The sequence below is a fragment of the Polypterus senegalus genome, chromosome 11 (genome assembly GCF_016835505.1).
Source record: "Polypterus senegalus isolate Bchr_013 chromosome 11, ASM1683550v1, whole genome shotgun sequence".
Classification (NCBI taxonomy): domain Eukaryota; kingdom Metazoa; phylum Chordata; class Cladistia; order Polypteriformes; family Polypteridae; genus Polypterus; species Polypterus senegalus.
In genome coordinates this window covers 153254687-153326775 of record NC_053164.1, presented here as the reverse complement: position 1 = coordinate 153326775, position 72089 = coordinate 153254687, and the positions used below count along the sequence as shown (strand labels likewise).

The following is a 72089-nucleotide window of genomic DNA, read 5'->3' as shown; positions in this document are numbered from 1 at the left end:
TGGGCTATGTTTCTTTTCAATAGTGCTGTAGTTGGAATATTACAACCAAGCAACAAAGCACACATGCAAACTAAACCTCACTTATTACATTTTCTAACTTTAGTGGAAAAGACATTGGCACAACATTTCTTAACAAAGTGATTTCCTTCTAGGGCTGCCATCGCTTTTTGCTGATCCCAGGTATTTTTGATCCCGTTTTCAACAAATTGATGACTAAACTCTTGAGGAATTTTCATCTTGCAAAGAAATTGCCCACAAGAGATTCAATATGTTCTTCACTGACAAAATCAACACACAGCATTGCTGTCTGCCACCAGATCCATCTTCCTAGCACATTCATTTTGTACTTTCTAAAACATACACAGACGGTGCTGTATAGCAGAGTCTACATAAAACTGTTCCTGCTTATAAATATATTCAGCCTGTACAAATTTATTTATTTTAATACATCCAAGAGTACTCTAACCAACTGCTTCTCTCCACAAATGTAGAATGTTTGAAGTCTCAGATTAAATGAGGAGATTATAATGGTACTAGAGAGTGGCAATGTCTTGCATGCTAATCAGACATCCATGTAAGAATGTCACTGTTTCTTTGAACTACTAAATAAGGATGTGCATGAACAAGCACTGTGAAAATCGAAAGACAATTGTTTTGGTCCTTGGGACCAATTAATAAAAAACAATTAATAAAATTATATTCAAGAAATGACAAAATATTTTCTCCTATCAAAGAAACTTCAAAGACATTACCATTTTTAGCAAATGGATAGCACTGGCAGTATAAGCAGTTCAAGATCTAAGCCATTTTTTAGTGTTATACAGTATTTTTGAAGTCTGCCTATTTATTTAAATTTTACCAATTGTTGCATGTAATTTTTATCAGCAGAACTTATGTTTTTCATACATAACATATAGGACCATATATACATGTATACATTGTCACACGTGCGCATGGGAGGCAGCTAAAGGGCTTGAGTTCCGAGTCACACCGGCAGAGTGCACTGGCTCTTTTTCTCTCTTTCCTGCAGACCATTCACGAGAGATTCCACCTGGACGTCTTGAAGTCACTTCCGGGACTGAGCCTATGGAAGGAGTTCTTGCCGGCTCCAGCCCCTGTGATGTCACGTCCGGGCTCAGACCTATGGCTGAAGACCTTCATGAGCCTGACCCCTTTGATCTCACTTCCTGTCTTCCCCTTTAAAAGCCTCCACCTTTTCCCTGTTCCCTCAGTTCTGTTTTGGACTTGGTTTTGTGCACATCAGTGCTGTATACAATTTTGCGACTTTGCAGCCAGTAAACCAATTACACGGTTGGCTGCTTTAAACCTTTCTATGACTCTGGGTTGAGTTTGTGACAACATGTTTACATTATCGTATACATGTGTACGTTATAGTTTAGCTAATATTGTGGTATAAATTGCCAAAAACTGGTCTAATGCCTTTCAAATGTTCAGTTCTCCATTTGAAAAAAATACAAAACATTGACAGATCCAAATGTTTTGGGAAAATAAAACTGCAAAGAAATGCCTTCATCATGTTTCCAATATGACCAAATTTTTCACTCAAAACTAAATGAATTTTATATAGTTCTTTCTTGCATCAGAGAAAAGCCAAGCAAAATGACACCTTTTATTGGCTAACTAAAACGATTACAATATGCAAGCTTTCAAGGCAACTCAGGCCCCTTCTTCAGGCAAGATGTAATGATGTTTCTTGTATCAGAAAATTATTTACATACCCAACTGTTCAAAACAGTCCCTGTCAAGAATGAAATAAAGTAGCTCATTACACTCCTTGCATTGCCAAGCTGTTTTCTGCCAGAAGTTTACACATTTACTTCCCCCAGAAGTGGCTTTTATACAGGGATCAGTGATAGTTGAAACTAACAAGCACATGAGTGAAGTGTGCCTGAGTGGGAGGAATCTTCAGAAACACATCATTGTCCTCCACAAAATGTTTGTGTTTAATTTGCTCTTTCTCCTTTGCTTTGCGGGTTCATTATGAATAATATAACAATTTGTGTTAACGATGTCAATAAAATGTAAAAATAATATGCAATACTTTATTACAATAAGGTGGTGGTTGGTGTAACACTAAATAAGTTTATCAGAAAGATCAAGCCCTCTCATGTGAAATATTGCACTGTTGTTACTGTGTTTTGGCATGAAATGTTTTTTATAACTCACTGTACATCATTACCTTTCACTCTCCTTTGCACAGTGTTCCTGGATGGCACTACAATATATTATTTATAAAAATACAGACATACATGTGTAAGTAAAGACAAACAAAATATTTCAGATGTTTACTTACCTTAACATATGTAATGCCCCACTGAAACTCACCAATTTATTGTTTGTGACTACCTGTCTTGGACTCTAAAGTAGCTTTTCCCCTGAGCAATGCCTCTCGCTCTCTGGACATTTTTTTATCATTAAAAATATATTTGAGTTTCTGGGTGTTTGAATAACCCACTTATTTGTTTAACACACCAACAAAAATGTTTTTTCAGTAAAGAAGCGCAATTACTCTTTAAGTATTTACTTTGGTAAGTAAGACCATAAATATGAAAGCAATTTCTTTTTATCCTTAATTTTTACAGACTATCTTCATATCATTAGTTAGAAAACTAGTAACTACGTGTCTTATTACTTTCAAACACTTCTTAACAATGACATCTACCAGCTGTCTAAACCGACTATGAATTTAACACCTTAATTTTTTCTCCAGCAATTGGGTGTTATCAGGATTGCAGGGTCACTCTCTTTTCCAGTTCTCCTACTCACAGTACCGGCTCCCAGTCTTAAATCCCCAGTAAGCCATTTCTGCTCTGACCTCCCTGTCTCTCCTTTCAATCATTGTATCAATCCCACCAAAAGCTCCATGTTCTATGGTGTGAGCATTCAGGCAGATGGCGATCCACTGTCCTTCTCTCTCGTTCAGTCCTCCTTTCCTCCAGTACCTATTCAGGTTGATGGCAATCTACTCTCTGTCTCTCAATCATAATTTCATTCTGTGTCTTTTCAACGGCTTCCTTTTGGTAAAGTCCTTATTCGCTCCCAGACTGCTGCATACAATGAAGTGGAAGCGTTTCACTGGGGCGGCTATTGTTACACTTTTCTTCAGCTTCCGTTGATGAATCTTTGTGCATCCCTCCTTCTGCCATTCACATCTCAGCCAGGTCTGTGCTGCCAAGTGTTTTATTTGGGTGATTCTCTGTAACAACAGTTTCCTCATGTTTCGCATCTGATTTCACATTTCCAAACATCATATTGAAATTGGCACTCAAATCACATACACCTCTGAACTGAACAGCAACTTGTCTTTATCTTCTTCATTTTATATTTTTTGCACCTCTTTTACTATATGTGCACTTCCTTCTTCCGCTGTCTTCATTGGCAATGTGCTTCCGACCTTTCTGGTCATAACTTACTTTCTGCTGTTCTGCATAAAACATAGATTCAAACTCTCCATAAAATGTATTCATTCAATGCCAAACTATCTAGTTAGAACAAGCTCTCAGTATCATTAGCACTATCAAAAAAGCATTACTTATTTGGTGGTAAATTCTTTTGGCCGACCTATTTCAATGCCATGCACCTTATTAGTCTCTCCCATGTATATGAATGACAGGTAATTTACTCTGTAGTAATTTATGTCCTTTTCCCAATGAGCTGTTTACTCTTTCGTAATCCAAGCATTTTTCCGGATCTATAAAACACTTACTGTCTAGCCCTCCGGTGGGTCTGCTAATTAATGTGGGTTAAAGCAATCAGATTTCAGTTTTATTTACTCTAACTATATTTTACAGTGCATGAAAAGTACTGGTTTGTGGTTCTAGTGATGGATATCATCAGAAATGAAGAGACAGTACAGAACATGGTACTATGGCATAGTGCAGCAGACATAAGTGAAAAAGCAATGACATGAACAAAATAGCAATGAGAATCAGTACATTTGCCACTCTATCGTGTCAAAATGGACAGTTTTCCAAGCATGGTAAATATAAGCAGCACATTACAAGTCCATTTACCTACTTAACACAATTTGCACATGGTCAGCACATAATAAAATAAAAATAATGCAATCTGAGTGGCTAAAACTCAAGCTAAGGAATACAGTTGTTTTACCTTATTACCATACAAAAATGAATGTGAAAAAATGTGCCAAATTTTAATCTCTTTTTCAGAGGGTTACAGAAATTACCTCAGACGGATAGTAAAAACAATATGCGCAGTCTATTTAGAATTTGAAAGGAACATATTACATGAATAATTTAGACAAAAAACAGAATACTGTTAACAGTAATAGGGGCAAAGCATGAACCAAAAAATAAGTGTACAGCAGACCCTCTTTAGCATTATATTCTTTAGGCCTCTGGCATACTAAAAGGCAGCTGTGGGCTGTTGATGCTGGTATTGCTTGCCGATTCAGCAGATGAAAGCCTCATGATTACACCTGCTGATTCAGATGCACAAGTAATTACCAGATCTTTAAAGCTTCACACCATGCATATTATTATTTCAATTAAAGATGATCCTTAGCCATTAGTACATTTTCCTGTTTTTTGTTCTCTGTATTGTATTGTATTGACCCCCTTTTTCTGATACCCACTGCATGTCCAACTTACCTGGAAAGGGGTTTCTCTTTGAACTGCCTTTCCCAAGGTTTCTTCCACTTTTTTGCCTACAAGGGTTTTTTTGGCATTCTTCCTTGTCTTCTTAGAGAGTCAAGGCTGCGGGGCTGTCAAAAGGTAGGGCCTGATAAAGCCCATTGCGGCACATCTTGTGTGATTTTGGGCTATAGAAAAATAAATTGTATTGTATTGTATTTTACAGTACAAAAATTAGCTAACATGGTGGCACACCAGGAGTATGGATGTGAGCATACAAATGTTTATTACTAGTTGTATGAAGGAATGTCCTTTCGACTTTCTGAACCTACATTTACCATATGTGAAAAACCAAACATTATATGATTTACAGTTCAATATGGCATGAAGACCAAAAACAATAAAGTCAGCAATAATGGTGTGCGATTTGAATTGAAAATCAATACCTGGAGCACGTAAGGGTTAGCATGTGGAGACACATGCAAGTAACATTTAAATAATAATAATAGCCAATATTAAGGATTAATTCTATAAATGACTAGGGGGCTTTTCCCCCTGCTCGCTTCGCTTGACCACCCAACACCCCAAGAACCCAGGCACGCTACGCGCCAGCCACTTCATGTCTCTGCCTCTCGCGTTTTGAAGAGGGGGGCTGAACACATGCTAAGGAGATGCGGTCGCTCCTCCGAAACCCCCTCTTAAACAGTGATACAATGGGAAACAAATATATATATTTTTTTTCCTCCTCTATGCTCAATCAACAGGGTGCTAATGCTGCTTGCAACAGTATTTTCTTATTATTTAACTCAGTTGGAATCACCATTAGTTTTACTGATTCAGTCTGCAATCTAGGTGTTATCTTTGACACTAAGCATGTCATTTAAAGCACACTAATTACAAAACTGTCCGAAAAATGTTGGGAAATGTATTTGTTTTCTAAATATGCAGGATACTGAGAAATCAATTCATGCATTTATTTTTGTATGATTGACTATTATAATGCAGTGTTTCACAGGCTGTTAAAATTGTTCTTTATACAGCTTTCATTTAATTCAAAATGTTGCTGCAAGGATTATTAAAAGAACAAGAAAATACAAACATATAACTTCAGCTCTTAAATCCTTACACTGGATTAAGTTTCAAAATTTTCTTGGCCTTAAATGGCCAATGTCCTGCTTATTTATCTCCTTATATCATTACATACAAACTGCAGCGTACATAAAGATCTCAAGATGCCAGTCTGCTTATGACTCCAAGGATTAATAATATAACAGTGGGAGGTTAAAGGACCCCGAAGCTGTGCAATGAACTTCCTGGTACTATAAGAGGTGCCTCTTCAGTCTCAGTTTAAATCTCCGCCGAAGACTCACTACTTCAGTTTAGCATACTGCATCTCTGTGGTTAGTCATTAGTACAAGTAATATGATATTTATAAACTGTTACTAACGCTCACCTATTGTGTATGTCTTCTTGGTACTCACATGTGCCATTTGGTGGCACTGCTCTACTGCCAAGTTGTTTGCTCGCATATGGAAAAGTCATCTCTGATAAAGGAGCCCTGGAATCACTGGGTAGAAGGGTCCTTGCATCAGATTGGCCATCCAAGCACTGATTCAGCTGTAGAATGGCTAATTGGTGTAAGCTGTTTGTTGGCTAAGGTCTCCAGGACTCTGAACAAATCTGTATGCTCATATGTGATAGTACTGTATTTAGTAAGTGATATAATCTATTTTTGCATTTTGCTTTGTAGTTTGTAGTATTGTATTGTATTTCTGAGGTGGCAATGATAGATTGGCCATCTAGCTCTGTGAAGAGGATTCCTTGTGTTGTGTTATGTGCATTGTATTTACACTATTTTTGACAACCATTGCATGCCAAACATACCTGGAAAGGGGCCTCTCTCTGAATTGCCTTTCCCAAGATATTTTTCATTTTTTTCTCTACAAGTGTCTTTTTTGGGGAGTGGTTTTTTTTGTCTTCTTAGAGAGTCAAGGCTGGGTGCTGTCAAAAAACAAGACCTGTTAAAGCCCATTGCAACACTCCTTGTAATAAGTTAAAATAAGTTGTTGTTGATACCCAAAAAGAAGTTGGAGTGAATGAATGAATGCTGGAATACAAACAAAGAAATAGAATAATACATGTCAGTTTGGTACACTATGCAATTTATGCTAAAACATAACTCCTTGTAAACCATTCAGTACATTGTTACGCAACTTTGACTGCTCTCTATATTTTCAAAAGAAATCCTGCATGTGCTATGACTTGTTTGGTATTAATTAGAGCTGGACCTTGGTGAGGGAATACTAACTGCGGTTCAACTGACCCTTACAGAAAGTTTCATCAAAGACTTTGTAACCTTGCCCAAAAAAAGGGAACACCCTGGATCCAGTACTGGATGGAGCGTCCCTGGGTGAGAGGTGTCAGCTTACTTGTAGCTTCCCCAACTTTACATGTGTACACTGGAGTTTATCCTAGTGGACAACAGGGATGCCAATCTGTAAGTTAGGGAAAAAGCTCTGATCACAGTTTGGGGTTATGTGCTGAGGAATGATTTAGAGTATTCAGCCTTTTTAGAGACCTTGGGGGAGTCCTGGAAGGTGCTCCCTCTGGGGACTTTAACACATATGTGAGTAATGACAGTGAAACCTGGAATGGTGTGTTTGGGATAAACAGCCTACCTGTTATCAACCTGAGAGAGGTTTTATTGTTTAGCTTCAGTCCTAGTCAGTTTGTCCATAATGGACACCATGTTTAAGCATAAGAATGTCATTAGTACACTTGGCTGAACACCCAATACCAGTTACATTTTTTGGTCATGTAATCAGTTATATGATTGAATGTCTTGGATACTTGGGTGATGTGAAAAGCGGAGCTATCAACTGACCACTGCCTGGTTGTGAGTTGGATCAGATGGCAGAGAAAGATGTTGGACAGACCAGGTAGACCCAAAAATACAGTATAACAAGGGTGTGCAGGAACGTTTGGCAGAGGGCCCTGTCTGGGAGATCTTTTCACCTCCAGACAATTTTTTCTTGTATTCCAAGGGAGGAGCGGTACATTGAACTCAAATGGGCAATGTTCCAGACTTCCATTGCTTCAGTAATAATGTTGTTGGTGTCTGTTGTAGATGCAATCCATGTATCAGTCAGTGGACACCAGCAGTAAGGCCTTGTTCACACGGGCGTTAAGTTTTTGGATAAACGAACTTGCTCTGAACGTCCTAGACGTTTATGTTGCATTTTGTGGTGGCGATCGATTGACTTCTACACGGGCGTTCGTTTGTCTCTGTCTAACGCCAGCCTGCAGCCCAAATTGTAGCTTGTGTGTTAACCTGTGGAGGCAGTGTCGGGAACTGGATATGAAAGCCCTTGTCGTTTTATTTGAGGTGCCTCCTTTCAATATGGACCATTTTGCTATGTTAGATATTAATCTTCTTGTTTTAAAAATACTCGTAATACGGCGACGTAGGGAGAGAAAAATTCCCCGCCGCTACTGGGTTCATCCTCTGACTGCACAACGTCGGGTTAAAGGAAGTTTTTTTGTGCTTTAAGAAGAAATGCGAAAATTTCCGCGCAAGTTTTTTAATTACTGTCGGATGTCAGTTTCCACTTTTGATTGTCTGCTGCAGCTGGTGCAATGCCACATTGCACGCCGATCAACCAATATGCGACTTGGTGTTAGCCCCGAAGAGAGACTACTTGTCACTTTGAGGTAAGGAATCAGTAGTCGAGTGTGCGCTTACACCGGTGTTATGCACTGAAATGCCCCCCAATTGGATTGCCCCACCTACATAATCGTTATCAAATATTATATTAGAACATAAATTAATAGGTTCATAGTTTACAAAATACATGAGACAATAAAATAAAATAAGCAATATGAAAATATATATGTTGTATATGAAAACATAAAAATATCCGGTCCTCCGAAGCGTAAAATAAGCGCGCAGAAAACGAACTAGAAGCGGTTTCCTTGTGTTCGTTGGGTTTTGAACGCCAAGAAGAAGCTGCATGCAACGTTTTTTTGATGCGTATAAAGCGCTGCCGGACAAACGCACGTCACCAAAGCCCGTGTGAACACTCTCATTGACTCCTACGTGTAGAAAACACTCGGCGCTTGAACCATGCTCACCGGACGCTACGAACGCAAAAAACGCTTGATTTTAACGCCTGTGTGAACAAGGCCTAAAAGTGGGTGTCAGGCAGTAGAAGGAGGCCTACCAAACACAGAAGGCAGGCAACAGGTACTGATAGACCAAGCTGAGTGCAGCGATGGCAGCTGTGGAAGCAAAAACTCAGGTGTAGGAGTTTGGTGAGGCCATTGAAAATTACCTTTGATTGGCCTCATAGCAGTTCTGACAAACTGTCAAAGTGCTCAAGTGGAAGCAATGTTTCTCCAGTGCAGTTTAGAGCTGGATGAAGTTTATATGTAGTCAGGTGATGAAATGAGCATGACTTCTTAAATCCTACTGAAATGCCCTTCTTTGAGGAAACTGAGTCAGGCGACCCTGAGGAGAAATCCCCATTATTCGAGTAAATGTCATGGAAGTGGTTAAAAAAAAAACAAAAAAAAGCAGTGGCCCTGGAGTTGGATGATATATGATTAAATGCTGTTTGGCTCTCTTGGCTGACATGCCTCTTTAACATTGCATGTACAGTGCCTCTAGACTGGGACACTTGGGTGGGTGGCCCCATCTTTAAGAAAAGGGGCTGGAGATTATGTTCCAACCATAAGGGGAAAACCCTCTTCAACCTCCATTGGAAGGCCTATGCCTGGGTTCTGAAAATGAGGGTCCGGCTATTGGTTAAAGCTCATGTTCATGAGGAACAATTCCATTTTCGTGTTGATTGTGCAGCACTGGAGTGGCTTTTTTTTTTAACCTGACAAGGATTTTGAAGGGTTCTTGAGATAATTCCCAAAAAGTCTATAGGTGTTTTTCCTTTTTACATCGAGTCATGCTGGAACAGGCTTGACTTTGAAGTTGTAAGTAACAGATAAACAAAAGACAGTGAAATTCTTGGCTTAGGTAGCCAACTATCTTTTAAAATTGATAATAGTTCCATTAAAAAGGTTGGACATCCCTAGCCAAATTACAAATTTTGTCAACAGTTGAAGTTAAAATTAATAAATAAAAGGCAGATCAATGACATTTATGAAAATGTTAATGTAAACTTATGATTTAATTTATTAAATAAAACAATATTTAAAAAAAAAGCCGTGCTGGGAAACTAATGCTTTAGAGACAATTTTAAAGTTATATCACATTATTATTTCCTATAGTATTTCTTCCAACATTTAAACAACGTGAGAGTTTTGCTTGTGATAATCCTAGAATTCACAGCTAAAAACTAAACATATAAATTACTGCCTCATGGGGAAACTGATGGCAGGAAAGGCTAAGGAATGGTGCTTGGTTTGTTTCATTTAAAAAAATTGCACAATGGCTCAGAAGATAATATTGTAATTTGCAACATTTGCATGGCCGAATTCAAACACGACAGGAGCAGCACTTTGTTATCCAATCACTTGAAAGCAAAACATGCTGCTGCAAAAACAGATCGTTCGAGTGGTAATGTTCGACGTGCAACAATTCACAAATATGTGTCAAATCAACCCATGTCCGATGTTAAAGCGAATGTGCTAACAAATGCAATAGCAAAATAGACTACTTGTCATGGACCTTAGAGCATTGTTGAGGATGAAGGCTTCCTCAACATAATTAGACTGGCAACTGCCGACGTTGTATATACATTATCATTGCAATGGACAATTGCTTTGTGGATTAAAGATTTACATAAGCATCAAAAAAAATCAATAAAGATGGAGCAACTTAAAATGCAAACTACATAAGACAGTTTGTGGATGTTTAATTCATTTGCACTAGGAGTTACCCTTACATTTGAATGACATTTTGCAAAGGAATGTTGTAGACATTTTTTTTATGTCACATTGCAGTTGGAAATACACGGAAAAAGTATCCACACTAGACATACAACACACACATAATGATGACTGCAAACAGACTCATGCCCTACAAACGCACTGTCAATGATTAAACGACTGTTAAGAAATAAGAAAGCCATGCGCGCGGCCATCACCCACAAAAGAGATCTTTCAGCAATACTAATCGACTGTGAAAAATGGCAAAATTGAGATGCTTGAAAAACTTCTTGAACCTTGCAAGTAAGAATTTCAAATTTTCATAATCTGTCATATTAATGCTATCAGTTTACAAAGAAGTCTAGTGAGAATTATGAGTTTACATTTTAGGAACTTAGATCTGTTTTATAAAATGAATGCCACCAAAGTACTCAGTTGCATAACAACTTATTTTTCCATTTTAATTAGTACAGTACACACTTGCATTCAACAGTTGTAATTTTGTTGTGTTACACAATGACAATAAAGTGCTTGAACTTGAACTTCATTTGTAACTAACTATCTCCCACTGATTTAAAAATATAATCAAGACATTACTAAGGTTGCTGGCCGGTACTGCTGGAGATGACTGCAAAGCCCCATTTTCAGCCTCATTTCCTCTATACTGTCGTCCTATATATGGATGTTGAGCAAATGAAAGGATGCTGCAGGAGTGCTTGATGCCTTCTGTCAAGTACAGCAAAGGAAATGTTATGGTGCGAGGTTGCTTTGATGATGGTAAGATGTGAGACTTACAAAGAGTGCAAGGAATGAACTAGAAAGGTTACCACTCCAATTTAAAATATCATGCAGAGGGAGGTGGTTTGGGAGGGTTTAAGGGAAAGACTGCAAAATACAACTTCCCAGAGAGCAAACATCACACCACCTAAAAGAAAAAAGTCCCTCTTGGGGCCTCATATATAAATGGTGCGTACGCACAAAAATGTTGCATACTCCCATTTCCATTCTCAAATCGCGATGCACAAAACCTAAACTTGGTGTAAACACACATTTTCACACCCAATAAATGGTTGGTGTACGCAAGTTCTCTGCTCAGTGTTGCAAATTGGCAGCACTCAACATCAAAGCAGTGCTTTTGTTTAAGTGTGGTTTCCCTTTATTTTTTTAGATTCACATCCCTGATGGGGCTTTATCAAATACACTGAAATTAACCTCATATTGTTTATTAGTTTAAGGTATCTAATTGTAATTAACCTGTAGCAGTATAATGGTAAACAGAGTGGCCAAACTATTCTAAATACCATAGCTACTTTAGCATTGTTACTCCCAATGCAATACTCAGAATATTTATCCCACTGTATCCGAGTGTGGAATCACAGCTCTACAGCAGCTGATCGGAAAGAGAATTATAGGTATACGGCATGAAGCACACGCTACCTCAGCCATGCGCACTGTCTATTGAACTGCTCCGATGTGACAAATGCTTCAGAGCCTTTACTGTAGGGACATTGTGGTTCAGAAACAGTTTCATCTCAAGAACTATACACACACTCAATCAGTACATCAAGTGCTCCTTGTAGAATTGTTTGTACTTATAAGTACAATTACCTCACTGTAAACTTGCAATAGTTATAATATTGCACAACCAGAGCCACTTTATAAAGTGCATATTTACATATGATGACGATATCACTTTTAAGATGAAATGCAACAAAATATATTTATTACATTATACAGATAAAAAGTTATCATTTAAATAATCTATATTGTTAATAATCAAATACGTGAGGACACAGTGTCACAGCGCTAGCTAGTTCAGGGATTGTTCCTGCCTCACGCTGTATTCTTGCTGGGGCTGGCACAACACTGGAAGGATATAATAATTAAACATGTACTACAAAGATATTTCAATGTTCCTTAAAAGTTTTGAAGAATCAGTGTTCTAAGCTTACAGATGGCTTAACGTCCATTACAGAGCTGATTGTGTGGCAATTGGGCATTTGGAAAAAGAAAAGGAAGGACAGGAACTGGAGGTTAGTATGTTTAAATGGGACAGTACTGCTGCAATAAATTATTTCATTGAAGGTCGAGCACAGCACAGCAAGCATCTTGCGGGAGCCTGGAACAGTCTCTGGCAGGGCGCCAGCTTGTCACTATCACTGTGATGTCCATGTTAAGGCTGCACAGCAGAGCACTGTACCACCACTCCTTTCTCAGCAAAAACTGGTCGTCTTTGTATTCTAGGATCTTTTCTTGACCTTGATGCTTTCCTGTAACTGTCATTTCTAAATGATATTTTTCATCTTTACCTGAAGAAGGGGCCTGAGTTGCCTCGAAAGCTTGCATATTGTAATCTTTTTAGTTAGCCAATAAAAGGTGTCATTTTGCTTGACTTTTCTGTACATTCATAATGGCTAACACGGTACAACAACCTAGTACTAAATGATATTTTAAATTGTGGAAGCTGCTGGTTGGAAGTGCTTTGGTATCTTTTTATGGCCTTCCCTGGCTTTGTAAGCATGTATTAGTTATATTTATAATTCTTCAGTGGTTTACAAAAGCCCATCATTCTTGAGAATTATACAACCAAAACAATGTTTAAAAGTTACAGAATTGACTGGGCTTCAAAATTATCAAATGTAGTACGTCAGACCAGACTAACAACCTAACGAGTTCTGGGACCTTATAATTGAACGGATGCTCAGTTAAATAAATACATTAACATTTTAATTAAAATGCCACTGTTTTAAGTTGGCAAAGTGAATTTACAAATTTTTACTTCATTAAAATATGAAATTTGGCTGGTGTATATAAACATTTGCATGTACCTCTATGCACAAATTGGCACACAACTATCTTAAGTCACTTTAGATTCTCCATAATTTGTCTTAGATGGTCATTTTGTGCCTTCTGGATTGGTATGTCAACAGAAAAAGATTTTACCCCTTTCACAAAAAGTAATAAAATATTGTCTTAAAAGAAAAAAAGAGACCACCTTCCAGTTTAAACAAAAACACATATACCACATGCTTGAGTAAGGAAAAATAAAACATACTGATTAATGACAAGGTGCAGGTTGTACAAAACTGATTAACTAAGACAGAATCATTGTTGTACAGGAGATAAAACTGGGCAAGGAATAATAGAAAAATGTGTGGATGTAGAAGAGTTACCATAACATTAAGATTTACTGGTTAAACTGGCACAAGTGAGCACAGCGACAATACACAAGGTGGTCATCCTGCACCATCAAAGGTCTCTCTGAAGCAAAAACTCCACAGCAGACTTAGTTTTCCAAATATGCTCAACCTCATGTGCTGAAGCACAAATGGATGGGCAAAGCCCTCTGGGGCCAAGGATCTGCACTGGTATCCCGAAGGTTGCTGGTTCAAATCCACTTCACTGCCAAAGAGAGATCCTACTCTGCTGGGCCCTTGAGCAAGGCCCTTCACCTTCAAATGCTCCAGGGGCACTCTGACCGCAAAGGGGTATGTGAAACAAATTCCTAATACAAGAAATTGTATAAGGTAAAATAAAGGGGGGAAGAAAACAAACAAAAAAAAAAAAAAAAAAGAAGCTGAGAACAAGAACTGCAATGGTCAGCCATAGAAGGTGTGGCAAACAAGAAATTCATCAAGCTTATTACCCTAGAAATCATGTCTAAATTATAGAAAAAAACCTAAATTATATGAACTAGCAAAACCCATACACAGGCAGATCTATAGTTTTTATTCTTTATTTCCATTTTGGAGGAATGGCTTTGTTCCAACTGTTCCGTGAAGAACACTTCTTTTAAGACTCTTAAAGACTGGTGCAGAAAAATGGCTGTTTAAAGGCTGGGGAACAATACATGGATACATTTCTGCAAGCAATAATAAAAGCACTGCTGTGGTTCCCTGATAACTGCTTCCCTGCCAAGAACCACAAGCATATTCTTATGCATCATGCAATACCTGGGAGGCATCTGATCTCTCTCAACTTCATTCAACAGCATCTGCAGTTAAGAGAAGCACAGAATACTGCAACAGATGGTGGGTAAAAAATCTACCTGAATATACAATAGAATATCAGAATTTGAGTGACCTGGATATTAATATTTAAAGAATTAATGGATATCCTTGCTTTGACTGCTCATCTCGAACAACCTGCTGGAGCTGCAAATTCTATAAAGAACCAAAATTAAGGAGTCAAAGAGGTCACAAGTTAGTCTAGAACACCTCCATAACATTAACATTTTAGAAAGACGTACCTAAATAGTTATAACCAGTTATTTTCCAAGATAAAATTGGCGGCTTCAAATTATGGAGATTAGCTATTTAATTTTCCTGATAAATAATGTGAGAAACACTGAATCAGAATGTGCAGCTATTGCAGTTGAGAGATGGTGTTTACTGTCTGTTACACTAAAAACAAAGTGTATTTTTGTTCAATCCATACTTTCAGTGGGATGCTCACGCAATTCCTTTCTCCTTATATTGATTTCGAGGTAACATTTACATTTAAGGTAAATGTATCTTAAGCAGCAGAAGTGAGCAGGTATACAAGACAAGACAACTTTCCCGCACCTCCACTATCATTTGATCAATTTGTATTCATGATGGAGTTTGCCATCAGGAGCAGCTGGTAAGTGAAAGAGGGACCACTTCAGCTCATATATTTTTCTCATCCAACATAAATCTGAAACAGTATACCAACTTTTAACAAATTGTGATCTACCCGTCTTAAAACACAGCAACATGCTGTACATTTGCCAATGTTTTTCAGCAGCAGATTTTTAAAAATTTTTTAAAATTTTATAGCTCTGCATTTAATAAAACAAATTGAACTTTGATGACCAATTTCTCTGAACAATAAAATGTGGCAAGTTTCAGGAAAAAAAAAAAAGCCACTAGGAGCCAGGTTGTTTCATGCAGGATGTACAAACATGGAAATCGTAGTAGGTGCTTTTTGCATTACCGGTATATAATTTTGCAACATACAACTGTACATCAATATTAAAACAAAAGTATCCAGGGAAGGTAAGAATTTTCCTTTAATTAGTTCAATTTATAGAAATTCTCCACTAGCATAGCATGATTGACAAAATGCACCATTCTATTAAAAAAAATTACAGAAGACTATAAAACAAAAATTGGTGATTATGTAATTGAGTAGGCATTTGCACTAAAAACTACAGTAAAAAAAAGTGGAAATCAATGGTTTATTCAGTCTATTCACAATATTGAACAGAATTTTGAAGCACCATGAACAAAAATAATTTCCAGACCGCCTCGTCCCTTTTTTCTACCCCTGTAGAATACCTCCATGAATTTTAGTTTTAATTACAATATGCTCAGATACCACCATAAGCATTCCACAAGGCATACATCCCCTTTTTATTGAAACAAACATTGTGAACTTATTCCTATTTTTTTAGTTTGAAAACTAAATGTGAGCACTGAGCAATTACCTTAAGTTAGAAATTAATAACCGGAAAGATTGAACACAGATGAGGGTAGAAAGGAAAGAAGAAGAAAAAAACACACTACATGATGCATTGCTTAACTTTATAAGCTACCCCCCATCCTGTAAGTTACATCTCAATTGAAGAAAAAAAGAAAATGATATTAAGCGTACTAAGGTGATGGAGCTGGCATGACCCCAACCCCCTTACTGATGACCACAAATGTAAAATGACCAAAAGGCAGTGATGAAATAATTCTCCGTTCCCCAATTAATGGAAACATGTGACAATGAACTGTTAAAAGTTTACAGCCTGTTGAAAAGTAAAGACAGCAGCAGGGGATAAAGATCACCAACCACCATTAATGACTGATTGCTTAGACCCAAAATGACCATTTGCCTGGCAGGTTCAAATGGAGTAAAGCTAGTGGGTTCCTATTTCTTCTAGGAAGACCCAAGGTTCAACAGCACTCTTACCGAACTTGTTCTGGCTTTTACGGAAATCAAATTTATGGCAGTGCTGGTTCCTTGTTAATTCTAAATGAATCAGTGGTACTTAATCAGCAAGCCTTTGCCTTTCAGGTCCATACAGATTTTTTCCAAGTGCTTATTATAGTGGTTGAGATGACAAGATTCATATCTTGCTGCTTTACCTACACTATGAGAATTGACCAAAAACACACAAAGCAAAAAGCAAATCTGTATTGCTTGCAAGACAATATTAGCAACAACTAGTGGAACAACAAAAATTAGTTTGGACTTTGTTGGCATTGGTGTTGCATAATGAGTTTTAAACATTGCAAAATTACTTGATTTTTTTTTTTTTTTTAAATAATTTCCTAATTATACACTGTTTAAGTGCATTTTAACCTTATAGATACATTTTTCCTGAAAATAAATGTTTCATTTGTTTAATATGCATTCATTTTAAAGTACATTTTATATTGTATTAGTTGCAATTGTTTTCCCCCATTAAAAAATTCTCAACTTCCTTTTTGGTCCTTGTGTTGTCAAACAATTGAATATAAGGAGACAGCAACAGACAAGCAAGGATAGGCATCAGCTTGAGGCCACAGAAGTAGTATTAATTCGCCAATTCTTTTCTCAAAAGAAAAATACATTCTCATTTTAGGAGGGCTTTTATATCAGCACACTCTGTGACTTCAACTGCCTTCTTGCCATCAGGTCCTTTCTTTTCTTTGTCAGCACCCTGTAATAATACATAAATAAAAAAAAAAATTGTTACATTACTACTGAAACGTCAATGCTCTCTCTTACATTTCTAAAACATACTTTTCCTATTGGGTCCGCACTTACAAATCCAATTCCACAAAAGTTACTCAATGCTGCCACACTGAAAGGAGGCGACTGAATAGGATATAAAAATATAAACGATAGATGCACACCAACCTTTAAGGAAAAAGCAAGCATTAAGTGAAAACTAGCACTTAAGTACACAGATGCGATATCCATCAAGATAATGACCTTTATTTAAATAAGTGCAAATGTTTAGACAAACTATTACACAAAGTGAAATGTTATATACTTGCATTCCCAAAAATACCTTAAATTTGGGATCAACGTTGCCCGAATAACCATGTAGCACTATACACAAAGGTTGACAACTCACTCATTCACAAACTTTGGGGACTACTTAGTGCCACAGACCAACCTAACCTGCACCCAGAAATCCCATGAAGAGATGGAGAATAGACAAACTCCACACAGACAGTGACTGGGAACAAGATCTAAAGCCAGCATATTAGACTCTTGAAGCAATAGTACTAAACACTGAACCATGTTACCCCTAAATGAAATACTAAAAGAGTTTAATACAAAAAATATACACAAACATTTATGAATGTACATACATTCATTCATTTTTGGAGTGGCTGAAAGGGTAGTTTCAGAGATGTGAACAATATTTCTGTCTCACTCACTGTATCTGGGATCTGTTCATTCTCCAGGTTTCTTCACGGGTTTTCTCCCACATTTCAAAAACGACAGAACTTATTTGGCCAATGTAAATGGGACTGTTAAGTCACTCAGGGTTGGGGGAGTCGAAAGAGGAGATAACATATTGATACGCTAGTGCATAAGAATGACTAGAGCATTAAATCTAGCACTTGGTTTAAATTCCAGACTGGTGACAGCTCCTCCAGGTAATCTAATTTTCCTCCTATAGCCTAAAAACCATTTATGTTAGTAAAACTGGCAAATGTAAAATTGGCCTCATATAATTGAGTGGGAACATGCATGAAGTGTGTCTTACAAAGAGTGGGTTCCTGCCTTGTGAATGATTTTATTGCAATATCCTATAGCCCTTATATCCCCATGCCGTTTAAAGCTAATGAGGCAAACGATGAAAGGACAGAAGGGAGGGGGGTGGGGGAAAAAAAAAAAATCCCACAAAAACACACCAACTAAATTATATTTGAAAAAAAGATAACTAAGACAATCATGTTTATATTCTATTTTGTTTTTAAAACACCACTTCTGGAACATGGCAATGTTGTAAGTTTGCCCACAGAGATATGCGTTTTCTGCATATTTTTGTTGCTTGTGAAGCCAGTTATGATAATTATGCAAGACAAACTCCTTTTAACATTATCAGGTATTCAGAATTTTGTGTTTTGCCATTAGTGATATCAGAAATTTATAGAAGTCATGCAGCAATGCATTTCAAAATGATGACATGGACACACAAATGCAGACATGAACTCAGCAGAAACCAACAATGGTAATGATTCACAGAAAGTATAAACAGAGTGCCATTTACAGATTACAAGGTAAATCCAACCCAATTTTATCCTTGTTTTCTCTCTGCAATGAACTTAATGCCTTCAATGCCAACTCTAATGGCCACAACAAAAAGCCTGGCATTCAACTGCTAGCAGTAACACACAATTCCTTCTTTGCTTCTGTAAATGAAGTAAGGAATTTTTAAATGAGTTTGCTTTCATAAAAATCATTAGTAATCAATTAGCTTATTTTTTCAATGACATTTTAAAATATTTTGCTAAAAGAATATGGTCTCAGGCAGCTTCAAAATGGTAATTATTCCTGTGCATATGAACGCAAACGGTCTGAATGACTACAGAGATGTGGCTCTCATTCTTATAGTAATGAAGTGTTTTGAGGAACGGACACTGGGACAAAAACACAAAATATTCCAGATATTCTGCAGCATTGCCAGTTTCCATATGGCCACAACTGACATACAAAGGATGTCATACCTCTTGCATTTAATACTATTGCACAATCAAAGCCGAGCACAAGACTTTGTCATTTAGGACATTTAGCTACTGGATTTTGGACTTGCTAACCAACAGACTTCAGCATTTACAGACTGGCAGCAGGTTATCCTTCACTGTGATCCTCAACACAGGTACTCCACAAGGCAATGTTCCAAGCCAATGTCTATACTCTTTGATCACGCCATCATTACATTTCCTGATGACACCACCATCATAGCTCTGATCAGCAGCAATTACCATAAACCATATCTTTTAAGCAATTAAAATTTTTTACACAATTGGTCAAACACATGTACACACACAGCAAAATGCTCTTTGCAATATTAAGTCTACCAGTTTCTTGTTGCCTTTGTACGCTGGACAAAATTATACAGACAGACAGACAGACACAGGGAAACCCCACAGACATACCTTAGAAACCAGAAGTCTGACGCATTCTAGGTGCCCCTCATAGGTAGCCGAAAGGAGAGGAGTTATACCATATTTGTCAGATGCCTGTAAAGTAACAAGAAAAATCTGAAAACTGTTAAGAGGCAAAATTCCTCAAGATACACAACATGATTCATGTTTTTCCATAAAACTCATCCCATGTAATCTTTACACATTTTAGCTTTCATAAGCAAAGGTGTAGATGTAGAACTCAATACTATACGTGCTGGGGTAAAACACTAACAATTGGACTTAATATTCTTATTATAATAAGCTACACTTTTTGGAGTTTAAATAAGGAGTAATTCATCAAATACAGATTCATTCTAATTGCTGTCTTTTACACACAAGCAGACTTAATACAATAAAACTCTAAAATATTTCAGTAATAAAGCATTGCTGCATATTTGTTGACTGCACATCCATGATGCAAATCTTTTGTTTTACCATATCCCAAAGGTGCTATCATGGATTGAGATCTAGTGACTACAGAAGCCATTTGAGTATGGTGAACACACTGTAATATTCAAGACGATTTCAGCTTTGTGACATGGCACATTATCCTGCTGGGAGTAACCATCAGAAGATGGTTACACTGCAGTCATAAAGAGAAAGACATGGTCAGCAACAATACTCTCATAGGCTGTGGTATCTTAATGCTAAAATGGCAGTAAGGGGCCCAAAGTGTGCCAAGAAAATATCCCCTACACCATTACACTCCAAATCGGAACTGTGGATAGAAGGCATGATGAATCCATGCTTTCATGCGGTTGATGCCAATTTCTGACCCTACCATCATAATGTCTCAACAGAAATAAAACCTCATCAGACCAGGCAATGTTTTTCCAGTCTTCCTATGGTCTAATTTTGGTGAGCCTGTGCAGACTCATTAGCCTGTTGTTAACCGACAGGAGTGGAACCCAGTGTGACCTCCTGCTGCTGTAGCCCATCTACTTCAATGTTCAGCATGTTGTGTGTTCATAGATCTTTTGCATACCTCAGTTTTAACGAGTGGTTATTTGACTTAGTAGTGGTATTCTATCAGCTCAAACCAGTCTGGTAATTCTCCTCTGATCCCAGGCATCAATAAGGCACTTTTGCCTATGGAACTGTCACTCGCTGGATATTTTCCCTTCTTTGGAAACAAACCCTAGAAATGGTTGTGCATGAAAATCCCTGCAGATCAGTTTCTGAAATACTCAGCCCAGCCCATCTGGCATCAACCACCACACCAAGTTCAAAGTCACTTAAATCACCTTTCTTCCCCACTCTGATGCTCGGCTTAAACATGAGCAGATGGTCTTGACAATGCCTACATGCATAAATGCATTGAGTTCCTGATATGCAATTGGCTGATTAGATATTTGCATTAACAAGCTGTTGAACAGGTGTGCCTAATAAAGTGGCAGGTGACTGTATATTCTCAAAAAATAAATTAGTTGAAATTGTCAATTAATACGGTTTAAATATAAACAAACATGCACTTCATTTTAACCCCTTATCAAACGGGGTCATTTTTGCTAAATCGCTTGTAATTCGACCTCTCCAAATTAGAATCATTGCGGTTATTGAACTATCTGGAGTATAAACACATGTTTGGTCTCTTTGTAAAGGTAACATTCTCTAGTTTCACCCTTAGTAGTCAGAATCACTGTAGGTGTGACTGATCAAAAGTTATGCACATTAGAACTCACAAAAAAAACAAATTTTTTTGTTCTCGCCTAAGTTTTTTATGAAAATAAAGGAAAATAAAGCTGCAGTAGGTAGGTGGGGACAGAAACACACTATGTACCAACAGAATAACTTGTTGACTACTCACATTTCAAATTTGAAAAGAATACCTGTAAAAATGACATTTTTACACCAGTTTTTATGTGGGCATGCCCAGGTGCTTTTTAGAGGGACCATTATCCACATTTTGGAACGTATGGAAAAAGTGTAATAACTTTTGAATGCTTCAACCCACATATATCAATGAGGGCTCTACTGAAAGCTTACACCTAAAGGAATCTATATCTACACACAGTGTCACTCTATTAGTTATAAAAATAATAATAAAAAATACACATTTCTATGTAAAAATAGTCAATACAAGTCTTATGGGCCAAAAATATATTTTTATTTTTTTTTTTTTTTTTATAAAATGCACACAAACTATATACATTTCTTTTACAAACTGTTACAACACAGCTCAGCGTTTTCCATGTGCCACTTGATGGCAGCAATCACTAGCAAGCAGAAAGCACAAGGGCGTGGCACATGTCGCTTTCTGCCATTAGAGGTCTCCTGGGCCGATTGATTACTTTCACGCCGCGTACATGCATCTATTTAATCAAGAGTGTATTTACGTTTAAACTTCTACTTTTATTCATATTTAAAATGCGAAAAAACTTGGCGAAATCACAACAAACAACCACGCACCAACTCTACAGACTGGCACAAATGCCACCTTCGCAGCTCCGATCGTTTGTTTACAAGTTAGTATGGCAAGTTACATATCAAAATGCTCGGCTGCTCATTGGCTGTAAGTTTTGAGTGTCAGTCACAGTGTCCAATCAAACTGGTAGATTCTACCAGGGTTTGGAGTTGTGCGTCATCGTTCAGCTGTCTGTGACACTCGTTGGCTATACGAGGTGCCAGTCAACCCCAGACCCGTCGTAATTGGCCAACTTAGGTGTCGATCAGAAGCTAACACTTCCGTGTTACATGCGGTAGCATGGTTATCGCCGACAGAAACAAATTACGTCTGATATGATCAATAGAAATGAAAAAAAATTCCGTAGCTAGTCTCAAGTTATGAAACGTTTTCTGGAGTTTTTGTCCCTTTGAGGATATATCGTGTGTTTTGGACCTAATCGTTTTACTGGATTATATTCGCTGGAGCCTTATGGACAGAATGGGATCAATACTGCTCGGAAATATTGATGTTTGACTTGCAGGGGGTCTTCAAAGGTAGGGAAAGTCAACTCTTAAAAGTATGTACTTCTCTGTAAAAAAAGGCTTTAGTGTCAGTGCTGTGGTTGTGTGTCAAAATGGTTTATATCATCGGTAAGACGAGACTTTGAAGTTTCATTTGATGGGTAGTATGTCGAGATGCATGGCAGATGGGCATGCGCACTTTACTGTAACATTTTTAAAACGCTGTTATGTCAGTTTGACAAAACACTCCTAACAACATGCACAATCACAGTAATTAACTGACTGAACAATGTATGTGTGAAGCAATATGGGGGCTTCAAAACACTTGATTTGGAATAACAAACATTTTTCATGGGCATAAAGTCAAATTTAATTTCAGTCAAAAAAATTAGAATAGCAATAAACTGTAGAAATGAATTAGGAATTAACTCTTTTAGGGCGGATGTCGACAGGAGGGGTTGAGGGAGATAATCAGCTGTTAATGGCGACAAATCTCACTGTCACGTCACAGACATTCCCCTCTGTGCTTGGAGGAATGCTAGACTCGTTGACTCGGCAACTAATCCTAGCGTGTGCATGAGTTGCGAAATGTAAACAATGGCAAGATGGCATCGACATGTGACAAGGGAGCGAAGTGAGTGCAGAAAAGAAAACACTCGGCAGACAAGGTTTTGCGCATTATCACAGAGTCGGACTCTGATTTTTCAGAATCGGATTTTATTGACAGTGATCAGGAGATCGAGTAAGAGAGTGAGAAGCCGGCATCAGCTGATCAAACACCAGCCGATGCCGCGCCAGCGGATCTGCTGCCAGTTGAGCGCTTCGCGCAGCCAATGCATCTACGGCAAGGTTTGTGTGGGATAAATACACAGACATTGATCCGTTGAGAGCCGATTTGGCTGCTGGACTTCACAAGACGGCATGGCTTGCTGTTGGACATGACAGATCGCCAGCTGCTGTATTTCAGGCTGCTCTCCCCTGATGCTGCTTTTCAGCTACCGTCAGACGAGATAAACAGGTAGGCAGAGAAATTTTTTGAATCGCGGGCTGCGTTTGCATCGCATTCTCTTTTTTCCAAAGTGTAAACCCACAACAAAAGACGAGATGAAGTGTGCTGTGGTATTACAAATAGAGATGGGACAGAACTGGGGATGTAACTTCAGGGAGCATTGGTACAAACGTGCTTTGTCCCCTGGTGGCTTTGGACAGGTTATGCAGCATGGCGATAGGTACGTGCTGCTGCAAAGTTTTATTCACTTCTGTAATAAACAGAAGCAAATCCCATGGGGTGAGCCAGACTATAATGCCATGCATGAAGTTCATAAAGTTTCAGAAGATGAAAAGAGGTGACAATACGGTTTTCATGTGGGCAGAAAACTTGATGGCAGTGGAATGGCACAATGGCAAAAGGTGACTTGTCTCTCTACAGCACACACTAACAATATATGTGAGAAAGTGCAGCAACAGACAATTGAAAAGTAGGCACCAAAGCAACACGTATTGTAAGCAGTGCAATGTGGCAATGACTGAAATTGGCTGCTTTGAGCGAGATCAGACTTTGCTGTATAAAATTTATGTGATATGTATGTGAAATCATAGAGTATGCAGGCTCATACAACATGCAAGACAGTAATATTTGTCAAAAGTAAATATTTTTTGTTGATTTGATATGTTAAACAATTGCTTTGTGTTCTTTTTTAATAAATGTTAGTTTTTGGAAAAATATTCAGCCCTAGGAGATAAAAAAAAAAAAAAAAAAATTAGCCCTAAAAGAGTTAATATCCATATACTACACATTCAAACTGCAATACTTAAATTATTGCAGACATTAAGAAAATTAGGTATAAAGGCCAAAGAATTAAGAATGTCAAATGTCTTGTTAGCAATTTGCCATCCAACATATGTATTTAAGTGGACACATTACCTGATTGCCACTTAAAAATAGTAAATTAGATATTAAAAGCAACATCTAAAAATTAACTGGCTTTGGTTCTGTCCACTGACTCTTAATTTAAAAAAAAAAAAAACAACCACACACAGAAAACTGAAACTACTTTTTGTAAACTCTCTTTTGCTTTTCAAAGTGAAAAACCAACTTAAAGTGAACCACTGATACCATTCAAAAGATCATGCATCGTTTATACATCCAGGTTTAGAAACCATGAGTCCATTAAGATATAAAGAGATTCTAATCAAACCAGACTACACATTTTCAATGTGCACACTTTACTCTCACAATAATTTCCGCATCTAGTGGAGAGCAGATGGCTAATGTCATTAAGCAGCTGTAAACTTACATTAATATCTGCACCTAGAGAAAGAAGAAATTCCAGTGTTTCAATATGCCCTCCATCAGCAGCATAATGTAGTGGCTTTCTGCCACCTTCCAAGGTCCGGTTTACATCTTCATCCTGTTAAATAAAATAATAAAATAGGTATTGTTTGGATTAAAGATTGTTTACCACAACTTATGTAACACAAAACAATTAAAGCAGTGCATGTATCACTTACCAAAGATTGCATTCTGAAGATTTTTACTTTTTGTGCTTGATTAGCTAAAAATGGAAGTTGGTAGGCTAATTACTATTTTTATGTCAAAAACATGCAAACCAGATGCATGTTCTAGGTACCACTGTAAGGGTCTGGCAACTACTACGTTTACTACTAAAACAGAGGTGCACGCTGGTAAGAATGATGCATTTTACTTGGAGTAATAAGGAGATGTGAAGCTCAATTTCATAATTTGCCGTCAAACTAATAGTAGCACAACAAGTCAGTAATACAAAAAAGGAAATAACCTTGCATAGGGAGACAATTGACTGAAAGTGGTCACAAGTGCAGGGAGGGTCCATTCCATTAACTTTGTTTACATTGTTGGTTGAAACAAATGCTTATTTTAGCAATGCAAGCATTTTAATGTTAAATGACAAACTGTAGCCGGTTTGCTTGCAGCTGCACAAAAGTACAGATCACAAGAGTGTAAGCTAAAATGAAAATGGGAGTTAATTAAAATAACACAAGTCACAATTTCATTGCATTTTGAAATAAAAACCAAATAACTCAGTAGAATATGTAGCCTTTTATCAAGCTGCTGTTACTATACTTGAGATAGCAATATACCTTTCTCTGCCACCAGATTTCAAATACAGGGATACAGAGGTTTCAGCTTCATGCAGAGTTAAATTCTCATTTTCGTAAAGGTAAATACAACATAAGTTCTTCACAGATCCAGTCAGGACACACAGTCAACAGGTCATTAAGGCATTCGAGCAAGAAATAAAATTTACTTCCTTTGCTGGAGAACTGAAGTTTTTTTAAATTGGATGGTTTAGCACTACAGCAAGTTTGGTTTTATGTCACTATTAACACATGTACAGAGTACAGCAAAGTTCTTACTTGCATGTGTTACTCAAAATGTCTTGTTACTGCTCTACACATTTTACTTTAACCATTTATCCAATTTGAGGTTGAAAATATTCTTGGCACCTAATTCCCTCCCCATCCAACCTATACTCCAAATCACAGTGCTTTATGAAGGAGGGAAAAAAAAAAGTTTCAAATAAGAGCTTCCTTGATATATAGAATAGACAACAATTCAAATCAAGTGAACCATGAAAGCGAACTCTGACAGACCCTGGTTAAACCTTTTTTTCGTCCACCACATTTTCCATGTTCTAATAACACAAACGATCAGATAATCCAGTAAGTGCCCCCTCACTAGCAGCTCCACCTTTGGTAACACAAGTAAGAAGTTAGTCAAGCAGCAAGCAAATAAAGTAGAGAGAAAGGACACAATCGGCTGATTGCAATAAGCAATGTTTAGAATCATTTATAAAACAGTTATAGATGTCCATGAGAACATGCTGCTTTAACTATTTTAAGCAATGATAGCATTACTTTCAGTTGGGCTTATTCTACTTAGTCACGTTAGTAGGTATACTGAACAAACAGTTTTTGCAAAAGAAAATTATGCGAGTTTTTAAAACCAAATGGCTGACTGAGCTCAAACTTTTTTTTTTCTTAGTGGTTACTGGAGCAGCAACATGGCTTTGTGCATTGTTTTAATAACATTTTTTTCTCCAGAGTATGTAGAATACTCCAGAAAAGGAGTTAATATCTGCAAGATAGTCCATCACTTCTTGGCAATCTCTGGGGAGGTAGTACATCACATTTAAAGAACAGTCTTACTCTTTTGTAAATGGGTCATAAAGTTGAAACTGAAGGTTTACCTCTTCCACAGTTAAAATTCCTTTACTTTATTCACCTTTTACACCGTGAAGTTAAATAGCAAAAAAAACGAAGCAATTGAATACAAGTTATTTTTCCAGAATATGCCACCCAAAACACAAGTGAGTGAATGAGCGAGCAAGCAAGCATGTAACCTATAAGAGAAATGTTCACCCCATCCAAAAAAAAAAAGCAGGCTAAATCAGGTTACTTCATTAAGCATGTTGAACCTGCTCACACCGAATAAGGGAATAAGGACAGAGCGTGCAACTACACCTATTGGGGAGGAGAAGGGGGATTGGTTGGGGCTGGGAGGAAAAAAAAAATAATTGCAATGCCTAACAGGAAAATAGATGGTACGGGTCTTAAACTCCACTTCACAATGTTTAACCACCAAATGTTTACATTAGCCTAATATATGGAACAAAATTACGCAGACTTTCTATGGGTACACAGTGGTCCATGTGTCCTTCCAGTGTGCCTTATTCTTGGCAAATTTTCATATTGAGTTGCTGTAAATTGGCAGTAAGTTCAGATTTCCATATAAACGTTTACCAAATTTCTAGGTTAACATCCCATAAATTTATTTATGTATTGGTGTAATATCTGAAAATTATTTTGTTCATTATTAAATAGATTTGCATACCGATATGCTTAGGTCACTCCCTCATGGCTGAAGCGTTCTACCAAAAGAAGTGGTCATCAGATGGGTCCAGTTTTCTTCAGACATATTCACTCTGAACCATGCAGTCATTCAGGTGTCTGGTCAATACTGACAGTCACTGCTCATCTTTTTCTTGTTTTCTGCTCAACACTTCTCGCCTGTTCCAAAGCCAACAAGAGGCTCTTTCCACTGCTTCCCCAAACCTGTGAACTGTCTTCATCTCTTTCCACTAGTCCAAGAGCCGTGAGCAGTTTCCACACAAACACACACTATGCCAAGACCGACCTGCAGCCAATCTCAACGAGTAACAACCAGGCCTGCCACCCTTGGTCCATGCATTTTTTGGATCAGAGCTTGAGGACTTTCCTTTGTAAAGCCTCTTAGCAACAGTGTTCCCATGGGACTGCTACTTTAATCAGGATTATTCTAGTTGCCTCCTCAAACCACATCAGGCTTCAAGGCTGTCTAGACGATCTGTGGGAAAAAATTTCCCACCCACATCAACCCTCTCCTCCCATGATTGTGTCATCTGAAGGTGGCTCTTTTTGGTTTTCCTGAAAGGTAGAGGCTTCTCCCCTTTCCAGATGAACTGGATTGATGAGATGGGTCTCTTGTGGCTCTATTGTTCCTTCTCTCCTGCCAGTGTTCACAGGACCTTATAGTGGTGCCATTTCTATCTTCCCTGGGCAAGTGCAGTCTTGCACCCAGTTATGGTTTGTTGGAGGGTGTCAAAAATTGACCACAGCAAAAGAAATGCAGCCCAACACACACCACACCAGCTCCAGGCTTTGGTCATTTGACCATCCTTCTTGGAAGGTCCAAATTTATTATTAGGTTTGCGGTTGCCACTTACGGGAAAAGGGTGTCACAGAGTACTCATCTACCTGTACATGCACTTTCAATTATAACCTTCAATGTCAGCATGCTTTCTGCCAGTCAGCTGCCCACTGAATACCCTATGTGACAATAGAACCTCAAACCTTTTCAGTGCTGTTATCTGTGAACATCATAGCCCTGCACTGCCATCTTTACATTTCTCCACTATTGATGACCGAAGTAGTAGCAACTGACCAGACTTCATTTATAGCTCTACTGACTTGCTTGGGTGGAATTCTATTTTGATTAACAAATATTAAGATTGCTGTTAAAAGAAAAAAAAAAAATATATGAATGCCTATCACAGACTTTGACACAATTAATTCAAACCCATTAACAGCTGTGTTTGGTGTTATCCTAGAAGGGCTTAAAGTGAAGTGGAGAAGGTCAAATTAATCATAATTGCCAGTGGGTAGCTGATGCTATATTTGGGGGGTGGGGCGGCATCACATTTCCTAGGATACCACTTATATTCACTTAATGGTCTGTTTGAAATGTACATTTAGAAAAGCAAATGTGTTCAATGACAAAGTAAGTATAGTCAAATCCAATTCAGAGGAGCAGGGAGCAAGAGCCTATACTGGCATGGCAATACTGGGCACATTGCAGAAAAAGGGCCTGGATAGGGTGACCGGGTCGAATTGTGCACATACCCATGCTCACATTGGACACTGGGACCATTTAACCAAAGCAGAGTACCCAGAAGAAAAACAGATGCAGGGAGAACACAGAGAAATTGGGTGCTGGATTTCAGTCAATTATGTTGGGTCTATAAAGTGGCAATGCTAAACAGCGTGCTCGGAGCTAAAAGAAATCCACCTTAATAAAAGGTGTATAGATTATTAAATTGGGTTGCAAGCAACAAAAAGTGAAAATAAGCATCTGATTAATACATGGGGGTTCTTTTGTTTACCCTGTACACCTTTCTATAAATTACAGGTCATGTCACTTGGAGAAAGCTCTCAGATGTGCACTAATCAGGAGTACTGACAAAGGGGTCAGAAAATAGTATGGGACTTGATTCTACTAAGTTTAGGTTGCAAATTTCAGCCAAAAAATTGACTTTTGCCATGCCAAGGAGCCTCTATGCCCAGTCACTATTCAGGGAATGGCTTTGGAGATGGCATTAAGCACATGGGTGTCTACATCAGTGGCAATCTAGACTGGTCTAGTAACACAGATGAGCTATACAAGAAAGGGCAAACACACTTCCTTAGGAGACTGCACTCTAATGAAGGTAGAGACATTTACACATTTTATAGCTCTGTTATAGCTAGCTCGATTTTCTACACTATAGCGGATAACATTTCAAGAGTGTACAACTAAGTCCACTAGCTGATAAAGGTGGCAGGCTCAGTTTTGGAACATTCTCTCTATATGAAAGAGGTAGTAGCAGAGGAGTGAATGAAGGCAAACCTAATAGCCACTATGAACATTGTTACACATCTTCTCTTTGAGGTAACAATACCAAGTACTTCCAGTCAATGAATTATTCAAATATGTCAAGTGCAACTGACCCTTAATATTCATAACAATATTCCTTTATAAAACATCACTATCATTCTGAAGTTTTCTTCTCTTTTGTAATTCTTTGTGTGCATCTGAGGGAGTGTTGTTGTGGTTGATTGCTACATTTCTTGAGCTTCTGTAAATGGCTTAATTTTCATGAGGTATCTATATTTTCATATACTAGGTAAAGGCCAGAATGCTTTCAGAATTCATATTTTTATACAACAAGACACCATTTTAGCGGTTCAGGAAGGCCTGGAAATTGCTCTGAGAAGGAGGAAGATTATACTTTCAAAGTGGGTGAATGCATTGTATTTAATTTAAAAAAACAAAAACAAAAACAAAAAAAAAAAAAACTAGCCATCTATTTTCTTTCCTGATACATAGCAATGATGATGTTCTTAATCATCTTTTACTCCTTTACAACAGCTCTGCAAACATTTTGTATCTAATTAAGGCATTTCTTGAAATAAAAAGCATAGAAAACTGGGTCCCCATTTGCACAAACACATCTGGAAAAGTCAATTTAAACATTTTCACTTGCTTGACTTCTTTCCTTGAAATTAAACATTCACAGGTTTCTCCATCAGTGCTATCTGCACTCCCAGAATGATCTATAATGAAAGAAGCCTCATGAGTGTAAGTATACATATTGCATAGAGAGTTAATCTTTTACAGTCTGTGTCATATATGAGACTTGCATCTACCTGTAGCTGATGCAGCACTGCTTAAAACAGCAATCTGTCTGAAAGTATACTTTGTTGTTTAATCAGCACTAAAAGCCCAACTTCTGAGAATCAGTCAGAACAAAAGCATTCCTTTGTGGAATTCACGAAGCCGATGCTTTAAATCACATGGACATTTCTTTAGTTACAAATGGTCTGTTACAACCAAGGACAATTTAATTATTTTTCTTGCAATGAAAAGATTGCAAGTTTAAAAAGGTAGGGCACCATTACTATTGGTGATAAAGCCTACCACAAGCAATGCAGACTCATACACATCAATGCATTGCTTGCGTTGGATACTTTTGAATGTAATGATACAGCAAGGTACAACTTGGCTTGGGGGAAATTAAAAACCATGTACAAAAAGTACATTTGCTTATATTTTAGAACAGTTTATTTTTTGTGGGTTTCAGTCCAAGAGAACACCAACAGGAGATTAATCCTTTGTATTATTGAGATTTTTAACATTACTTTAGCATATGTTTTACTTAACTGGTAAAGTTAGAATGTTGTCCTAACATTTCACTATTGTGCAAGTATTTATTTTTTACTTGCAGAGTTTACATAGACATAATGGTATTATGGCTGCAGTGGCACACAAACAGCAACACCATAAATAGAAACTAAGTACATGGCAGTGACACTGTAAAGTAAATTTCCTCCCATCTGCTTGAGGAGTACCACATTTCAGCTATTTCGTGCATTTTACAGATCACAAGAGGACTTGTGATTATAATAGAATAAAATTCTAATTATCCTCTTCAAGAACACAAAATGTTAAAGCAAACAGTGATGCAGAATTAAAACACACACAAAAACACCACACCCCGATGCCATCTAAACATAGGGAACAATTTACAACACTTCCTTTTAAATGTGCTCTACTAAACATTTCACATAGGCTTAGCCATAAACCATTTACAAAAACACAAGTAAAAGGCACAAGGAGTAGAAGCACTTAGAATGTAAATATATTGCAAGTATAGATGACAAATGAATTTTTGGTACCAGTTATATGCCAATGGTGCAAAAACCATTACAGTTTTAGTGTCTCTACCCCCTGTCCCCAGTATCGGTGTACCAAATGATACTAGTTTGCTTTCTGGTATAAATTTATGTTTTTTTTTTTTTTTTTATTTAAGAGAAAAACGTAAATAAGAATTAGTGATCCCTCGCTGTATCGCACTTCAACTTTTGTGGCTTCACTCCATCGTGGATTTTATATGCAAGCAGATCTAAATGTATATCACAGATTTTTCGCTGGTTCGCAGATTTCTGTGGACAATAGGTCTTTTAATTTATGGTACATGCTTCCTCACTTGGTTTGCCCAGTTGATTTCATACAAGGGACGCTATTGGTGGATGGCCGAGAAGCTGCCCAATCAGAGCACGTATTATGTATTAAATAAAACTCCTCAAATACGATATGCTTCCCGCGTGATGCTTCGCATACTTTAAAGCCCAAACGGCACCTACTGATTTTTGATTATTTGCTTCTCTCTCTCTCTCTCTCTCTCTCTCTCTCTCTCTCTCTCTCTCTCTCTCTCTGACATTCTCTGCTTCTGATGGAGGGGGTGTGAGCAGGAGGGGCTGTTCGCACACTGGCCTAGAGGATACAGTTTCAAAACTGAGAAATCAGATGTACAGTACATAAGTATTCACAGCCTTTGCCATGAAGCTCAAAATTGAGCTCAGGTGCATCCCGTTTCCCCTGATCATGCTCGAGATGTTTCTGCAGCTAATTGGAGTCCACCTGTGGTAAATTCAGTTGATTGGACACGATTTGGAAAGGCACACACCTGTCTATATAAGGTCCCACAGTTGACAGTTCATGCTTGGTTTGTGCTCTGACATGAAGTCAAAAGGAACTGTCTGTAGACCTCCGAGACAGGACTGTCTCGAGGCGCAAATCTGGGGAAGGTTACATAAAAATTTCTGCTGCTTTGAAGGTCCCAATGAGCAACGCGGCCTCCATCATCCGTAAGTGGAACAAGTTCGAAACCACCAGGGCTCTTCCTCGAGCACGCCAACCATCTAAACTGAGAGATCGGGGGAGAACTCCAAGGTGCTCACATCTAACTACACAAACATTACATAACATTTTATGGGTGGGCCTGAAATCTTAACCACATAACACATCTGAACTATCCTGTCTGCGGGCCATGGGGTAGGGTAGAGACAGTTTCTCCACATAGGAGCTTCATTTGCACATGCTCAGTAGTCTATCCTAGGTTACACAAGACAGTGAATGCATGGACTGTCAAGGTGTGTTTGTTTTATGCAAAGAGAGAGTGACATACACTTTATTACAGGGGTGCCCAATGTGTCGATCGCTCTGCATTAAAAAAAAAAAATAAAATAAATACATTTTTTTTTTTTTTAAATGTTAGTCTATCATATATCCTCCCTATGGCATTTGCCACTTGATTGACATATAGGGCAGCCAGTCCGAGATCTCTTTTCTTCTAACATACTGGTCATCCTGCAAGCACGATCAAGCGCGTGAGCCACTGCAAAACTCCGGGTGTGATCTAGTTAGCCTTACAATTTATATTGACTAAAGAAGGGATTTAAAAAAAAAAAAATGTTTGGGGAGGGTATGGGCTGGATGTGGAATTGGAAGAGGATTTTTTCTCACAATCGAAGTGTGTTTGATCTGTCAATCATTGCTATTCCAAAGGAGGAAAATGTGGAAAGGCACTTTCAAACTGTTCATAAAAACTACGAAAACGGACTTCCTTCCGTAAAGCAATCCGAGAGAGAAAGAAAGAGGGAACTAAAATCGTAGATAATTGGACAGCCGTCATTTTTCACTCGGCTGAATTCAAAAGCAAAGGCAGACACACCGAAGCATCGTTCCGGGCAAGTCACTCGATCATTAAGCATAACAAGTGTGCTACCTCCTGGACTGCATTATTCAGCTCTACTTATTTATGCGAGTCAGCCTTTTCCCCCCCACATGAAGATTTTTAAATCCAAATACTGTAGTGACCATAAATTTTTATTATGCCATAAAGGTTATTCAGTTATCCAAGGTACGACAACATACATTATGTATGTATAATTTTTAAAGTAGGTAGATCATTTCGACCTGGTCATTTTAAAAGTAGCTTGCAAGCTACTTTGCAAGCCCCCCACCAACCCACACACCACGGACTCAGAGCACCAAAGTCCTCTTTTCAGATGAAAGTAAATTTTGCATTTCATTTGGAAATCAAGGTTCCAGAGTCTCGAGGAAGAGTGGAGAGGCACAGAATTCAAGTTGCTTGAGGTCCAGTGTAAAGTTTCCACAGTCAGTGATGATTTGGGGAATCATGTCATCTGCTGGTGTTGGTCCACTGTGTTTTATCAAGTTCAAAGTCAGCATAGCTGTCTACCAGGAAATTTTATAGCATTTCATGCTTCCCTGTGATGACAAGCTTCATGGAAATGACGATTTTATTTTCAAGCAGGACTTAGGACTTGCTCACACTGCCAAAAGTGCAAATACCTGGTTTAATGACCATGGTAGCACTGTGCTTGACTGGCCAGCAAACTCGCCTGGCCTAAACCCCACAAAGAATCTATGGGGTATTGTCAAGAGGAAGAGGAGACACCAGACCCAACAATGCAGACGAGCTGAAGGCCGCTATCAAAGTATCCCGAGCTTCCATAACTCAGCAGTGCCACAGGCTGATCACTTCCATGCAACGCCACACTGATGCTTTAATGCATGCCAAAAGGAGCCATGACCAAGCATTGAGTGTGCACACGGACACACTTTTCAGTAGGACGATATTTCTGTATTTAAATAAAAAAAAAAAAAAAACTTATGAAATTCTAATTTTCTGAGATACTGAATTTTGAGTTGTCAACTGTAGGCCATAATCAGCAAAATGAAATGAAAAAAAGCTTGTAATATAATCACTCTGTGTAATGAATCTATATAAATATGAGTAACTTTTTGAACTGGATTACTGAAACTGATGATATTCTAATTTAATGAGATGCACCAATATGGCATACACTACAAATACAAGTGCTTTTGCGTTTGTCATTACCGATATTGGCTAGATTCCCTATTTTTAAAATAGTTTTAATGAATTTTTCCATCCCTTGTACAGTGGAACCTCAGTTCACGAACGTCTCGGTACACGTACAACTCGGTTCACGACCAAAAAGTTCGCCAAACTTTTGCCTTGGTTCACGACCACACTCGGTATACGAACAAGCCAGTTTCCCTTTTGGTTTGTGCATGCCAATGATTTCCGCATGTGTTGCATTATTCTCAGTCAGACATGCATGCTTTACCTGTGATCTTTGTGCTCTACAGCATTTCATGTGCTTTTGCAGTTAACCATGGCTTCTAAGCAAGGGAAGAGTGGCGAGACGAAAGTTTTGAAGAAAATTGAAATCGAAGAAAGAAAATTATTGAAAAGTTTGAGCGTGGCGTTCATGTTTACGATCTTGCTGCCGAGTACAAGAAGTCAAAATCTATGATTTCGACTATTCTAAAGCAGAAAGAATCTATTAAAGCAGCGGATGTTGCAAAATGAGTTACAGCGTTAATCAGGCAGAGGCCTCAAGTGCTGGAAGAGGTGGAAAAACTGTTGCTAGTGTGGCTGAACAAGAAGCAACTTGCAGAGGCTAGTGTAAGTGAGGCAATGTTATGCGAGAAAGCCAGGAAGATTCATGGCAATTTGCTGCAAAACTATCCTTCTACGAGTGCCGAAAGTGAGGAATTTAAAGCCAGTAGAGGATGGTTTGAAAAGTTTCGCAAAAGAAGTGGCATTCATAGTGTGGTAAGGCATGGAGAGGCGGCTAGTTCTGACAATGAAGCTGCGAAAGAATTCATGAAAAATTTCACAAAATTAGTGAAGGACAAAGGCTACATCCCGCAACAAGTCTTCAACTGTGACGAGACTGGATTGTTCTGGAAGAGGACCTACTTTACTGGAGAAGAGAAGGCTATGCCCGGCCATAAACCAATGAAGGACAGGTTAACCGCTTTGCTGTGTGTGAATGCTAGTGGTGAAGTAAAAATCAAGCTGCTACTCATTTACCAATTTCAAGCAGCACAATGTAAACAAAGCCAGACTGCCTGTGATGTGGAAGGCAAACACGAAGGGGTGGGTCACAAGGACGTTGTTTTTGGAATGGCTGCACGAGGCTTTTGCTCCCGCCGTGAAGCGATATCGCGAAGAGAATAACCTCCCTAAAAAAAAATGCCTTCTTCTGATGGACAATGAACCGGCACACCCTCCAAATTTGGTTGACAATATGGTCGAGGAGTACGACTATTAAGGTCATGTTCCTCCCACCCAACACTACTCCTCTTCTGCAGCCCATGGACCAGCAGGTTATTTCAAAATTTCAAGAAACTGTACACCAAAGGACTATTCACCAGGTGTTTCAATGTGACCGAGGAGACGTCTTCGACCCTGAAAGAGTTCTGGTAGAACTATTTTAATAATCGTTCATTGCATCTGCCTCATTGATAAGGCCTGGGAAGACGTCACACACCGCACATTGATGTCGGCCTGAATGCGTTCCTGAACAGGTTTTAGAAAGCTTTGAGCCTCCTGTTGTGGACGAGATTGTGTCCATGGGCAATGAGGACATCGAGGAGCTGGTCCTGGATCACAAGGAAGAGCTGACGGAGGAACTCTGAACTTCAGCAGGAGCAGTCCTCCGGGGAAGAGGAAAGGACGGTTATAAAAAGTAATGCGATAAAATTCATCATGGAAAAATGGAACGAGTGCCAGGATTTTTTTAAAAGAACCACCCTGACAAAGCGGTTATGAACAGAGTGATAAACATGACGGACGACAAGGTCGTCTCGCATTTCCGAAAAAATTTTAAATGCATAGGAAAAGGAAAGTCACATTAGACCACTATTTCACCAAGTCTGATCCACCAGCTAAAACACACCAGAAACATTGTACCCAGTACTGCCAGAACAGGCTCTTGATTCCCACTTCTCTGAATTTGAGTAAATGGGTTTTAGAAAGAATATAAGCATGACTTTCTTGATAGGCAGTTAACACATTTGCTTTGAGATTACCAGGAATTTGTGCCAAAACCAAAAGACATTGTTTAAAAAGACCCGCACAGAAAGTAAAAGGTGAACTGAACTGTTTTATCACAGGGAAAAGGTGCCCAAACAAAGTCCTAATTTTTCTGCTGGATAATCCATTACAGATGTGGCAGCCGACTTTACAGCTGATTTTCTTGAAAGCTATCTTTGAGCATTGTTCATTTTTTCTGTGCGTCATATATTTCACTATTTTCTTTAACTTTTAAATGCATTCAGTCCACCATGGTCATTTCTTTAAAACATCTAAAAGTGTCATGGTTTAGTCACAGGGGCAGCTGTCAGTTTGTCAAATAAGGAAAGAACTGAAACACTAATTCAGTAAACAATACAAGTCAAGCCTTCACCTTAAAGATCAAGCAAGTTTTTACTAAAGCACATTTTAAAGAAAGGGCATCTTGTACCCAGACTTTGGCAATCACCTGTTCAGTGGAGCTGCGCAAGTACACAGCAGTAGTCAAACACTGCAGCTCCATGGTACAATCAACAGCAACTATACCTATGTGTTCAAGGTTAATGAAACTTAAAACACCTTTTTAAATAAATAAAAAAAAAACACAAATTGAATATTCTTGCAGCAAGCAAGAGACATTGCTTACCAAATAGGTCAATGAAATGAATGCATTAAAGATTCAAATTTGCAGTAAATTAGTGAGGCATACCTGTGATCCCGTGCTAAATTTAAAATCCTGATAACAGAATTTACAAATGTACATAAACTTAACTTTCTCTGACCATACAATAATTACATTTATCTATACAGTTTGTTAAATTCTGTATTTTTAGTATTGATTTTAAGCAGTATTTTTCAGTTAGAGAGAAAATGTCAGGAAATAAATGTGCAAATGGTAAGAGATAAGGTTCTTGATAAACCCTATTCTAGAATCTCCCCCAGTTCATTAAACCCCCACCCGCACCCCCATTACTGTTACAATTAGGAATCCCCATGTGTATCACACATTTAAAATTCAACCCATGGGAAGCATTTTCATATTTCTTAATGCCAATGCCAGTTTACTTAAATAAAAAGGCAACTACAGTAATCCCTCGCTATATCGCGCTTTGACTTTCGCGGTTTTTAAATGCAAGCACATCTAAATATATATCACAGATTTTTCGCTGGTTCGCGGATTTCTGCAGACAGTGGGTCTTTTAATTTATGCTACACGCTTCCTCAGTTTGTTTGCCCTGTTGATTTCATACAAGGGACGCTATTGGCGGATGGCTTAGAAGCTACCCAATCAGAGCATGTATTACATATTAACTAAAACTCCTCAATGCTAGAAGATATGCATCCCTCGCGGAGCTTGATTGTTTGCTTGTCTCTGCCTCTCTCTCACCCTCTGACATTCTCTGCACCTGACGGAGGGGTTGTTTGCTTAAAAGATACTGACGCTCCTCTAAAAAAATGCCGCTTTATTGCGGTGCTCGGCATATTTAAAAGCACACGTATTGATTTTTTGATTGTTTGCTTTTCTTTGCGAGCGCTCTCTCCCTCTGAAATTCTCTGCTCCTGAAGAGATGATCTATTTGCATTCTTTTAATTGTGAGAAAGAACCGTCATCTCTGTCTTGTCATGGAGGACAGTTTAAACTTTTGACTAAAGGGTGTTATATTATGTCTAGAGGGCTCTAATAATGTTAACAGTGTGGGAGAGTTTATAAGGGCTTAAAATATATAAAAATAACTACACAAACATATGGTTTCTACTTCGCGGATTTTCGTCTATCGCGGGGGGTTCTGGAACGCAACCCCCGCGATCGAGGAGGGATTACTGTACTTAATATGCCACTATTTTGAGTGTTTATTGGTAGTATTCATACATTTTATATTTTAATACAGAAAAGCCACAATTATGCTCACTTGAATAGTCAAGTCACTGTTAAGAAGTTGAACGGGATTTTTTTTGTGCGGTGGTCCAGAGTATCAATTTTACCGATATTGGAATCTACAGTAATATAAGAGACATCCCTAGTTACAACACATACTGAGGTGGCTTTGAATTACTGTGCATGCCACTGGTTACGTTTGCTGGTTACAAACACGCTCTTCAAAAATAAACTGTGGGAAAGAAATTCTTATTAGTTGGCTAGTTAATTCATACATCAGAGAGAGAGAGAGAGAGAGAGAGAGAGAGAGAGAGAGAGAGAGAGAGAGAGAGAACATCTGAATTTGCACAGCACATGAACAAAACAGCAATTCATGTACACTTGAATAGTAAGTTAGTTGACACCGTGTCTAAGCACAACTTGGGCTCAGCGTAGTAAGCTAGCATTGTAAAAATTAAAACTAAATGGCAGGAGTCCTACACAGCTTCCAATTTTAAGAGCATCTGCCTACGAGATAACAAAAACACTATATATTAACGAGGTCTTGAACTGTGTCTGTGACCAAGAGTGAAAATTTCCCCAAATGAATGATGTAACCCTCCTAAGCTACCCAGTTTATTTTGGCAGGTGCATGTAAAAAACGTATTACCAAGATAATTCAAGATATTTTAAAATTAACACAAACTCTTAGAACACACTTTTCAAATCATGTCACAACTGGACATGATTTTCTGACAGACATTTGACACATTCTTTGCATTAGTATATGAAGTCAACATTAGCTAGTTAATAGTGAGAGGCAACCCCTTCTGAATTTGTAAAGTTTGGCAAAACTGCAGAAATGTTGGCAATTTCACTGAACTCATTCATTGGGGAAGGAGAAAGACAGACAGGCAACACACCACACCAGCTTTGAGTGGATTATCATGGTGCAATGGTCTTTTAAATGGGGCTAAGGAAGCACCTGCCAACTATGATGAACCAATTTTGGCCAAAAATATAACCCAAGATGTGAAGCAGCAGTGCTAACCAGTGTGTAACCATGCATGCCAGAGATTAATTTAGGTCACGTATTGGGTTGTGTTGACGCTTCCTAGAACCAGCTCAGTTAGGGAGAAACACACTTTCATACAGACAGAAATCAGAAATGCTGGATCAACAGTGGTCACACACAAGTTTCATATCAAACATTAATAAAAATCTTTTTAAACATTGAATACATGAGGCAATCGGCTTAACCCATCAGATGTTAGCCTCAAGCAGAACTTCCCCTCTGCAGGGGGGGCAGCTGTCAACAGCAATGGTTCTCAAACTGTACACCTCAAGACATCGAGAGATAAATGCAACACTAGTCAATTTAACAAGCGTTACGCCCATTGCCAAAAGGCATGGTTTTAAAATCTTTAACCACTTCATCTGTATGCATACCACACTCCACTTGTTCTTACTTTTCTTAAATCGCTAAACTGCCCATGCTTTTACAGCTCTGAAATTCTATTCAGAAAACATGACTCATGATATGGATACATACTTTTAAAAGACCCCATATTACCACAACAAGCAACACCAATGAATGTTGGTACCCAGTTGTTAACTGCTTTCTTTCCCCTCCATCTCACACTTGCTTATCCTTTTTACCTCAACAAACCCTGTCTTGATGCGGTTACCAACAATACGGAACATTGTTTCCGCAGATGTTAATTGCGGTCTGTCTTCAGTAGGCAACTATGAAATAATGAATGAAAAAAAGTCACTTATAATCAATATTTTCACTATACATGATTAAATAAAGCCAAAAACAGTCCACACTCAATCTTTCATTTAGGAAGGGATATGTACTGTCCTTTCTAAATCTCTCTACACTCATGACAGCATAGCTATGAAAAGGTCTAACATTATGAAATTTGCATATCAGACAATGGTGATGAGACTATATAGACAGGAAAACATAACCTAGGACAACTACCTCTCCCTCACAGAGACCAAGAGCAAAGAGATAACTGCAGACTTCAGGAAGCAAGGATGTACACTCCCCTATCACCAAAATTTGTCCTACAGTAAAGACAGCAGTTTAAAATTTCTCTGTGTACATATCATTTAAGAACTCTCATGAATTGTTTATACTGGAAAAGTGGTACTTTTTACCTAAGGCAGCTGAAGAGGTTTGGTATGAATCCTTGCACCATTGAAAGCATCCTAACTGAATGCATCACATTTCCAAGAGAGCTAATGCCTCTTCAGGAAACACAGCACAAGTAGGAAGCAGCTTGCTATCCCATTCCCACACTACCGCAGCTCATCTCAGGCAAAAAGCTCAAGACAAAGCTCTTTGTGTGTGTGGTGCCTGGAGTTGTACAGGGTAAATACAGTGGGTACGGAAAGTATTCAGACCCCCTTCAATTTTTCACTCTGTGTTATAGTGCAGCCATTTGCTAAAATCATTTAAATGAAATTTTTTCCCTCATTAATGTACACACAGCACCCCATATTGACAGACAAAAAACGTCTTTGAAATTGTTGCAGATTTATTAAAAAAGAAAAACTGAAATATCACATGGTCCCAAGTATTCAGACCCTTTGCTCCGTATTTAGTAGAAGCACCCTTTTGACCTAATACAGCCATGAGTCTTCTTGGGAAAGCAGCAACAAGTTTTTCACACCTGGATTTGGGGATCCTTTGCCATTCCTCCATGCAGCTCCTCTCCAGTTCTGTCAGGTTGGATGGTAAACGTTGGTGGACAGCCATTTTTAGGTCTCTCCGGAGATGCTCAATTGGGTTTAAATCAGGGCTCTGGCTGGGCCATTCAAGAACAGTCAGAGTTGTTGTGAAGCCACTCCATTATTTTAGCTGTGTGCTTAGGGTCATTGTCTTGTTGGAAGGTAAACCTTCGGCCCAGTCTGAGGTCCTTAGCACACTGGAGAAGGTTTTTGTCCAGGATATCCCTGTACTTGGCCGCATTCATCTTTCCCTCGATTGCAACCAGTCGTCCCGTCCCTGCAGCTGAAAAACACCCCCACAGCATGATGCTGCCACCGCCATGCTTCACTGTGGGGACTGTATTGGACAAGTGATGAGCAGTGCCTGGTTGTCTCCACACATACCGCTTAGAATAAAGGCCAAAAAGTTTTCTTGGTCTCAAACCAGAGAATCTTATTTCTCACCATCTCAGAGTCCTTCAGGTGTCTTAGCAAAATCCATGCAGGCTCTCATGCGTCTTGCACTGAGGAGAGGCTTCTGACAGGCCATTCTGCCAAAAAGCTGTGACTGGTGGAGGGCTGCAGTGATGGTTGACTTTCTACAACTTTCTCCCATCTCCTGAATGCATCTCTGGAGCTCAGCCAAAGTGATCTTTGGGTTCTTCTTTACCTCTCTCACCAAGGCTCTTCTCCCCCGGTAGCTCAGCTTGGCCGGATGGCCACCTCTAGGAAGGGTTCTGGTCATCCCAAACATCTTCCATTTAAAGATTATGGAGGCCACTGTGCTCTTGGGAACCTTAAGTGCAGCAGAAATTTTTTTGTAACCTTGGCCAGATCAGTGCCTTGCCACAATTCTGTCTTTGAGCTCTTCAGGCAGTTTCTTTGACCTCATGATTCTCATTTACTCCGACATGCATTGTGAGTTGTAAGGTCTTAGACAGGTGTGTGGCTTTCCTAATCAAGTCCAATCAGTATAATCAAACACAGCTGGACTCAAATGAAGGTGATCTCAAGGATGATCAGAAGAAATGGAAAGCACCCGAGTTAAATAGGAGTGTCACAGCCAAGGGTCTGAATAGTTAAGACCATGTGATATTTAAGTTTCTTTAATAAATCTGCAACAATTTCAAAAATTATTTTTTGTCTGTCAATATGGGGTGCTGTGTGTACATTAATGAGGGAAAAAATTTAAATGATTTTAGCAAATGGCTGAAATATAACAGAGTGAAAAATTGAAGGGGGTCTGAATACTTTCCGTACCCACTGTATACAGTCACTTGGACAACATACATTTCATGTGTGTTCCATGTCTGCAACGATCTGTGTAAATTGTAGGATGAAGTGCAAGGCAGAAATCATTGTTGAACACATAACTAAAGTTTCATATTTTAGTAATAATTGGCAAAATGTACATGGTGTACAATGTGAAGACTAAACTCCAAATATTAAATACACTTTCACAAAAGGTAGGATGTATAGCAAAACAAGTGTGCTTTTATTAAAGAATATAACCATAGAAAAAGAAATCCATTTAGGGTACAATGCTAACACAATAGCTTTGTTGGTGCAGCAGTAAGAACTGCTGACTGGTAATCAAAAGGTCACTGGTTTGATTTTGAGCAGCTGTTTTGAATAGCGAGCTGCTCTTATTACTGTTACACAATAACATACATTTGAGTCTGAAAAAGCCGGTGTAAATTTAGGGTACTTTTATTCTCCCAGTCACATTCACGCTCCCCCTGATTTGACACTGCTGATTTCACATTAAGACATGCTATAACTGGTGAATGGATGATGAGCGCATTGGAGACGGCAGTTGTACTTTCACCAGAGGTGTGCAAGAATGAAAATGATCTCTGCACTCTTACAAAAGCAGACATAATGGCAGAAAACGTTAAGGCACTATGGAAAATGAAAGTAGCCACGCTAGATATGTCCGAAGAGGGATTCTAGACTATCTGTCATTGCGTATTTGAAGGCTCAGCTTTCAGAGGAACTGCATGTTGGTACCTGTGACTCAGCAACCATTAAAGATCTCAATTGTGCAATTCATGGAGACTTGAAGTTGAGGTATATATTGTTTAGGCAAACACATTAAGACTAGTGAAATTAAAATTGCAAACTAACAAGCCATACAATTAAATAAGATTTGAGATTGGAAAGAACTGGTTTCTAATTAAGCATCTGGGCTGGAACAAAAACCTGCAGGACCAACTTTGCCAACATCTGATGTTGATGTTATGTGGTAGAAGCCTTTGCATTGTATTAAAACAAGGAAATCCCCATATTATGGGTGGACTCTAATGTGATGATACACATTTGTTAAATTTATTCTGAAACAGTGCTGTAAAGATTATTTCTTTTCTTTAAAGTAATTTTGTTACACATCTTGCAAAATACTGATGGTTACTGTTCATTACTAATCAAGTATACTTCTTAAATGCAATTCAATGCTTATAAATATTATGAAGTCACTTTTGTACACATATTCAAGCAGTGTTACTGAAATTTGTCTTTGACACTTAATGCAATAACAGACAAAAAACTGTCTTAAATTGCATTCAAATGGAACTATAATGGAGCAAATGACGCTTGGGACTTCCCTCCTGTTCTCAAGCACATCATTTGTTTTTACTTTATAAATTTCATCTCTTATCAGCAAGAATCTGAGGGATTTCATCTGTATAACAGATCATCCAAGTTAGTCTGGCCAAAGTAGGCAATGCTGCCCCTACGCCACCAAAAAAAGTAAAAGGTTTCCTCCGTACTGGAAGATCTCCTTGCAGCAGCTTATGCACCAGGGCCTCCAGGTGCAAAAAAAGGACTACTGTAGTTAGGGTTCATGGCGCAGTGAAGATACACAGAGATCTGAAATCTGTTGCAGTTTCAATATCTACTGAACTAGTGGAGAATGCATGAGGAGGAAGAGGCGGAGTGTACCCTTTCGTTCGGAAAAGCAAAACACTATCTTGGCGTACCCAGGACCAGTATTCCTGCTGAGAGTGGTCTTCATATTCTTACCTTACACAGAAGTTTCCTCCTGCCAGAACACATAGATTAACTACTTTTCCTGCACAAAACTGTTTGTCCAAGGAGTGATCATTACAATTTATAATGATGGTTTTCTCATATGAAGAACTTAGGTTTTGGAAACTTTTTTTGAACATGTTAAACTTTTGGATCCCATGCACTGCTGTGCTGTCACAAGTGTGTTATTTGATTTAGTTAAGTGAGTAAATGTGAATTTTATTAAGTGTTTATTATTTTTTTGCAATTCACCACATTTTTATGTTCTCAATGCATGGTTAAGTAATCTCTCCAAAAAAAAGCCAGCACTTCAAACATTACTGCACTCTAATTGAATCAAGGTAAAAAAAGATATTGAACTGAATCTAAATGGGACACTGTGAATCAAAATCTATTTGAATTGGGCCATTAGTGCCAATACAAAGCCCCAATAACCAGTTTGCAATTTCTGTAGTAACACAAGGAAATGACAACTTACCTAATTAATGACGGAGTCCATAAAAGAAAGAGAAAGAAACAAAGCTGGATTAAAGGCCCCACAGGCACCAGGACTGAATAAAACCAGCACATAATATATACACATTTGGGGCATATAAATATTATTAGTGAAATGCTCATTAAACTGTCTGCCATTCATAGACTACAATGGTGATTAATTTAATTTGGCATGATGCTTTATATTACAACAAATTAAAATAAAAAAACACTTTGCTAAACTTTTGTGAACTTACGTTGTGTTTAAATGCTGCATTTGTTAAACTACCGAAATAAAATAAAACTTTTTACTGCAAACATTTCACAGCAGTTGAGCTCTGAACTCCTGGAAGCCAACAGGAAGGCCAAGGGATAAATGTTTGGCAAAAACTCAACTTTTAAATTCTTTGGCAAGATGAGCCTTGCAACACTGTTGGCAAATGGGCGCTGCTATATCTTCAAGTTCCCCATTTTCACTTGCCTTATATACAAAGCATAATATGGTAAGGTCATAGCTTACTTGGACTTCCCTGTTCATCTACAATTTGGGGACACCAAGCACCATAAACAGATTACATCTCTCTTTTTGTAAACCAAACTAGAGAGTATGTAACAAAGCTTAGCTAGACGGTCATGTGGTTTACTGCCAGCTACACAGACACAGCGGTGTATGTGTAGAAGCAGCATGCCGACATCAAGCCACATTCCTAAAGATACCGTACTTTTCAATAAAAGTAGTGCAAAGAAACACTAGTAATATTATCCAAGTTGCAACTTTACCAAATTTTTCAGAATGCTGGTATAGAACTTTATTTGTTAGAATGGTACATTTGAATACCACCATTCCCAAAGTTGTTCAGGTTTCAGCGCAGAAAAAAAGTTTATTCTTTCAGGGTTTTGTTGCCTTAAAAACAGTGTAATATTAAACTGAAGAGTCCAACAACAGAACATATTTCAAATAACAAATCTGAACAGTTTTTTTTTTTTTTTAAGTGTATGTGTGAAAACTGCATCATTTAAAATTCTAAATGTACTACAAAACCAAGTATAGGGAATAAATTACAAAAATGAATAAGAACTGTACCTCACTTAAGTTTGTTATCGATGTTTTTTCCTTATGGTGCTGAAAAAGTATGATGTACAAACAGAGAAGGGCGTATAGTATATGCTATACACACACACACGTCTTAAAATTTTGTCCGTCTGTAGAAGTACCCCACTCCATAATGGAAATATGTGGGATATAAAACCTGCAACATTCAGAACAAAGGTATGCAACACATGAGGTGTGCAATTGTCCTCGTCGATAAACACTTACTGATCTCATATTCAAACCTATTAATCTACAGATTGTAATAGTGAGCAGTGCAAACACTTTGGGGGAAAAAAAAAAAAATTGTCAAATGACTGTATGCACATTAATAATAAATTAGCAATATAACAGTTCAATCATGTAACTTAAGTTTCCTCTAAAAACAAAAAAATGGAATGAACTCCAGTAAATTTCAATGTACATTTTTGAGAAACAATTTAAAACACAAGATACATTTTCTGCTTATTGATGCCATTAACTTCAGAAAGAAAAAAAAAAAACCAACACACATCATGGTTCATCGGCTTTGAGCTATGACAATGACAACACATAAACGCTCCAAGCCATGAAATTCAATTAACAGTATGGTAAATTCTAATTCTGCGTAACATAACCCTTACTTGTGCTCATTCATTGGCTATTTAAACACAGGTAACGCAAGAAAAAAAAAAGTGTTAAAAGAACATACAAAACGTGTTGACAGTTATTTAGTGACTGAAGAACTGTATTTCTGTACAGTCACAAAATGAACGGCATAATACACAATGGGAAGAGAATTCTCATTAAAAGCAATAATAAAAGACGTTAGCATCGGCACAAATACTTGGCGAGATTTTTTCTGTTATCGCAATCTGTCTATTTATTAAGAACGCACAAAGCACGAACTAACCGGGGACGGGGTGTCAGTCCATTGCTGAATACATACATATTGCAAAGTGGATAATTCTCCAACCAAGTGCAACTTAGTCAACACTACTATAAATCACAGATGCATTACAAGTGCAGTGTTTACCTTTTTTCTATAAAGCAACTCACGTCTTGCCGTAACACCCATAAAAATGCACTCCAAATTCCGAAGCACCTGGTCAGCTTCTTTCCGAAAAAAATTGAACTGAAATCTATACTGTACCGGGCCATCGCCGGGAATCTGAATCACAGCCCTGCAACCACTGGGCCAGTTCTGGTCGTATGGACGCCGGCATTGGCTGCCACAATATAGCACTTCATTTAAAACCATACTGACAACCAGGGTCGAAATAGTTTTCTGCAGGTAAAAGCATTTCTCGTTAGCCAATTAAATATGTGGTGATGCAACCTTACCAAACATCAATCAACAAGACAATACAATGCTAATAATTACTTTAAAGATGTACTACTTTTATAATGTACCGTGTAATATTGTAACTAAAAGCAGAATTCATCTAACGTTTTCGTTCCTCTTTCCTTCTTTAAAGTGGTATGCTTGGATTAAATGTTAACTGAAATTGTCTTTGAATCCACAGATTAACACTGCAAATGTAAGACAATCACTTTGTGTTACCTTTGCAAGGAGATCTTTAACGGCATCCAGGTCTCCATTTTTCAGGGCCCACACAAGGTCCTTGTCCATGCTTACGTCTCTTCCTTGCTTTAGAGTCAGATTCTTTGTTATGCCGTCTTATCAGATCGTCACGCTAAAAACAAATGTTTCGAATTTGCCAAATGCTAAAAACAAATTCTGCAAACCTTTCAAAGTTAATAAATTGAAGAAGAGGAAAAAAAAAAAAACTTCTTCAGTAACGCTTCTGGGATACGCCTTTCAAACGATTGAAAAAGACGTTTTCCGCTCACGTTCCCGGAAGTTATTGCTTTTCCCTTTTATACTGCTTTGCAAATATGGCGACGATGAGACTGCTGCTGTAGTTAAGGTGAAGCTCGCGGTTCTCTACAAAAATGGCGTCGTAAACTGCCGTTGCATAATTGAGTAACGTTTTAATTTTTAATGTCTTGATCCGTTTGTTAACAGTCTTATAAGTAGACGGGTACCTTTTACTCTTGGGGATATTTACATTATGTAATACAATAAACTGTTAAAACATAATACTTCATTAAACTTAGAAACCATTTTTAAAGAATAGTAAAATGATTTTCCTGTCATGTTTATAGAAGTTGTTAATTAACTTTTACATTGCGCCTGCCGTCGCTTAGCAGACGCAGCCCTTCTGTGCGTTAAATAAAAAGGCATTTTTTCATTATAATTTTCTAGTGTAGACTACGAATTTTGTTTAGTAAAACTGTACAAATTGAAGGGCAACAGGTGGTAATTTTTAAAACATCCAACTCAAATGTAAATATTTAACCAGTGTTTTTAAGTGATAGGTGAATACGTGTATTGCCTTCAAATGCAGTTTTATAAACTCATGCAGGAAAAAAAGATATATTGTATTCCTCTCAGTTTCATGACCGATTAAATTGCATCTTGCACTTACTCCCAGTTAGAAGAAGAGCAGGAAATCCTTAGACTAGGGATTCTCAATCTTTTTTTTTTTTTACTCCTATAAACTGAATAGTTTTAAAGTACCACCATTCTTTGGTCTTAAATTGAAGTACTGAACGCTTATTAAGTAAAACTAAGGGTGATATTTCCTTATTTACACCACTTCTCAAAAGTTATATTTGAGATGTTTTAACTAGATATTATAAATAGTTTTTGTGTGTGCGTGTCTCTTAATATTTCCTAATATACACCTATTTGTTATTTTTTTGTTTTTTATTATATGCAATGGAGTGGTCCATTATAGAATATAAAGAATAACGTCCAAATAAGTTTCATTTACAAAACATATATAGTTCAGTATGGGAGGTATTTTCTGCAAAAATGAAAAATATGAAATGAAAATGCAATCTCTGTCTTGCATTTTCAAAGTCTGTTTTCAAAAATGCTGCAAAAATTAAAATGAAAGTGAAATACCCCCATTTGCCTGAACTGCAATGAAGCTTCAAAAATGAAAAGTAAAGCACAAATAAGCAATATCACCACCTGCTGCTCATTGAATTTTCATTTTCCACTATGCATTTTCAGTTTCAAGTTCTCAACATGCAAATAGTAAGGGACAATGGGCGGGGCTTAGCAGTTTTTCACAATTTTTTGTCCGTAGCTGTACAGCCACTTCGATCAATAGAATACTTGTTACTTTGACTGTTTAACTGATATGATTTTGATCTTTTTACCCCCATACAGTGAGCTTCACAGCAAAACTGTCTCAGAAATTCCAAAGACTCCGCATAATTGGAGTTCTGAAGAAATTAATGTGCTATTTAATTACAGTACAGTGGAACCTCGGGTCACGACCGTAATTCGTTCCAAAATTTTGGTCGCAACCCGATTTGGTCATGACCCGAAGTAATTTCCCCCATAGGATTGTATGTTAATACAATTAATCCGTTCCGGACCATACAAGCTGTATGTAAATATATTTTTTTTAAAGATTTTTAAGTACAGAAATAGTTAACTATACCATAGAATGCACAGTGTAATAGTAAACTAAATGTAAAAACATTGAATAAAACTGAGAAAACCTTGAACAGAGAAAACTAACCTTGCAGTCTCTTTAAAAACAAGCCCGGTGCATTCTTTTACTGCCTTCTCGGGCTCTCTCTCTCTCTCACTCTCGCTCGTTGCACAGGGAATGCACAGGGAGAGACTGAACACGTGCGGAAATCATCGGTGCATACGAACCGGAAGGAAAACTGGCTTGTTCGTCACCCGAGTGTGTGGTCGTGAACAGATGCAAAAATTCGGCAAACTTTTTGGTCGTAACCCGATTTGTATGTGGTCCGAGACGTTCATGACCCGAGGTTCCACTGTATTTAACATAACAGAAATTAGCCTTTATTAAGTTATAGTTTACACTTATTTTCACTGAAGTGAAAATGGGACACTTTGTATTTTTGTAGTATTATGTTGTACCGTTGATGCCATGTACCGTAATGGCTCTTTAGCAGAGGTGCTGTAGAGCCTTGAGGCTCAGATCTGTAACCTGAAGTGGCATTTGCAGCAGCAGTACAGGGATGGAGACAGCTGAGAGACTGACAACTGGGCAGCTCAACCACCACTTCTCCATCTGCTAAAGTCCAATTTTCTGGGTGCACAGACATGAGCAGAGCTTTAGGTTCATGAATGTGGAAAAAAGTGTGTCAGATCAAGCTGCCACTGACCCCAAGTGACCCATGAGAAATAGGGCCGGTGGTAAAAATGTGCAAGCAAAGCACAAGGCGGATCACAGAAGCATTGTGAGCAGCGTTGGACGGGGGAACCTCAAAGCTGAGTTCTAGTCCTGGAACGCAGTTTGCAGCACCAGTTTAGTAAATGAAAACAGCAAAGAAACCGGTACATCTGCATCTCCACACCAGGAGGTTCGCCCGCTTGTCTACAGCTTACCTTGCTGCGCCATCTGACAGAGCAGCACTCCCAAACTCTGCCAATGTGCCCTCAACACTAGCTGCATGACCGAAGCGGGAGAGAAGACCACCCAGCCGTTTCGTCGAGTTTGTGCACTGTTGCAAGGAGTTGAAAGTGGCCATTGGGGACAGTGACTTTAAAGGGAGGGCTATGTAATGGCACAGGACACGTTACTTTAACTAGGGATGAGTCACCAAAAGACAAAGCTGACAATGTATCGCAAATAGCAGGAATACCTAAAAACTCTGCACAGTTGCACGGGCTTTTCAACCTGGAACAGCAAAACGCAAGCATTCCCTTTCAGGATAGCAAGCCACTTCAAAGAGACATGTAATGAATGAGCAGTGAATCCAACCATTGCTGTACTCTGTGCTGATGCTACGCTATAATACTACAAAAATAAATAAGTTATAACATAATAGCTCATTTCTGGCACATTAAATATTGTAATTAAATTGCACATTGATTATTTTAGAACTACAATTATGCGTGATCTTCGGATTTTGTAAGATGGTTTCACTGTGAAGCTCGCAGTTTGGGGAAGAAAAGATCAAAATCACATGAATTAAACACAGTAGGACTGAGAAGTATTCTATTGATCGAAGTGGCTCTACAGCTAGGAATGACAAACAACTGTGGGAAATCACGGAACAAAGCCCCACCTATTTACCCATGCTGTTTGCATGTTGAGAACTTGAAAATGAAAATGCAAAGTGGAAATGCATTTTACTTATCATTTTTACAGCTTCATTGTCATTCAGGATGAAAACAAAATTGCAAATAGGGGTTTTTCATTTTCATTTTTGCATTTTCTTGTATGCAGACTTTGATAATGAATTTGCAAATGGGTGTATTTCATTTTCATTTCTGCAGCATTTTTGTGTGTAGACTTTGAAAATGAAATTACAAAACAGTGATTGGTTTGTGTACTTTTTGGTAGTTGAAATTTTGTTTTAAAAAATATCATTAAAGAAAAGAGACACTTATTTTCAACTTAAAAAAGAAAAATGAAAAACGCAAAACAATTTCGCACATCAGAAAAGAACAATGCAAGAAATGAGAACGAGAAAACGATCTTTATTTATTTTGTCTGAACCAGACGTTTTTGTAGGTCAAGAACCTGGTCAGATAATGAGCCCTTGCAGCAAGCAGTGGTCACTGGTGTGTAGACTGGACCATCATCATGACATTTGAGCAGTACTCAGATGTGATTTTAGAGACAGCAAAACAAGGCCTGTCATTGAAAATGATATCTGAATCTCTGTCATATGAACACGGAGAAGCGAGAGGGTTTTCTGCGAGAAATGTTACAAAGTTTTGTGCTGAGCAAATCTTGGGCTGTCGACTCTCTGACACACATTTAGAGATACAATTGCATTGCCCTGTGCATCTGTCAAAATGGGTTGTAATTGCCAATGGCATCTTGAACTTTTCTTACTATCCCCTGAAGCGTAGCCTCAAACTCTAGGAATTGTACAACTACCATTCTGTTGGAAATCAACCTCCCACCAACCACATCTGCAAGGTGCACTGATCTGTAAAACAAAACATTATAATTTTACATTTCTTGTAAAAGGGTGCAGGCCACAAATCCATTCTGTGATTGTTTGCTACCTGGGTCAATTCTAATAGCACAACTTTGCTATTCTTAACAATTCAACTATCCATGCTCGTCCAGAGAATTATGTTCCTTTATATTTTGCCTGTTCTATAATTTATATATAAAAAAATATTCAAGAGAGCAGACACACCCTACCTCTGAAATAATTTGGAGGTCACAGGGGGACTTAAAGTAGCACGTTGTGAATGTGAAGTGGCAGCCGTCACCACAGCTGGTGCTCGCATAAATGCAAAACGCTGGCCGCAGGAACCTGCTGCTGGGATCAATTCCTTGTCTTCTCCGTGGACCTCATACTGACCTCTGGGTGTCAGGTCTGACGCCCTGAAAACACCAGAGGCTCCTCCGGGGAATGTGGCCATGTTTGAGTCATCTGTGATGTACATAGTGTGTGCTGACATCTGTTTAAGAAAACTTTCTGTAAATCACGTTGCTATCCTAACGTGTTACACTTGCGCGCACTGTCAGTACTCAAAACATTTATTTATTTATTTATTTTTTTTTAATTTTTATTTATTAATTTTATTACAATCAATACATAGCAATCAAGTTTTTACAAAAAAAGAATTATGTTAAGAACAGATCGATCCCCACCCCTGAGAGAGAGAGCAAGCCAAACGTGTAAAATTTAAGGCTTGTAAAAATACCTAAATTAATAAATTTTCTGTGCTTTATAAACTTATTTTAAAATATTACTGATTAGATCCTGCCATGTTTTGAAAAAGTCTGTACAGATCCTCTAACTGAGTATTTGATTTTTTCCAATTTTAAATAATATAACACATCAGTTTCCCACTGACTTAAAGAGGAGAGTTTGGGTTCTTCCAGTTTATCAGAATAAGTCTGCGTGCCAACAGTGTAGTGAATGCAATCACAATTTGTTTGTCTTTCTCCACTTTAAGCCCTCTGGAAGAACCCCAAACACAGCTGTTAATGGGTTAGGAGGGATTGTGAGTCCAAGGCTGTCTGAGAGGTAATTAAAAATTTTTGTCCAGAATAATGTTAATTTGGTGCAGGCCCAGAACATGTGACCCAGTGAGGCTGGGGCTTGGTTGCAACGTTCACAGGTTGGATCATGCCCTGGAAACATTTTGGAGAGTTTTAGTCGAGACAGATGTGCTCGATATATAATTTTGAGTTGTATAATTGTATGCTTTGCATATGGAGCTTGAGTGAATTCTCTGCATTGCTACTTTCCACTCCTTTTCTGATATATTAATTGAGAGGTCATTTTCCCAGTGTCCTCTTGGATCTTTGAAAGGAAGGGATTGTAAAATGATTTTATATATTGTAGAGATGGAGTCTAACTCCTTGAAATTGAGCAATATTTTTCCAGCGTGGATGAGGGTGCAAGATGAGGAAAATCTGGAAGGTTCTGTTTAACAAAGTTCCTGATTTGAAGATAGTGAAAGAAATTTGTAGCTGGAATGTTAAATTTGGAATGTAATTGTTCATAGGATGCAAAGACGTTGTCTATATAAAGATCTCTAAGCAAGTTAATTCCAAATTTTTCCAGATATTAAAACTGCATATGTTTGTGAGGTTGAAAGAGGTGGTTCTTTGCAGGGTGCCACAGAAAGAAGCTTCTCCGTCTTAAAATGCTTTCTACATTGGTTCCAGATTCTAAGTGAGTGGAGCACAATTGGGTTATTAGTGTATTGCCGATAACGTGTGTTTATTGGAGCACAGAGCAAGGAATACAAAGAAGTACTGCAGGATTTTACTTCTATTGCGGTCCATGCCTGTGTATGTTCTTCTATTTGTGTCCAGGTTCTTATCGACTGTATATTTGCGCCCAGTAATAAAACTGGAAGTTAGGTAGAGCCATGCCGCCTTCTGCCTTTTGTCTTTGTAGGGTCGCTCTTTTGATGCGTGGATGTTTAGAATTCCAAATAAATGAGGTTATTGTTGAATCTAATTGCTTAAAGAACGATTTATTAATGTATATTGGTATGTTTTGAAATAAAAAGGAGCTTAGGAAGAATATTCATCTTAACAGTGTTAATTCTTCCAGCTAGTGTGAGATGAAGGGTTGACCATCTATGCAAGTCTTGTTTAATTTTTTCCATGCAGACGACGAAATTTTGTTGATAAGAGCTTTATGTTTACTTGTGATGTTTACCCCAGGTATTTAAACTGTTCTGCAATGATAAAAGGAAGGGTGTCTAATCTAATATTATATGCTTGAGAATTCACCGGAAAGAGTACACTTTTATTCAGATTAATTCTGAGACCAGAGAGCTTTTGAAATTCTGTGAGTGCTGCTAAGACTGCAGGCACAGAATTTTCTGGGTCCGATATATACAGTACCATGTCATCTGCATATAATGAGATTTTCTGTTCCAGTCCTTCTCTGCTAATCCCCTTTATCTGATCAGTATTTCGACAATGTATTGCCAGTGGTTCAATGGCAATTGCAAACAGCAGTGGTGACAAAGGGCATCCTTGTCTTGTGCCACGCTCTAGTTTAAAGTAGTCTGAGCAAATGTTATTGATGCAAACTGAAGCTTCTGGGTTAGTATACAGTAATTTAATCCATGCACAAATGTTGGGCCAAACCCAAACTTCTCCAAAATAGTAAAAGGTATTTTTCAATCATGTCAATGCTTTTTCTGCATCCAATGATAATAATATTTCTGGGGTGTTTGATTTAGTTGGTGAGTATATTACATTAAACAGGCGTCAAAGATTTGAAGATAAGTGTCGGCCCCTAATAAATCCAGTTTGGTCTTGTGATATTACTGAGGGAGCACTTTCTCCATCCTTCTAGCTATTATTTTAGAGAGTATTTTAACGTCGTTATTCAGAAGTGAAATTGGTCTGTATGATGCACATTGTAATAAGTCCTTATTTTGTTTTGGAAAGACAGTGATTAATGCTTGGTGAAAGGTTTGTGGAAGAGATTGGTTATCTCTGGCTTCTGTAAATGTTGCTAATAGGAGGGGAGCTAGCTGAGCGGAGAATTTCTTGTAAAACTCTGCAGGGTAGCCGTCAGGGCCTGCTGCTTTTCCACCTTGGAGTGACTTTATAACATCCAGTAATTCTGATAATGACAGAGGTTTATCGAGTTCCTCCACACTAAAAGCGTCAATTTGTGGTATCTGTAATGTATCCAGAAATGCATTAGATTGTATATTGTCTTCTTTAAACTCAGTAGTATATAGGGATTTATAGTAGTCTCTAAAAGTGTACATTATATTTTTCGTGTTAGTGATTACCGAGATTGCATTGCGTAATTATTATCAAAACATTTATTAATTAGCTACAACAACAACATTTATTTATATAGCACATTTTCATACAAAATATGTACCTCAAAGTGCTTTACATAATGAAGAATAGAAAAATAGAAGACACAGTAAGAAAGTAAAATAAGTCAACATTAATTAACATAGAATAAAAGTAAGGTCCGATGGTCAGGAAGGACAGAAAAAAAAAAAAAAAAAACTCCAGCAAATAAAATCTGCAGGGATTCCAAACCATGAGACCGCCCAGTCCCTTCTGGGCATTCTACCTCACATAAGTGAAACAGTCCTCTTTGTATTTAGGGTTCTCATGGTAGGACTTGATGATGATGGTCATGTAGACTTCTGGCTTTTAGTCCATCAATATTGGGGCATCATGATGCTTTGAGTAGGTGGTGGTGACGTAGACTGCCACCACAAAGAAACCGGAAAAAGAAACAGAAGAGAGAGTATAGGGGTTAGTACGAATTTTAGAGCCACCATGAATAGTAATTATAATGAATTGAACATATAGAGTATCAGGATTAAATTAAAGTGGTGTGTGGGTGTGTTTGTGTGTGTCCTGCGGTGGGTTGGCACCCTGCCCAGGATTGGTTCCTGCCTTGTGCCCTGTGTTGGCTGGGATTGGCTCCAGCAGACCCCCGTGACCCTGTGTTTGGATTCAGCGGGTTAGAAAATGGATGGATGGATGAAGTTATGAGAAGGCCATGTTAAAGTAATGTGTTTTCAGCAGTGTTTTAAAATGCTCCACTGTATTAGCTTGGCAAATTCCTATTAGCAGGCTATTCCAGATTTTAGGTGCGTAACAGCAGAAGGCCGCCTCACCACTTCTTTTAAGTTTTGCTCTTGGAATTCTAAGGAGACACTTATTTGAGGATCTAAGGTTACGATTTGGAATATAGGGTGTCAGACATTCCGATATATAAGATGGAACGAGATTATTTAAGGCTTTATAAACCATAAGCAGAATTTTAGAGTCAATTCTGAAAGACACAGTTAACCAGTGTAGTGACATCAAAACTGGAGAAATGTGCTCGGATTTCATTTTCCTAGTTAGGATTCTAGCAGCTGCATTGTGTCATGAGGTGCTATAGATAAGTACAGCTATGTGTTTCAGCATAGCTGTGGTAGCTCACGTTGTGCCCTGAGATAATCTAACCTAACGGAAGCATGTTGATTGAGAAGAGCAGCGGACCCAGGATAGAGCCTTGTGGAACACCATATAGAATATCATATGTCTTTGAGTTGTAATTACCACAACTTACAAAGAATTTTCTCCCTACCAGGTAGGATTCAAACCAATTTAGGACCCTGCCAGAGAGGCCGATTCTAAGAATATTGTGATCAATGGTGTCAAATGCGCCACTCAGATCTAAGAGGATGAGAACAGATAAATGGCCTCTGTCTGCATTTACCCGCAAGTCGTCATTTACTACTTTAACGAGTGCAGTTTCTATGCTGTGATTTGTTCTAAAACCTGACTGAAATTTATCAAGAATAGCATGTTTATTGAGGTGGTCATTTAACTGCATAGTGACTGCCTTCTGTAGAATTTTACTTAAGAAGGGCAGGTTTGAGATGGGTCTAATATTTTCAAAAGCAGAGGGGGTCGAGATTATTTTTCTTGAGTAGGGGTTTAACTACAGCAATCTTAAGACAGTCTGGGAGGACCCCCGTATTTAATGACGAATTTACTATGTCAAGAATATTATCAATTAGTACGCCTGATACTTCTTTGAAAAAACTTGTTGGTATTGGGTCAAGGATGCAGGTGGAGGGTTTCAGTTGAGAAATTATTCTATGTAAATCAGGCAAATCTGTCCTGGTGAAAGAATTTAATTTGTTTATAACAGAGTACTGGGGCTTAGGAGGATCTGCAGGGTTGGGGGGGATGTACTATGTTATTTCTAATATCATTAATTTTTTATTTAAAAATACAGCAATAGCCTCACAGGTTTCACTGGAAGTATTTTGGAGGCATTCCTTTGTGTTACCTAGGTTTAGCAGACGATCAGTCGTAGAAAATAAGACTCTGGGATTACTAGCATTGTTATTTATAATCTTAGAGAAATAGCAGCGCCTCTCAAGATGGACTGTGTTATTGTATTCTGTTATTTTAACCTTCAATATCTCATAGTGGATAATCAGTTTAGTTTTCCTCCATTTATGCTCAGCTCTACGACATGTTCTTTTTAAGTCAGACACTCTTTGAGTCTTCCATGGTATAACAATGTTAGAGGATTTTTTAACTGTCTTTTCAGGTGCAACTATGTCAACAGCAGCTCTCACTTTAGTATTAAATTTTTCCACCTTACTATTTACATTATCCTCGCTACTATAGTTGGCACTATAAACGGACTGATTGCTTTATGTGTAGGCTGATTAACGAGCTGTCTCAAATCAAAAGAGTCCAGGAGGTTCATGAATTCCTTTACTTTTAGGTCACAGTGATTATTGATATGAAAGTTAAAGTTGCCGACTATTAAGAGTGTGTCATAGTTCGTAATTAAAATTGACATTAAGTCTGAGAATTCCTCAAAGAAAGACGCGTTAAATTTAGGAGGTCTATACACGGATAATGCTAGAATGTGAGAATCTCCATGAACAACAACGGCAAGATACTCAAAGGACTTGAAATTACCAAAACTGACATCTTTACACTTTAACCGGCAGGAATAGATGTTTGCCAAGCCGCCCCCCTTTTTTCCCTGGTGATCCGCACGAGTAAAACTGTAATCCGGAGCCGCAGATTCAATTAAAACGGCCCGCCCCATCTGAGCTAAGCCACTTTTCACTAGTAACTACTAGTACTAGTAACTGGTAGCCGGTAAAAGTCAATGAGCAACCATTCACACATTTACACACATTCAAAATGCTAGCACTATAAAAATTACAAGACTTAGTGTTAGTAAATGAAATCACCAAATGTTAGCTGTTTCATAGTAAGTAACAACAATAATGTAACTGCTACATTAGTGAAGCAAAGTTTGCAAAGCTTGTATTTTTACCTGAATGATGAGACTCTGCAGTCATGTCCTTGTTCCAGAGTGTCACCCTTTTACTGTTACTAAACAACGTAATGATGCCAGTGTAACTTCAAGGCTGTTGATTGATATTTTATGAGGAGGACTGTTCGCACGTGTCATCAAAAATCGCGCAGAAGAAGAAGTACTTCCAGTTTCAGACAACAAAAATGTGTCTGTTTTGTTGTTTTTGAGCTATTACACTTTCATTATTTGAATCACAAATAAATCCAGAAAAATATGTATAATTTTATGACTGTTATTTGTTACCATAGATTTAAAAAATAGCTTATTTTTTTCTCATTTTATTATTTAATCAAAAATCTAATTCCTTTCATTTTTGTTTTATCTTCTAAAATTAAATTTATAATGCCAAAACGTACATGGACCAACCTGGATTGCATTTTCATTTTATGATTTTAATTTTCATTTTGCAGAAAATAACTCCCATAGTCTTAAATGTATTCTATGCTGAGTCGTGTCTTTCGTAGCATTGTCCTGTTTACATGGTTTGTGTATTTGTGCAAATATTGTCCCCTGGAAACAAAGGGAGGTAACTCCGTGGAACTGTGGTCCCTTGTGATAGTTTGTCCTGTCAATCCCATCATTTACATCCAGGTCATTTACTATTCAAACAGGAGGACGAAAAGAAGGAAAAAATCCCACTTACTACACTGACACTTCATCGCAGAGCAAACAGAGAGCACAGATCGAATCACCTACACCTTCCCCTGCTTGCCGCTTTTACCCCAGACTTGACAACTTCACCATTAGAACACAAAAAACCCTGGGGTTCCGGATTACCCCGAGACACTGAAGATAAGAATGTTGAGACCGTTTTTTGTCATTTGGGAGAGGAGCAAGCCATCATTTTCATATATAATTGCCATAGGATACTTTTCCAGCTGAACAAGGTTCACAATCAGTATTTATTCTCCATTTAATCCTCTGGCTTTTTATGTGCATTATGTGTTACAGTGTGTCCTATTTGTTTCTTGTTCAGTGTGGGGTTAATGGAGGGTTTGTGTTGTATATTAGTTTTTTTTTTTGCACCTTTTTATAATACCGCTGGTCACTTTTGGGGCTGGGTGTGATGTGGGAGCTTTAGAGGGAGTGAATTATATATTGTTTTGTTTCTTATCACTATTAATATTGTAGCAGATAGAGGCGTGGTCCACCTCTAACACCCTCAGGTACCACTCTGAACACCAGGTGAAAGTATAATAACTGTTCTTTTTATTAATATACAGTGCACAAAGCACCCTCCACTCCACACTCATAAACCACAAATAACAACAGTACAATTTTCTCTCCTCCTCGCCCAGACACTTCACCCTCCTACCTCCCAGCTCAGCTCACTGTCTGGGCCTTCCCACAATCCTTTTATACACCCTGACCCGGAGGTGTTCCTGTCCAATCAGTCCACAATTCCTTATTCCTTCTGGGTCAGGGCAAACAGTCCTTTTCTTCACCCCGGGAGCACGTTGTTTCTTCCCATCACATGACTATGAAGTACTCCCGGGTTATAGGGCACATGCGAGCCTATGAGCCCCCCTACAGCGACGCCTGGTGGCCCCCAAGGTATCCAGCAGGGCTTTGTAAAAACACTACAAAGTCCATGATGCCCTGCTGGAACTCGGGGCATGATCATGCTGTCGGGAGGGCTCCTCCTGGGGGTGAGGGCCGGAGTAACATGCCGGCAATCTACCACAGTTCACCCCCATTAGCGACGACAATTGGGGCGGAGCATCGATCCCCATGAGGGACGTCCTCCTCCAGGAGGACGCGTCATCCGGACTTTGGCTGTGTTGTCTAGACCCCCCAGCGAACCTTGGGGGAACGGTATATCTTCTATACCACCGCTCCCCTGTCCTCCGGGGAGAACCTCGCCATACATGTCCTGGTTGCCGACAGTTGTAGCACCGCCGACGTCTTCCTGGTTGCCTCTCTTCCCGAGACTTGAAACATCTCGGGAATTCAGTCAGCTCCACCCTTTCCCCCGCTAAGGAGGGTTTAACGGCCGCTTTGCTGCTCTCCGCCCGTCTCTTTACTTTGTCAGGAGACCCGCGGTTTATTTCGGGGATCTCCTGCTTTCTCTGGGGCTTGTACACAGCGTGAGGCTCTCTATGGAAAAGAGAGAGCCTCTTTGCTGTTTGCACACTCGTTGTTCTGTGTTGTTTCGGAGGCGGCGTCATTAGTACCGCATCGCTCCGGGTAACAGCACTGTTTAGCTGTACTGGGGAGATTGGCACTTCCCCCGCCCCTCCGGTAACCAACGACAACGCCCATATTACACGGGTCGGGGTCTAGAGTGGCGACTCTCTCCGGAAGGCCACGTCACACGCATGCCTCGGTTCGATCGCTTCCTCCCCCGCCCAGTCAGTCATCATACCACGCTCCACTGTCGGGTTCACAGCGCTTTGACACTCGCCCTTTATTAATAGCGGGGCCAGATCGCACTGTATCCCCTTTTGATATACGGCACAGATTTCACTCACCTGCACCGCCAAATCACTCGAGACCGGGGCTTCTCGGCCTAATCGCCGCAGGTATTCAAATAGTCCTCTCAGCGGCGCCTCGGCTGTAGCTCCCAGCTCCTCCACACGAGCCTTTAGTTCCTTCACTCCCTGGAAGAAAGCATACACGGGCTTGAGGTATTTTTCAAGCTCCCGTAAGTCCACAAAGTTAGTTATTTCGGCCGGGGGTAAGTCCGCTTCCGCATTCGTTTCACCTACCGGCCGGGAGCCAATGAGCACGTCCGCTCCTGACACGTGCTCTGCTGGGCTTCGCTGAGGCTTCTGGGACATGGAGTCCGAAGAGGAATGGGTAGCCTACAGCGGCGGACTGCAGTCTGCCTTTTTTAGTTTGTCGGCAGATCGTTCAGTCACTTCCCGCTCCTCTTTATTTCTTTTAAATTGTGGCGCTGCTTCGCTCGCCGGGCCCTTCCCTTTCAGAAAGCTCGGATCCGTCGGGGAACTAATGACCTCACCGAAGGATCCTTTCTGACCGTCTTACCGGCCTCCATCGCACGAGGTCACGTGGTGGCTTTCGCCATATGGGCTTCCCCTCTGCGGACTCCTAGACTGGCCCGGCTTCTTCTTATCGCGGCCATCTTGCCTAGGTCTGAGGGGGGCGTGCTCTTTGTCCGCTTTGTGCAGACAGGCCTCTGCAAAGCAAGAAGTAAAAGTCTCCGGCGGTTCGAGTGCTCTCCCAGCACTTACCTCGGAACGTAGCTGATCCCGCTCCAACTCCCTGTAATAATCTTTGGGAGTTGCGATCCTACAACGTTCCGGCTGTCGCCACTCCCTGTAATAATCTTTGGGAGTTGCGATCCTACAACGTTCCGGCTGTCGCCCTGCTCGGATTTGCTTGGCTCTAAACTGCGTCCAGTCTTCCTCACCGCCTGTCAGGCAAGTCCACAGCGTTTCCAGCCCATCTGGGACCGAAGTCTTCTGGGTAGATCCTGGGTAGCGCTCTTTGTCGCGGGTGGGGTTTTCACCTCCGCGGTTTCAAGAGGGACCTTCTTAGGGTTCTCTGCCACTACAAATTTTGTTTTAAATGCAGGTCCCCTGCCAACGGACGGCCAGTGAATCCTGCCGACTGCGCCAGTTTAGCAGATAGAGGCGTGGTCCACCTCTAACACCCTCAGGTACCACTCTGAACACCAGGTGAAAGTATAATAACTATTCTTTTTATTATTATACAGTGTACAAAGCACCCTCCACGCCACACTCATAAACCACAAATAACAACACTACAATTTTCTCTCCTCCTCGCCTAGACACTTCGCCCTCCTACCTCCCAGCTCAGCTCACTGTCTGGGCCTTCCCACAATCCTTTTATACACTCTGACCCAGAGGTGTTCCTGTCCAATCAGTCCACAATTCCTTATTCCTTCCGGGTCAGGGCAAACAGTCCTTTTCTTCACCCCGGGAGCACGTCGTTTCTTCCCGTCACATGACTATGACGTACTCCCGGGTTATAGGGCACATGCGAGCCTATGAGCCCCCCTACAGCGATGCCTGGTGGCCCCCAAGGTATCCAGCAGGGCTGTGTAAAAACACTACAAAGTCCATGATGCCCTGCTGGAACTCGGGGCATGATCATGGTGTCGGGAGGGCTCCCCCTGGCGGCCTGGGGGTGAGGGCCGGAGTAACATGCCGGCAATCCACCACAATATATACAGTGGAACCTCGGGTCACGAACGTCTCGGACCACGTACAGATTGGTTTACGACCAAAAAGTTTGTGAAACTTTTGCATCTGTTCATGATCACACAATCGGGTTGCAAACAAGCCAGTTTCCCTTCCGGTTCGTACGCGACGATGTTTTCCGCACGTGTTCAGTCTCTCCCTTTGTATTCGCTGTGAACTCATTGTGCTCTATTTCGTTTCCCTTCCGGTTCCTACAAGCCGGTGATTTATGCATGTGTTCAGTCTCTCCTTGTACAGTTCATTGTTCTCGGTCAGACGTGCATCGCGTAGAGGGACTTTGTGGTATAGCAGGTCCACAGCTCACATCAAGAGGCCAGTTTTAAATATATAATCGCCGCGCTACAGCTGCCACGTCCTCTTCATAAATAGAACCGTGAGGCAGCTAAAGGGAGGAAAAAGAAAAGAAAGAGAGAGGTTGCAGAGTGAGGAAGTAAGCAGGAAGCAGTGTGGAATGAACCAATGCGAGTGAGCGAGCAAGTGCATTCTCGCAGGCAGGCAGCTGGGCAGTGAGCCCAAGCAGGGGTGGAGCAGAAGGAAGCGGTTGCTCCAGCTGAGCAATCAAGAAACTGGAGTGAGGACGACTGGCTGCGTAAGGCCGAGAAGGCAGCGGGGATCACCAGTTAAAGAATGCACCGGGCTTGTTTTTAACACTAGAATTACCAGAGCCTACGAAAAAAATCGTAGATCGTCCCACCTTAAATCGCTTCTTAAATCCATTCACACCTCTCCGCCAGCATCTTTTGTCATCTAAATGTGCTGATAAAGACAAGCAGCATGTAGCTGACTGTTCCATCCCCCCACAGCTCCAGAATGTGCACAAACTTCTCCCAGCTCATGCCTTGATTGATTATCTGGGAGTGAAGTGGAATTTTAGAGTCGAAATAACAAATTGTTATTTAGAACACACGCATTTCATGTCTGTTCCGTTCCTACAGTAATCTGTGTAAACACATTGTTAAAACAAAAACATTTTTATATTCTAGTAGTAGATGACACAATGTAGGAATAAACTATATAATGTACTAGCAATATACCCACACTTTGCAGAGAAGAAGTGTGTTAAAGAAGTTATGAAAAAGAAAAGGAAACATTTTAAAAATAACGTAACATTTGCTTTCTATTCGTTTGCACAAGCACAGTCCTTCACCTGCAATTATTTAATGTTAGCTTAGACCCGGCACTTAAAAGTTTCTGTCGCACTTTTGCTGAGTTTGTGCCAAACACTATTCTATCCCTGACCATCTCATTTTCGTTTGCATAAGCACAGTAATTTTAAAAACGCCAGCGGCAGCTTGTCTTTAAACTTAATTTAAACTTACGGTTTACACTGTGCTTTGTTTCCGCAGTAGCTGCACTTATGAATATGCTTGTATCCATCACTCGCTTCATATTCTTTTGCTGCCTTCTCAATTGTGTAATGTGTTTTTTGTACAGCGCTCTTTGGAGCTCTTCCTTGTTCTCTACGTACTGCGTTCACAGTCATTTCACGTGAGCCGCTCTCTTGTGTGATCTTGCGATGTCCACGGCTTTATTTAATGTTAACTAAGACCCGGCACTTAAAAGTTTCTCGCTACAGCAATTTTAAGTCAGTTACAAAGTGATCCAAAGTCTCGTTTATACCTCGTGTCTTCTCATTAAACTTGTATCTCGCGAGTATCGTATTCGTCGTAGGCATGACAGACGGCAGCGGCAGTGTGTCTATAAACTTAATTTTAACTTACGGTTTACACCGTGCTTTGTTTCCGCAGTAGCTGCACTTATGAATATGCTTGTATGTGTCACTCGCTTCATATTCTTTTGCTGCCTTCTCAATTGTGTAATGCGTTTTTTGTTCAGCGCTCTTTGGAGCTCTTCCTTGTTCTCTACGTGCTGTGTTCACAGTCAGTTCACATGAACTGCTCTCTTGTGTGATCTTGCAATGTCCACAGCTTTATTTAATGTTAGCTAAGACCTGGCACTTAAAAGTTTCTCTCTCACTTTCGCTGAGTTTGTGCCAAACACTAGACCATCTCATCTTTGTTTCCATAAGCACAGTCCTTCACTATATATACACAGTCCTACCTTATATGGGCAGGCACTCAATTACGTGGGAGGCGTGATGATGCGGGACGCAACTCCGCCTCACATGGCGACCGAGCTGCAGACTATGACCATATATATGGTCAAAAGTAGGTTCCAGTTATGACCATTACGCGTAGAATTTCGAAATGATACCTGCGTAACTTTTGTAAGTAAGCTGTAAGGAATGAGCCTGCTAAATTTCAGCCTTCCACCTACACGGGAAGTTGGAGAATTAGTGATGAGTCAGTCAGTGAGTGAATGAGTGATTTATTAAATTACAGATTTTTCAGATGTTAATTTTTTTCCCTGTGCTTAAAACTCATTAAAAAAAGTGTTTTGTACCTATTTAGTGAGGTGAGTGAACAAATTCCAAGTCCAGGTGATACAGCTGTGAAGTGCACAAATCTCAACTGGTTTGAAATACTTTTATTAGTAAACTAAAGTTGAAAAAATCTAAATCCAACAAATAGCTGTGATATGCAATACAATGCAGCATTGTTCTAGGGTAATTCTCCATAAAATTAATTTATGAAGATTATATAGTTCCTCTATTGCCTACAGAATGCTGCACAAATAGTCTGGAAACAGAGAATAGGCACTGTAACTTGCAGAGCATACTTAAATAAAATACTATTTATCTTCTGGCCAAAATCATAATCATTTCCTTCCTTAAGGTTTGCGGCATTGGATTAGTGCCAAATGGAACAATACTGTGAATCTTGAGTGATCAGTCACTAATCTACACATAAGCAGCAGTTGCTAGAAGGTTTTCTGGCACTCAGATTGTGACAGGAGTACAATTCAACAGCAGCATCTGAAACTGAGGGCTCCTATCCTCTTTAATAAAACCCCTGTGTGCATCAAGGTGTCCGTGTATGTGTGTGTCTTCTGGTGAAGTGCAGATGCGCGGGCCGCACTGTGCAACGCGCTGTGCCCCGCCCATGCGCACGGCACTGTGGACACACACACACTTGAAGCTGGGCACAATTAATGGCCTAGGCGCTGCCGCACATAATAATTAAATAAAACACACACACTGGAAGCAGGGCACACAGTGAGTGGCCTTGCCACGGCCGCGCATGATAAGAAATAAAGGACAACATTGCTGGGGAGAGTGCTGATTGGGTAGTTGCGGCTGCGCACATAAAATCTGTTGCTGGGGAGACGCCACACACATACAATAATCAGCTGCACGCCAGCACTGATTAAAATACTTGCTGGGGAACTAAACAGCACTTGCTGGGTAGACGCCACGGGCACGATTTAGAGCTACACGCCACACATTAAATCAGTTGCTGGGAACACTCTGCTGATTGCCCAATGTTGTGACAGAAAATTAAAGTCATATTACGGACAACAAAGCCAATATTACTGTCAAATAAAATTACAGGCATTTTACGGAAATACAAACCAGTATTGCTGCGAGAGAAAATTAAAGAAACACAATACAGTGACGCATATTATAGCCACATACAAGCCAGTATTACTGTAAGAGAAAATATTACGGACGTCTCAACTAACAACATGCCACCCAAAAAAAAGGACACGTCAAGTAGGACAAAAGACACAGACAATCAAATCCTATATAAGCAACATCTCCTGGAAGAACGGTCAGCTCATCAAGTAAACATCAACAAAAGAAAGTCTGAAAGACAAAGAAAAATATGAGCAAATAGATAGATTGAAGAAAAAGAAAATGACCATCAGAAAAACGCTAAAAGAGAAAGACTCAGAAGAGCAAACCTTAGAAAAAGTTGGCATTTACTTGCCAGAACCAGTATTCAGCCACGGTCAGTTATATATTGCATTATCAAGAGTTAGAAGTTTTCCAGATGTTGTTGTCAAGGTTGTAGATGATCCTGATCAAGGCAAACTATTGCCAAACTCAGACAGAATATTTACAAGAAATGTTGTCTGTAATGAAATTTTATAGAAACATTTCATGAGGTAAAAAAATAGAAAATTCTTCCTAAATATCTTCTTCAGATATTGTGTCTTACAAGTTGTTACAAAGTTGTACACTAAGACAATAGTAATTATACTTACTGTGTTGTCATATACGTTTCTATTTTATTTTTATTATTATTTTACTTTAGGCTTCTTGCAAAATATTTTGACAAAAAATTAAGACAAGAAACAGAACGAGGTCAAGGTCCCTTGCCATTTAATATAGACTGTTCCTACTAATGTTTATGCACTACTGTTCTAGCACCCGTTATTGTAACAGGCTTAATGTCTAGTTTAGAATGTCCTCTGTATATCCTGTCTCTGACTCTTTGCCACTCTCTTTCTTGCCTATTTTACTTAAAACATTTCTCCTTTCCTACACTATGTAAGTCTGTGGTCACTTACAGTTGAATACCTGGATCGATTCCAAATTCATGGGTGGCCCTTTAATTGTAAAAGGAACAACAGGATAGCAATCCCTTTATTGTCCCTTGATGCTCCTTTACCAGAACCTTTTGGTAGCTCTTTGGCCATGTATATTTTCAATGGGTTAACCTGGTCCATGCACTATCAGCTTAGTACAGTGCACGTTTCTTCAGGCACGTGTTTATTCTTGGGCAACCTCTGGTTTTTATTTCCTATGTTATGCTCCCTAGTTTTTAAGCTTCCAGTGCCCTTGTTAAACCTAAAAGAAATATTACCTCAAAGTAGTGCCTTTCTTCATGCTCTGGTAGGATAACAAGAATTGTCCAAACCAGTTCCATATTGGCTTGCTTCAGTGAAGGCTTTGCTCTGCCTTGTCACCCTCTCTTTCCAGTTTCCTGCTCACCAAACCACTTTCTCCCCTCATCATAATGCTATTTTTCCTTCTACTGCATTTTCCAACCCCTGCCTGTTCTACACACATTTCTTTCCATCCAAGAGTTTTTGACTTGCATTTTTGTGGATCTAAATTCACTATAGTAAATGATAGGGATGTTATTGTTGGTATGCTTTGCAAGTACAAATATTTGCAGAGTAACTGAAGTATCAAAATAACATTTAACATAGGGATTAATGACAAAGGCCCATATTTCTACTAGGACAGCAATGCATGTACAATGACATTCTGTGAGATTTCAATCCTAAATAGCAGATTTAGCAGTACTCTACTAAAGGAAGCAGTTTCACTGCAAGAGAAAGTAATTATTATTTTATTGTTAGACATAGTTCGACAATAAAGCCTTGAGCAGAGATGGTTAAACTATTCCTTTTAACTACCTGTTATGATTTTGTGGTTTTGGAGTGTGCTATATGTGTTTCTGTTATTGTTTTTGGTCTTGGTTAAGTTTGGATTTTTTTTTCACTTTTAATTTGTGTATCTTTCTTGTGTATGATAACAATGGTTGTTGCTAACAATGGCTGATTTTTAGAGGCCAATGTGTTTTTGACATCAGTAAGGTACTGAAATAAAAGATGTGGATGTGCTGTTGGTAATTGAGTTTGTGGATATTAAAACACAGTGCTTTGCAACTGCACCTTAAAAAATTTATTCAGTTCAAAGACTTTTTGGCTATGTTCTTCAGACTTTGATGTTTTCCCCCTGCTGGTCTTGTTTATGGTTTTATCTGTTGGTCCTCTGTTTTCTAACTGACTTATTCAGTATAGTGTCAGTGATGTCTGGTACTGTATCCAGAGTAATGTTCCTGTACCAAATCTGGCTTTGAGTTAGCTGTACATGTGAGAAAAAAAGAAAAGTAGATTTAAAATATTTGCACAGAGCACAGTGACATATTAAACTTATATTCTGATAACAGGTACCTAACACAGCTACATCAGCAACGTATCCAATGCAGGGTGGGGCAGTGATAATGTTTAGTTTGTTCCATAAGCACTGTGTTTTTGGGGCTGGGTGCTTTGTGGAGTTATGCATAAGTTGCAGAGTGTTTTGTTCCAGGATGTTACAGCTCCAAAGAAAGCTGCTGAGTATTTGTAAGGTGCTTTTATGTTGTGTGAGAATCAAAAGCTACCCCATGAAATTGTTGAAAATCAGAAAAGATATCAGTCAAGTTACACTAAGAAGCCCATTTATTCTGTTGTATTTTAATGCATACTTTATATATTTACTGCAATAAATATCCTTTACTAACGCATGGAAAACAGAACAATTATATGGTCAAAAAACTGAAAGTATCATATTGTCTTCTTGCATTGAGTTATTTGTCTATTTGACCATCAGTTTGCAAGTAAAAGTTGGGCGTTAGTATCACTCAACAAACATCCATTTTTAGCACATGCATATGTCTATTTCTGGTGTCTCTAAACTGTTCAGTGCCTTTTCAGCACCTTGTTTTTTACTTTATTTGTTCACTCATTAAACCAGTTTGAAGCAGTCTTCTTGTGTTTAATTTTGTCTGAAAAGTCTACTTGCCGTTAGCCAAGAAGCAGCTCTTGTGTCTCATGTTTTAGTGTCTGTCTTTAGTCTAGTCAGTCCCCATTTTGACAGCTGCAAACTTTGCCCTGTCTCATTCTTTCGCTTGTGAAAATCCTTTTTTTTAAAATGCCGGCTTTTTGATGATCCATTTACATTGGGTTTCTGCATTGGAGGGAAATGTATAAAAATTAAATACCTTGTTGTACTTGCCCTAAGCTGAACATAAAGGTACACAACACTAAACAAAAATCACACCTGCGGTACAGTCGACGGAAGTGGCGAGCTAGCAGAGATTTCACTGGAAGTACATCAGTACTACCGTGTGCATATAACCTATTGCCCCAGTTTTATTTACTAAGCATGATTCTTTGAAGTTTGCAGAAATGTGAAATATATTGTGGAATATGACCTGGACACAGACAGGAAGACACATTGTAATCACCCCACACACGTTTATTATAGTGCTCCATATTTACAAAAGTGCTCTCACAGACCCCAATACCCCACAGTCCAGGCCAACACAACAATGCCTTCTCTCTCTCTCTCTCTTCAGACCACCTCCTTCTCTCCTCCAGAGACCTCATCCTTCTTCCACCCAACTCAAATCCAACTCTGAAGGGAGGCGGCCCCTTTAAATAAGCACCCGGATGTGCTCCAGGTATGTTCCCGGCAATCTCCCATCGACATGCCCCAGTGTGGCGGAAGTGCCGGCTGTCTCCCTGGAAGCACTCCAGGTGTCCCTGTTCCTCTTCCCCCCCAGCACTTCCTGGTGTGGCTGAAGTGCTGAGGTCTAGGGTCCTCCAGGTATTGGGGTCCCCCTGGCGGTAACCACGGGCCCCTACAGGGTCGAGCTTCCCAGCTCTTTACCTGCGGGCGCCCTCTCGAGGTCTGGAGGAGACACAAGCCCTCCTTCGGTCTTCTCGGGCGTCCCGGCTGGGTATCACACTGATCCGGGTACCACAACTTTTAATAAAGAAATAAATCACAATTCAGTGGGAACCCAGGCATAGGCTTATGTACTGAAAAAAAAATTTTCTTAGTTTACCTGTTTTAGTTGTGCCAGTGCCAGAATGTGATTATCTTTGTTATTCATACATAGAATGAGGAAATAGTTTCTGATTTTACACTCAAAAGCAGTCCACATTCAGGAAATGTAGATGTGATAAATGGTTTTACCATGTCAAATTAACAATTCAAAATTTAACCCTCTACTTGAATTGCTATTTTTTTATTAGTTATGTTAAATGAGTATACTATAAGTAGATATGAGAATGATCAGATGAGTGAAAGGATGGATTCATTGTTGGAAATTAGCTAGAACATAATAATAAAATTAAACTAGAAGCTGGAACAGTGGTTAGCACTGCTACTTCACAATTCTCTGTTCAAAGACTAACTTGAACACTGTGTAGAGTTTGTACATCCCTTCAAAATTTGCAGGGTTTTTTGCTAAGCGTGTCTTACTTCCATTGCAGGCAGCACTAGTATAACTTCCGCTATCCCTTTTTTTCAGCTCTTTGAAACTGAAATTGTTAAAAGGTGAAGCAGAGCCGCACATGTCAACAATCACATTTTCAATAATATATGTCAAACTGAGCAATAGGATGTTAGAGATGAGAACATTGCAACAGTAACAATTTATTTCTTGTATAGCCTACAATCACCCAAGGAGTGTTTTAATGGGTTTTAACAGGCCATTTTTGACAGCACCCTCAGCCTTAAATCCCTAAGAAAGCAAAGGAAATACTTCGAAAAAATGGAAGAAATCTTGGGAAAGGCAATTCAAAGAGAGTCCCCTTTCCAGGTAGGTTGGGCAAGCAAAAGGTGTCGAACAATGGGGTAAATACTATACACAAAATAGAACACAAGTAATCCTTCACAGAGCTAGATGGCCAATCTGTCATTGCCACATTAGGACTATATATACGAGAACAAGCATATATTCAACAAAGCTTGCCTGTCTTATCCAGATAATTCTTCAAAGAAAACATCAAGTCTAGTTTTAAAATCTCTGAAGTCCTACTACCACATTACTTGGTACCTTATTCCATGTGTCTATGGTTCTCTGCGTAATGAAACACTTCCTAATATTTGTGTGAAAATTACCCTTGACAAGTTTTCAGTTGTGTCCCAGTATTTTTGATGAACAATTTTTAAAATAACAGTTTTGATCCACTGTACTAATTCCACTCATAATTTTAAAAACTTCAGCAGTGTCTCCTGTTCTTTTGCTTAAACCGAAAAGGCTCAGCTCTTTTAATCTTTCCTCTTAATTCATCCCCTGTACCCCTGGAATCAGCTTAGTTGCTTTTCTCTGGACTGTTTGTAAAACTGTTATGTCCATTTTGTAGCCTAGAGACCAAAACTGTATGCAGTACTTCAGAAGAGGCCTCACCAGTGCATTCTAAACCTCCAGCATATCCTCCTTAGACTTGTACTTCACATCATGCTATGTAACATAACTTTCTGTTACTCATCTTATTGGTGTCTGAACACTGACTGGAAGGTGATATTATTGAGTCCACTATAATTAGTAAATACTCCTCATAATGTACTTTTGATTTTCAGACCTCCCATTGTGTTTTCAAACCTATCATTTTTACTTCCTTCATATAATACTTGACTTACTGATTTACTTATATTAAAGTTCATCTGCCACAAATCTGCCCAAGCCTGTAAGCTGTCCAAGTCCCTCTGTAAAGATTCAGTGGATTCTAGATTATCTTCCAATCCACCTATCTTGGTAATATCAGCCAACTTAACCATCTTGTTGTTGTGACTCGGGACTCCCTAAAGCACAATAGTCCCAAAAAACTTTCAAAGTTGCACTCTGGGGATACCTTCAAAACCCTAACTAGATACAAAAAAGGACCTTGAATAATCTTTAGAACATAAGGGATTTATTTTAAGCAAAGGCTGAAAATCCATAAAGCTCCTAAGAGCACAAAGAATTGCCTGAGAAGGCAAGGCAATCCACTGCAAGCAAAGTCTCAATACAGAAGGTGAAGTTAAAAACAGAACACAGATTAAAAAATCCAGAAATCACGAAATGCAATAAAGTACAGCAAAACACACAAATTACACTCCATTCTCTAGTGGTTTAAAATGAACTGTCACAAACTATGGAAGGCTCTCCAATAAACAGAGTGGGGGCAGTTACTGGCAGTGATTGGCAGGTGACTCCACCTCTTGTGAACCACCCACAAAACACATATGACATAATCAAATAAATGAAAACAATAATATAATAAACAAAAGAAACATGGATACAAATAAATGATATAAAATCAGCCAGGAAGAAATGGTGGCTGAAACATGATACTTGTTACTTATATTCCCGTCCAAATCATTTATATATATTAAAAATAGCAGCAGCTCTAGCACTGACCA

General features: G+C 39.0%; 1 protein-coding gene across 1 annotated transcript; it reads right to left on the bottom strand.

Moving 5' to 3' along the window:
- Positions 1–16542: 16542 nt before the first annotated feature.
- mtpn (myotrophin) lies at positions 16543–47574 on the bottom strand. The gene is made up of 4 exons (XM_039769948.1): positions 47278–47574; positions 24838–24951; positions 19604–19687; positions 16543–17145 (listed from the first exon to the last, which is right to left on the bottom strand). The coding sequence occupies exons 1-4, from the start codon at positions 47344–47346 to the stop codon at positions 17059–17061; spliced, it is 354 nt and encodes a 117-aa protein (XP_039625882.1). The 5' UTR covers positions 47347–47574; the 3' UTR covers positions 16543–17058.
- Positions 47575–72089: the final 24515 nt, after the last annotated feature.

Excerpts from the sequence above, each read along its gene's own strand:
- mtpn (XM_039769948.1), bottom strand. The coding sequence starts at position 47,346 with ATGGACAAGGACCTTGTGTGGGCCCTGAAAAATGGAGACCTGGATGCC. Across the intron at positions 24,952-47,277 it reads TTAAAGATCTCCTTGCAAAG|GATGAAGATGTAAACCGGAC; the intron begins GTAACACAAAGT and ends TTTATTTAACAG. Across the intron at positions 17,146-19,603 it reads TCAGACTTCTGGTTTCTAAG|GGTGCTGACAAAGAAAAGAA; the intron begins GTATGTCTGTGG and ends GTATTATTACAG.